This window comes from Phoca vitulina, unplaced genomic scaffold (assembly GCF_004348235.1).
Source record: "Phoca vitulina isolate PV1807 unplaced genomic scaffold, GSC_HSeal_1.0 scaffold1, whole genome shotgun sequence".
Lineage (NCBI taxonomy): Eukaryota > Metazoa > Chordata > Mammalia > Carnivora > Phocidae > Phoca > Phoca vitulina.
Genome location: NW_022589704.1, coordinates 28,138,567 through 28,210,655, shown reverse-complemented (window position 1 = coordinate 28,210,655; position 72,089 = coordinate 28,138,567). Strand labels below are relative to the sequence as shown.

The 72,089-nt window shown below is 40.8% G+C and overlaps 1 protein-coding gene across 2 annotated transcripts; it reads left to right on the top strand.

Moving 5' to 3' along the window:
• Window positions 1-34,087: 34,087 nt before the first annotated feature.
• Window positions 34,088-71,083, top strand: CCNYL1 (cyclin Y like 1). Of its 2 annotated transcripts, XM_032403544.1 has the most exons (10): window positions 34,088-34,413; window positions 45,298-45,372; window positions 47,054-47,088; window positions 52,481-52,581; window positions 55,681-55,716; window positions 58,196-58,247; window positions 59,509-59,628; window positions 63,587-63,753; window positions 67,066-67,228; window positions 68,627-71,083. In XM_032403544.1, exons 1-10 carry the CDS (start codon window positions 34,188-34,190, stop codon window positions 68,741-68,743), a joined length of 1,092 nt encoding a protein of 363 aa, XP_032259435.1. In that variant the 5' UTR covers window positions 34,088-34,187; the 3' UTR covers window positions 68,744-71,083. The 2 variants fall into 2 exon arrangements, with proteins under 2 accessions (XP_032259435.1, XP_032259438.1); XM_032403547.1 differs by lacking the exons at window positions 52,481-52,581; window positions 58,196-58,247.
• Window positions 71,084-72,089: the final 1,006 nt, after the last annotated feature.

The following is a 72,089-nucleotide window of genomic DNA, read 5'->3' as shown; positions in this document are numbered from 1 at the left end:
ACATGACGGGATTTCCTTTCCTTTTTTTTTTTTTTTTTTTTTTTTAGGGGGTGGCAAGGAGAGGCAGCGGGAGAGAGAGAGAATCCTAAGCAAGGCATGGAGGCCAACGTGGGGCTCGATCTCACAACCTTGAGATCACAACCTGAGCAGAAATCAAGAGTCAGATGCTTAACTGACTGAGTCACCCAGGCATCCCAGGATTTTCTTCTTTCCTAAGGCTGAATATCATTCCATGTGGAGATATATACAACATTTCATTTAGCCATTCATTCATGGATGGATGGACATTTGGATTGCTTCCACTTCTTGGCTCTTGTGAATAATGCTGCTATGAACATGGGTGTGCAAATATCTCTTCAAGATCTTGCTTCAGTTCTTTTGGATATACACCAAGAAATGGGATTGCTGGATCATATGGTAATTTTATTTTTAATTTTTTGAGAAACTGGCATAATGTTTTTAACAGCGACTACACCATTTTACATTCCCACCAACAGTACACAAGGGTTCCAATAAATATGGATATTTTGTAAAGCTCTCCCTGCAGGAACTATTTACTATCCTTCTTTTTCCCCTACTACTTCTTTAACACAACCTAATCTTTTTTACAATCAATTGGTAAATAAAATTTTTCTTAAGTTATCGGTTCATTTGCTAAAATCTATTTTCTGTTTACAGATCTTCTACCTGGGACACTTTTCCTCTTGGCAAAGTATATGCTTTAATAGCTTTTATAGAGGACCTGTTGCAAAGGTATTATCCAAAATATTTAACAACCAAGATCCTGCAGTCAGAATGAGTTGACCAATCAGAATGAGCTCTTCCCACAGGGCAGAAGCAGGATCTTGGGAGATCCCCTACTGTGACAGCCATTAACTCTTTAGTTGTAAAATTATGGATCAATCTGGGCAGGGTCCCAAGAGAAGGTTAAGATGGCAGGAGCACACCTGAGTGTTTGGGGCAAAGGTATTTACTAATCAGTAAGGAAGTGTTCAGGGGTGATACTAAAGACATTACATCCCAGTATCGCATGGGTGGTAATCAACCAGAACAGACATGAGCCATAAGCAGCCTCTTTGCTCATGCCAATGCCGTACTGGATATAAGCCCCAATCTGCAAGTGGCTCAATTCTTGGTCTTATGCTTTACTATTTGAAAATGGTTTCATTTTTTTGTATACACATGGCAAGAGTTTAGCAGTGTAGCCATCTATTTTCCCTCAGTTCCTTAAAGATATTACTTCACTGGCTTTTTTGTGTCATCTGATAGGAAGACTGTTGCCTAATTGCACATAATCTGTCTTTTATCTATGATAGCCCTTAAGATTTTCTCGTTATTCTTGAAGTTTTGAACTCACCCTGCAATAATTTAATTTTTTAACTTTTTTGGTATGTACAATATACTTTCGATTTGAGGATTTTGGCTCTTTCTCTTCATTTTCTTCTTCTGGAATCCTTGCAGTATGTCCTTAATACCCCTTAACTGTTCTTTCCTGTTTTTCTTTTCTTTGGCCAGGAACTGGGTGAATTCTTCCTTTCCAATTCAGTAATTCTCTCTTTGAAACTTTCCAGCCTAATGTTCATTCTTTCAATTGATTTTTTAATTTTAATGTCTGTATTTTATGTTTCTATTTGTTTCTCTTTCAGATCCATTTGTTTCTTGTTTCATTAGTGATTTTTTTTTTTTGCTTCATACTTTTGTGTTCTTTTTGTTTTTTCTAAATATTTTATTTCTTTATTTGACAGAGAGAGAGAGAGAGAGAGCACAAGCAAGGGGAGAGGCAGGCAGAGGGAGAGGGAGAAGCAGGCTCCCCGCTGAGCAGGGAGCCCAGTGTGGGGCTTGATCCCAGGACCCTGAGATCATGACCTGAGCCGAAGGCAGATGCTTAACTGCCTGAGCCACCCAGGTGCCCCTTTTTGTGTTCTTTTTTAATAGAAAGATTATCTTCATATATCTCTTTGATCAGCAGCACATTTATTTTCAATTCCTTGTCAAATAATTCCATAAAATTAATTTTATCTAGAGAGGGGAAGTGGGACTCATACTCTTTCTTATGTTAGATATTTTAATATGGTTTTGGAATTTTATTTTGCAGGAGGCTCATTTTTAATAAAAAAAAAAATGTTTCATCTTTTATTTATTTCCTCTCCCTCTCTTTCTCTCCATGCTCACCTATTCCTGTCTGACTAAATTGCTTTCGCCCCCTAATACCCTGGGGCCCCCCGCTCAGACCTGGGTACACAGTAGTATTTTGGTATACTGACTTAACTTTGATATTGTACATGTCACCGATTCCTTCTCAGCATCAGGCTTGTCTGAATTCCTACTTCCCAACATTGGTAGCTTCCTATGAACCTGTAGCTCTAAGCAATGTGTGAGCAAACTTTTTTTTAGTCTCATATGACAAGAGGGAGCGCCAGCCCTGGTCTGTGTCCTCAAAGATCTGTTTGAGTCTGTACACTGTTAGTCTTCATGAACCTTTGGGAGCCGAAGCCTTGGGCATGGGGATGGAGGGCCAGGAGGTAACCAGCTGCAATTCTGTTCTCTTCACGCTGGTACTTTTTTGTTTCTATTCCATGGAGGTATTTATTTTTATGCTTTTTGAACCCAATTTTATCATTTTCATTTTCCCTTTTTATATCCTATTTATTATTGCTATGTGTTTGTAATGGGGACGGCAGCAGGGAGGGGACATTTTATCAGAGCATGAGGCTGCTATACCACTTGACCGGACATGGGTTGTTTACTTCCGCTTATATTTAGTTTGCAAAGTGATCAAATATTACTTCATTCCTCTTTTGATTCCTCTTCCTACTTCTGACCTTAAAGAATCCTCCTTCCTGATGTTGGATAAATACTCACTTTGTCCACTATGTCTGAAGACTTTGCTATTTTATTCGAATCTTTAGTATGTATGTATGTATGTATGTATGTATGTATGTATTTATAAGTAGGCTCCACTCCAGTGTGGAGCGCAACTTGGGCTTGAACTCATAACTCTGAGATCAAGACCTGAGCTGAGATCAAGAGTCGGGCACTTAACAGCTCAGGTGCCTCTGAATCTTTAGTTTTTAAATTCCACTTGGAACATTTGATTATAAAGCATGAGATGGGGAATTTCTTCTTAAAGAGCTAAGATTTTCTCAACACCATTTATTGAAAAATCCTTTATTTTCTCATTATCATCCCCTAAAGTATTATATATAATAGGATTTATTTCTGAGCTATTTGTTCTGTTCTATTAATCTACTTCTCTCATCACCTTCTAATAGCATTCTGTTTTAATTATTGCATATTTTATATTTTTCTATTTTTTATAAAGATTTTATTCATTTATTTGACAGAGAGAGAGTGCAAGCACACAAGCAGGGGGAGTGGGAGAGGGAGAAGCAGGCTTCCTGCTGAGCAGGGAGCCTGATGCAGGGCTCCATCCCAGGACCCTGGGATCATGACCTGAGCCGAAGGCAGACGCTTAACGACTGAGCCACCCAGGCGCCCCAGATTTTATATAATTTAATATCAGGTAGAACTAGTCCTACTGCATTATTCCTTCTTTTTTCAAAATGTGTTTTAGTTCTTATCTATTTTTTCTCAATAAACTTTACTTCATTTTTCTAATTTGAAAAAATCACTTTGGAATTTTTATTAGTATTTGTACTGAACAAGTAAAAATTTGTATTACATTTGAGGATAACTTACAGGAGTATGACATGCTTTAATATGTCATTTTTTAAATCTCCCATTAAAATGGTTTTGGTTTTCCTCTTGTAGGTTATATTCACTTTTCAAAGTAATTCTAGCTTTTTAATGCTTTTTTTCCTTTTTCCATTGTTTTTTAGAAATAATTACTTGTGGCCCATGGGACAACTCTATCTGGTTAACTGTTTCCTACATTGGCTAGAATTTCCATCTCTTTTGTTCTTATTAGTGAAAGTATTTAAAGGTATGAATGTACCTCTTTGGTTATGAAAGAACTTCTTGCCCTTTTCGAAAAACTCTGTTCAAGATTTAGTTCAAAGCTATTAAGTAATTTTTAGTTTTTATTTTTGAATGAGAACATTGTGGGGTTCCTGGAGTAAGGAGGACACACACAGGAGGCTGGAAGTGAGTTGGGATGAGATTCTGAAGATCTTAGAATGTTTGGGCTCAAGAATCTGGCATTGCTGCACTACAGGAAGTGACAATCCAAGTTCCACATTTGTCCTTAAAAACTCAACTTCCGGAACACACGAAATTCCTGTAAAGTTCGCTTTGTGCTACAGCACATAGAAGCACAATGTTATATTTGAGAATCACTATTTGTTCATTTCCTGTAAGACATGTTTGAATGTAAAATGGGAGGAAAAGCCTTGTATTTCAGTTCCTTCCTGATTTTTTTTTTCCTTAAAGGGAGGGGGGAGCATTACACAGTCGTCCCCCACAGTTGAACACAAGCAAAACTCCGCATCTATGCCCAGCTGTAAAACACAGTCGTGGAAACAGCACTGTAACTATAAATACAGAAAACATTTTTTATTGCTAGAAAAGTGAAGTGACAATTGGTAAAGATTCTTTGTAATGTTATTTAAAACCTGAGAAATCTATAGTTTTGGTTGTTTTCCCAGTAAGTTGAAAGGACTTTTTTTCCCTCCCTTAAATCTTGGATTTAATTTTTCTTGGTCGAAGGCCCAGTGCAGCAACAGTGGTGAGTCAGAAGGGATGCCTGAAATAGTTCATGTACAAGTTATCTGTGTCCGTGTCTTATCTTCCTTGGATGGCCAAGACTGTCTCTTATTCATCTATTTATTCCACAAAAGCCCAGCCAAGTTCCTATATTAAATGTTTGCTGAATTATGTTAAAAATGTTTCAACTCATCTGTCAAAAATGTGAGACAACAAGTAGCATTTTGTGATGTGTATGTTGATGCGAACTTAAGGCTTGTACTTAGAATCATAAGGCCAAAAGTAACCCAGAAATTTCCTTATCCCTTTCCTTGACTGGAAGAATTGCCCAATGAATGCTATCAGCTGCTGATGAAAAATCTCTGGTGAAGATATTTTTCAAAATAGGAACAGCAAAGTAAAAACATTTCCTTACAGAAAGTGATCATCATTATCTAGAAAAAAACTGAATTACACATGAAATAGTGATATGTCCATCTTTCAGGGGTGAGATAGAATAATAGATGCAGGATCATTAAGCTCCCTCTCCAAAACCCTTAAAAAAATTAAAAAATAAGTTGGCCAGTAAATAGTATACTAGCAATGTGCAAACTAAGGGAAGCCACACATTCCAAAGAATGTCATCCTGCGGTACATTGAGGGGGTTTAAGGAGTCTTGTCACTTCTCCCTTCTACCCTACCCTCCAGAGCACTTCTCAGAGGTGCTACAAGTGACCCTGTAAGAGCTTCTACTGGCTATCCGCATGGGTATCAAGTCCAGAGAGCCTAAGAACTTGGGTAGGAAGGGTTGAGGCAAAATTGTTACTAAAGGTTGTCATTGACACCAACCAAAAGAGAAGAGAGATATGCCTTAAGTACGTTTTTGCAAGGGGTAAGTTGGTGTTGCTCCAAACTAAAGAAACAGAGGATTCTGAGAACTCTTCCTCCCTGAGGCTCCTGGACATTCTTCATCCTTTCATCATTGCGGTATATCTCCCCTCAACCACTCTCCAGTGCTGGATTGGAAAGTAGCCTAAGACATGACTCTTAAAAATAGATGGGTGGTTGCCAAGGGCTGGGGGGTTGGGAGGGAGGAATGGGGAGATGCTCATCAGAGAATACAAATTTCCAGTCATAAGATGAATAAATTCTGGGGATCTAATGTATGACACAGTGATTATAGGTAATACTGTATTGTGTACTTGAAAATTGCTAAAAGAGCAGGTCTTAAATATTCTCACACACATGCACACTAATGATAATTATGGGAGGTGATGGATGTATTAATTAACCTTATTATAGAGATCATTCTGCAATATATATACCTATATCATATTATACCATTGTTCACCTTAAACTAACACAATGGTATATGTAATTATATCTCAATAAAGCTGAAAAAAAAAGACATGGCTCTCAATGTGCTTGTGGGTCTTGTAGTGGAGATTCATTTAATCATTCAACATTTTTGCAGCACCTATGAGCCATGAATACATGACAAGAAGACAGAGGGTTTGCCAAAGGAATGACGCAGCTACTCCACGAAACGGGCTTTAGAAAGTGATATTCGTAAGTTGGGTAGCCTGGGAAGGCATTGCCGAAGTACTCATGATTGGAGGGACGCGTGGATTGGGTAGGATTTGGACTGGAAGAGAGAGAGAAGGTGATGGCTGCAAGTGCGAAGGCATGAGTAGGAGAGCTAAGAGAACTCAAGCTGGAAAGGGAGGTCTGGGTCTGGTTGGGGAACACATGGGGGTTTGGAAATGTGGGAGGGAAGGGCAAGTGTGGTAGGCAGAATAATACCCCCCCCCCAAGATGTCCATGTTCTGGTCCCCGATTCTGTGAATATGTCACCTTACATGGCAGATGGAGCTTTGCATATGTGAATAGGTTGAGGATCTTGAGATGAAGAGATTTTCCTGGATTATCAGGGTGGACCCAATGCAATCACAAGGGTCCTTATATACAAGACGGAGGCAAGAGGGTCAAAGAAAGCCATGTGACCGTGGAAGCAGAGCTTGGAGGGATGGGAGGCAAGGAATTGGATCGTTTCCTAGAGCCTCCAGAAGGAATACAGCCTTGCCAACACCTTGAGCTTAGCCCAGTGAGACCCATATTAGACTTCTAACTTTCAGAACTGTACAATAACAAAGTTGTGCTCTTTTAGGCCACTAAGCTCATAGTAATTTGTTTCAGCAGCAACAGGAGACAAATACAAAAGAGAAGAAACATTAAAGGTCCTTCAAAAAATGTTCACAACATCCTTAGGAAGCTGAAATACAGCTGAAATACATAGCAGAATCCTCTTACAACCGTATTACCAGGAAGAAAGGGAGGCTTAGCGAGATCACACCACTGCCCAGGATCTCACACATGGCAAAACGTAAAGCCGAGTTCCAGCCAGTCCGACCCGCCCCCCCAGCCTGCTGCCCTTTCTGGGCACCAGGCTGCCCCTGGCAGTGGGGAGACGAAGTGGCTGGGCAGGGTGGGCAGGTGGGCGGGGCCGTGCTTCGGAGGAATGGTAGCCTGGTAGAGCATGAATCCCCACAGCTCCAGGACTGTGCCTCAGACACAGTGACTGCCCAGTCAGTACTGATGGTCGGAGAACACCACCACTGACAAGATGACAATCCAGCCCTACCTGTGACTTTACCCTTTCCTCCTCACCCCAAGGTAGATTCTGACTGGGGGAAAGAGAGTTTTTCCAGAGGCAGGGCAAAAGGGAAGTAAGTGAGGGGTTCTAAGTTCCGAAGAGAGAGGGAAGGAGAAAAAGAGAGAGTGGAGGGGTGGGGGGTGGGGGCACTAGGGATGAAGTCTGTGTACTTCTACTGTGGCTTGGGGTCACCAGGCTCGTAGGAGTCCCTACCATGTTAATGAAGGGGCCGGTCAGACCTTTCCCCATTGACTTCGTCTGATCACTTCCCTTTCCAAATGTTAAAATATGAATTTAGGGGCGCCTGGGTGGCTCAGATGGTTAAGTGTCTGCCTTCGGCTCAGGTCATGATCCCAGGGTCCTGGGATCGAGTCCCGCATCAGGCTCCTGGCTCAGTGGGGAGCCTGCTTCTCCCTCTGCCTCTGCCTCTCCCCCCTGCTCATACTCGCTCTCTCTCTCTGTATCTCTGTGTCTCAAATGAATAAATAAATTTTTTTTTTTTAAATCTGAATTTACTTTTCTTTAAGAAAATCTGTGGAAAGAGGGGCACCTGGGTGGCTCAGTCGTTATGCGTCTGCTTTCAGCTCAGGTCATGATCCCAGGGTCCTGGGATCGAGCCCCACATCAGGCCCCCTGCTCTGCAGGAGGCCTGCTTCTCCCTCTCCCACTCCCCCTGCTTGTGTTCCCTCTCTCGCTGTGTCTCTCTCTGTCAAATAAATAAATAAAATTTTAAAAAAAAGGAAATCTGTGGAAAGACTTAAAAGGCGATTTCTCTTTGCTCTGTAGATCTCTTGTGCCATGTTAAACTCATCATTAAAACCAAATTTATACCCTAAAAGGGTGCATTTTATGCTATGTGAATTGTATCTCAAGTTAAAAACAAATTCAGTCTATTTAGTTAAGATCCCTGGAAGGAATTAAATGTTAAAATCTACCCTAAAATCAAGACTAAAGTCACTGTTTAAACAAAGGTTAAGGTTTTACACAGCATGTCAAATGAAAATGTCTGCTCTGTGACAATTACCCTGGAAAATCCCATGAATTGCCCAGGGTATAGTAATAGTCAGCATTAGTATATTACCTCCCGCTTCTTAATAAATCCAGGGCAGCCAGCCTTTCTTCCAGGAGTCCGTCACTGTTTCTATGGTTAAGCAACAGATGAAGCTATTGGCTTGCTTTTGAGGCCTAGGTTGTGTGAAAAATACAATTTGAGTGAGCATAGTCGACTTGTCAGAAATTAAAATCATACATGATGCAATTTCACTGTATTGTTAAATTGTACTATTTATCTCAGATTCTTTCATCTAGTCACTTTCCTCACTTCTGTTTAGCTTATGATTAAATTCAACTGTCTAGTCCTAGTGAACCTTACCATTCTTTATTATTATATGTGCGCCTGCAAAAAAGAAAGGGGGGAGCTATAATCCTTCCATATAGATACACATAATCTTAACATTTTCACGTTTTTCTCTTTTTTATTTTTTATTTTTATTTTTTAAGATTTTATTTATTTGACAGAGAGAGACATAGTGAGAGAGGGAACACAAGCAGGGGGAGTGGGAGAAGGAGAAACAGGCTTCCCGCCGAGCAGGGAGCCCGATGCGGGGCTCGATCCCAGGACCCTGGGATCATGACCTGAGCCGAAGGCAGATGCTTAACCAGCTGAGCCACCCAGGTGCCCCTCTTTTTTTATTTTTAAAATACTTTTTTAAAAAAGATTTTCTTTATTTGAGAGAGAGAACACATGCGCGAATAGGGGAGGGGGAGAAGGAGAGGGAGAAGATCTCAAGCAGACTCCACACTGAGCCGGAGCCCCATGTGGGGCTCAATCTCATGGCCCTGAGATCATGACCTGAGCCGAAACCAAGAGTCAAACACTTAACCAGCTGAGCCACCCATGTGCTCCTCTTTTCTATTTTTTTTTTTTTAAGATTTTATTTATACATTTGACAGAGAGAGACACAGCGAGAGAGGGAACACAAGCAAGGGGAGAGGGAGAAGCAGACTTCCCGCAGAGCGGGGAGCCCGATGCAGGGCTCGATCCCAGGACCCTGGGATCATGACCTGAGCCGAAGGCAGACGCTTAACAGCTGAGCCACCCAGGCGCCCCTCTTTTTTTCTATTTTTTAAACACAGTTGAGATCATCCGGTATAGATTGTTACACCTTTTCATTGTTTTTCGTTTTCTGGTATTATAAATAATGCTGCGGTGGGCATATATGAACGTAATTCTTGGCCTGTCCAGCTGTACTTTTTCATTTTTGAAATTTTGCAATAATAACAGATTTAAACTAACAATTACAGGAAAGTTGGAAGTACGGTTCAGAGAATTTTATTTTCCCTAATCATTTGAGAGTAAGTTATCAACCTGATACTACATCACCCTTAAGTATTTCTGTGTGTATTTTCCTAAGAACACTCTCCTACGTGACCGTAAAATAACAACCCAAATCCAGAAATTAACACTTCTACACCACTATCACTTAATAACGCTTAGTGCTCCTTCAACTCCGCCCCCCTCTCCCAGTGCTTCCATCATAGCAGAAGCATCAAATTCGGAATCAGGTGTTACCTTGGGTTACTATATCCTTTTAATGGCTACACACTGGAACGTAGGTTCAGTCTTTTCTTGATCTCCTGGACTTGATACTCTAGAAAAATACAGCCCATTATTTTGTAGAATGACCCTGAATTTGGGTTTGATTAATGTCGCCTCATGATTAAACTCAAGTTTATCCTGGATTTTTGGCAAGAAGGACCCAGGACTGATGCTGAGTTCTCTTCGCATCCTCCCAGCTGGTGCATGATTTAACTTTGTCTCGTTACTGCTGACATTCACTTGGATCATTTGATTAAGTAGTGTCTGCCAGGCTTCTTCATTGTAAATTTACTCTTTTCCCCTTTGTAACTGGTAAATATTTTGTGGGATTGTCCTTTAAAAGTATGAAAAGATCCCATTTCTTATTAAACTTTCCATTTATTTATTCATTCTTGCACATTGGTGTGGACTTGTAGATTCTTGTATTCATTGGATTATAATCCACTGATATCATCATTTATGTTAATGCTCAAATTGTCCTTGATTTGGCAGTTGGGGACCCTGTTCAGCTGACTTTCATGTCCTTTGGCATATTCCCTTTATTCTTTGAGTACCTTTTTGTTTTCTGGTATAGCAAAATATCATAGGCTTTCTTTGTACTTCCCTTGTACCAACCCTGGAATCAACTATTTCTCCAAGGAAATCTGATTCCCTTTAGTGGGAAATGGTATTTAAAAGCCAAGATCTGGGCACTGGATGTACTCTTTGCTATTGACATGTCACTGGCCAATACACAGCATAAACACACAAACACACACACAGGCAGACATTTACATCTAGAATTATTTCTTTCCTTACCTATAAAACCATCAGTTAACACTGATCCACCTAATTCCAATTCAATGTCTTTTCATACTGTTCTCCTGTAGGAAAAACCAGGCTTGCATGATCTTTAAAATATTTGCTTATTTGATCAGTTCCCTATATGTTACTGTCCTGGGTTGGATGGTGGACCCCCCCCCAAAAAAGATTTGTCCACATCCTAAGCCCTGGAAACTGTGAATGTGACTTTATCTGGAAAAAGGGGCTCTGTAGATGAGATCATCTTGGATTATGAGTAAGCCCTAAATCCAATGACCACTGTCTTTATAAAAGACACACACAGAGGGGAGAGACACACAGGGAGAAGAGGGGAAGGCCACCTAGAGACAGAGGCAGAGATTGGAGTTCTGCAGCCGCAAGCCAAGAGATGCCGATAGCCACCTGAAGCTGGAAGAGGCAAGGAAAGGTTCTCTCCTAGAGTTTTTGAAGTGCCAGTGTCCTGCAGACATCTTGTTTTCGGACTTCTGCCCTTTGGATCTGTGAGAGAATAGATTTCTCTCCTTTTAAGCTACCAGATTTGTGGTCATTTGTTACAGCAGCCCTAGGAACCTCACAGCCCCTCTGCCGCCCCATCTCCCATGCCAAGGCCCTCCTTTCTCGGCTCCAGCTCTGAGCCTCCCATTTTGGGCCACTTTGCACCTTCCTCATGGATGCCCCCCTCACCCCCACGTGAGCTAACACACCGCACTCCAGGCCACCCTCTGTGTTGATGTCCTCCTTACAATGTTGCCAGATAAAATGTAGGATGTCCAGTTAAATTTGAATTTCAGATAAACTACAAATAATTCATGCAGGATTTGAGACACATTTATACTAAAAAAAAAAATATATTCATTGTTTATCCGAAAGTCAGGTCAAACTTAACTGGGTGTCATGTTTTGCTTTGTTAGCTTATTTTTTTTTTTCCCTAAATCTGGTAACCCTACCTCCTCACCCTACTCAGGCTCAGCTCTTCACCCCCACTGTACCAGGCCACCTCTCCTTGGGACAGGCTCGACTCTCCACTGTGGCTCTGACATTTGCGCCAGGCTGCCCCTCTGATGGGGTCCCCGTGCTCTCTGCTCAGACTCTAGGACCCCACCCTGGACCATTGCAGCTCCCCACTCGAACTCCTACCATCACAGACACATACCTTGTTTTGCTCAACTTCATGGCTTTAAGACGGAATTCTTTAGGAAGAGAAGAGAAAGGAAGGAAAAGAAATAGAAGAAGAAGACTGATTATTCTTTTAAGTGTGGTTTACATTCTCCCTGTAGTGGAAGATTTTAGTGTGAAGAAATGGCCCTTATTATGGTTCTCCAGAGAAACAGAACCAATAGGATATGATGTGTGTGCGAATATCATAATATATATACATTGTGTGTGTGTATATCATAGTATATACATTGTAGGAATTTTAGGAGTTATAGGAATTGGCTCACGTGGCTGTGGAGGTTGAGAAGTCCCACGATCTGCCCTCTGCAGGCCAGAGAACCAGGAAAACCAGTGGTATAATTCAGTCTGTCTGAAGGCCTGTGAACTGTGTGTGGTGGGTAGGGGTGGGCCTAGTGTAAGTCCTGGAGTCCAAAGGCCTGAGAACCAAGAGCTCTGATGTCCAAGGGCAGGTGGACATCCCAGCTCGAAAAGAGAAGGCCAAGAATTTGTCTTTCCTTCACCTTTTCTGTTCCATTCAGTCCCTCAACGGATTGGATGCTGCCCACCCACGCCGGTGAGGGTGGATCTCCTTTGCCCGGTCTACTGAATCAGATACTGATCCCCTCCTGAGATGCCCTCATGGGCAACACCCAGAAATAATGCTTTACCAGCTACCTGGGCATCCTTTAGCCCAGTCATGTTGACACATAAAATTAACTATCACATGGCCTATATGGGGAATTGATAACCCTTTGTCAGCCATTAAGTAGAAAACAAATTATGTTTTTTGAGGATTACCTGAGGATAGTGAGATTTTAAAAAGTTCAGATGCTGGGAGAAATAGCATTTGAAGGCCCTTCAGTGCCTTCTCTTCTGACCTCCTCCCCGTTTTTCAGCTTCTGTCCTTGTTACCGCCTCTCATGTTTCGACCTTGTGTCTACTCGGGATTGTTATGAGTTTTCTGAATAAGGACCCATGAGCACCAACTCAGAATTTCCCACCTATTCCCATAAGTCATTGTCTCAGCTTCAACCAATCCTTTGATTGAAATGAAAAAAGAAGGGCGGGGGGTGGGGGTAGATGTAATACCAGATCCCATATATCCGCTAACTATTGCAAAGAAATCAATAATCCCGCTCAGAGTGACTTTCCTGCCAAGTTCAGTAGCTCTCCTCTGGGATCCTCAGATGACCCCAGACCATCCCCAACAACATTACACACCAGCCACGCCTCAACACCACGACCTTGCAGATAGGCCTTTCTCATGTGCTCTTGGGGCCAATGCTGCACCACTGTTCCTGTGTCCGGGCACGGGGCAAAGCTGGAGGCCTGGCCTCTCTCCTCTCTGCCTACCTTCTTTTTTTTTTTTTTTTTTAGATTTTATTTATTTATTTGACAGAGAGAGACAGCGAGAGAGAGAACACAGGCAGGGGGAGTGGGAGAGGGAGAAGTAGGCCTCCCGCAGAGCAGGGAGCCTGATGTGGGGCTCGATCCCAGGACCCTGGGATCATGACCTGAGCTGAAGGCAGACGCTTAACGACTGAGCCACCCAGGCGCCTCTGCCTACCTTCTGTCGCCAGCAAAGCTCTGTTCCTCTTTGTACCAGAGACTTGTTGCTCACGGCCCCTTCCCTTTCCACTCCCTGCTGTTTCCTGCTCTTCACCCACGGAAGTGTGACCCTGGACAGGTCCTTCTCCTCAGGCTGAAGCCATGTGAAGAGCCTTCACAGCCTTTTAATTAACTACTTAGCCCTTTTGACTCATCCATATAACTTTTACAAAGTTATAGGGCCAAAATCAAAACTCAAGCAGTGTTTGGGGCTGAAATAATAAGCAAATTAGAAACTCTAATTTAGGGAAGCAGCTCCATTTCCTACGTGCTCTCTAGGTATGTTTTTTAATTTACGGTCCAGCCAACTACAGCCATAAATTAAAAGGCGATGATTAGAGCACCCATTTCTGATCCAATAAATCACAAATCCAAGTTAGCCCGTCAGGGCATAATATGCTCTTTGCAGTGTTTATAGCCGTAAGAAGCAATAAATGACAAGGGCTCGCATGCAATAAAGCTGTTTCCACACTGTGAGAAAATCCCCATCTCTTAGTAGTTACACTGCAGCCACGCCAACCTCATAAATTCAGTTGCCTTTTCTATGTCGGAATAGTTTTCCATCACAAGCAAGGTACCAAGTAATGTTTGTCTTTCCGAAGATTTGTCCCAGTCATTTCTATCATTCCTGCGTGAATCACACTGGTTCATCCGTTATGACTCAGAACGTCGTGGCCAATGGTCCACAGAAGCCGAAGTGACAAATGTGCAGTTGGCTCATGTGAAAACCCATGTGGGCTCATTTCAGGAACAACAGGGGGAAGATTTACGGTGGTAGGGCAGTGATACGTGTGGGAACTCTAGCAGTGGTGGAGCCGGGACATGGAGCGATCAGGAGAGGGTTAGACCCACCGCCTGAGCTAAGAGAAAGTTTGGAGAGAAGCGCTGAATGGAGATCATGGTTGCAAAGGGAAAACTCGCGGCAGGGGAAAGCTTCAGGTGGGCGCTAACTTGGATGCCCCAGGTTTGCCCAGGGGACACCTGGGGGCCTTCAGCACTGAGCAGCTTCTGCTGTGAAATGCGTAGTAACGAGCCACCAATGAGGTGACGGGTGACAAAAAGAGCTTACAAAAATCTTGGTGATGTTCTACCGAGGGGGAAACAAATTTTGTTTTTTATTTAATCATTACTCTCTGTTCAGGTGTCACATATTTGAGTAAAACTCATTTTATTGATGTAGATAAAAATCAGAATCTATTGATCAATTATCCCTGGGTTGTGCTTGTCTGTCCCCAGTGTTCCCCCCATCCCCGCCTTAAGTTTTCCTCCACCAATAAGGAGGACGTGGGAGCAAATGCCTGCGACCTCAGGAGCAAGCGTGACCACTGTCGTGGAGCAGAGACATGAGGTGAGGGATGCCCCACTGCGGTAGGTTTCACTTTCCCTCTGTCGGGCTCTTTGCCTCAGCTCGGGGCTGGACTCACGGCGAGGGAAGAAGCCCAGTTCAGTTCCCTATTATGGGAACTGGGCAGCTACAGCCACATACTTTATAGATTATGTTTCATCTGGGTGAAACTGCACTTTGGAATTAATCATAAGAAAAATCTTGGGAAAGATGCAGAAGGTAAATTTAGTTTCCTGCTTGTTGTGATGAAGCATGGCGTTTACTTTTTAAGAATTCATTTGATAATGGTTTGGTGTTGAAGGTGTCTTTCGATGACGCTAAGAGGGTGGGGAATACAGTTCAGAGAAACTTCTTAGCCTCGACACATGTAAAGGATGACATTCTTAGAGCATTTCTACCCAGTGAAGAATTTAAGGAAATGAAGATCATGTTATTATATATGAAAGAGCCTTGAATTTATTTTTTTTAATTAATGTATTTATTTTAAGTAATCTCTCCACCCAGCGTGGGGCTTGTACTCATGACCCTGCGATCAAGAGTCACACGCTCCACCGACTGAACCAGCCAGGTGCCCTGAGCCTTGAATTTACTTGAAAGGTTGAAAAATTGGAAGAACTGAGATGCTCTAACTATTGTTAATGATTAGTCTCTTGTGACTCTCCTCACAGGGCCCCACGGCAGGTGGGCTAATAATACAGTCTGAGGCGCTCTTCTCTCAAACACCGCTTGAGGACTCAAAATTTAGCTGAGGCAACTCTTCCCACTCCAAACCATAGGATTCTTGAATAAAATGCAATAACCTTAAAAATGTATAGACAGCTTTTGAAAGGAAACACCTAGGTGCCAGAACAAGAGATGGAACTCAAAACGAGAGCAACAGGTGTATGAGGTGAGGACAAAGAAGTCCCAGGGCCACTGTACACAGACATTGGTCCTAATGGCCGTGGGCTGGCATTCCAGTACTGTCCTCGTGAAGATGAAGCCTGTGACCTAGGGCTCACACCAGGTAGGGAGCTGGAACAAGACCCCTGCTTCAGAGCAGAGCCCAGGGAGGGCTGACCCCTCTGTGAAAAGAACGTTACCCATACTGTACCCAGGGCCCACAGGAAGCTTATGCCCTGGGCACTTTGTGTGTAAGAAGGAGTCTCCTTTGAGACATGAAAACCCCAAGTAAAGGTCTGAGATCTGAATTTATAGTGTCCACATGGGATGAGACTTCCGAGCCCCGAGATTAGTATAAAAGTAGGTCCTGAATGGGATGGAGTCCCAGAGAGCCGTGGCAGAAGCACATGCAAAACCTCTCTTTGAGGGCACTTTTATAACTCAAGGCCCCTGGACCATCTAAAGAAACAATACACCTTGCTAACAATATGCTCACAATGAAAAATTATAGGCTACAATGAGGAAAGGATCCTACAAGAGGGAGAGTCCGAAGACAGTAAATAGGAGAATGAGCACCCCAAGAACTTGAGATAATAGAATGATACAATAAAACAATCCAGAGATTGTAAAATAAGAAAATGCATGGAGGAAAAGAAGGCATGAGAGGTTGTTTAGTAAAAGAAAGATGTTAGAGTACGACAGCGCACATATTCCCATAAAGTCACTAATTTGTGATGGATTAAACTGAAACCAAAAAATTGAAGGTAAGCTTGAAATGTTTTGATCATTATACTTGGGAATAGATTACCGGCAGGGAAACTCGATTATGTGATTCTCAGAGGATTATATTTAAAACTACCCAATGGGTTTAGCTTATATCATAAATATAAAAACTTTTCACTGATTTTGAGCTGCTATATGAATAAATTTTGTCCATAGAAATGTTTTCTAGTTTTTAACTTTTTTCTAATTATCAATATAATACATCTTCATTATTTGAGACAAATTGTGAAATGTGAAAACAAAGCAGAAATAGTCTCACTATCCTGAAACACTGTTAACATTTTAGCATATTCTCTTCCAGTTTTGCTTCTATTTGGTATATCCTTACAGAGCTCAACTTATACTGAAATAAAATTTGTGTTCCCGTTATTTTATAAATTCTACATTATGTCATAGGCATTTCTCCATGTTCTAAAATGGTTATTAGTATAGTTTACATGGTTGCATAATATTTCCTCATGGATAGGGGCACCTGGGTGGCTCAGTCGGTTAAGCATCCATCTCTTGGTTTCACCTCAGGTCATAATCTCAGGGTCATGAAGTCAAGTCCTGTGTTGGGCTCTGTGCTCAATGTGGAGACTGAGATTCCCTCTCTCCCTCTCCCTCTGCCCCTCTCCCCGGCACCCCCCCCCCTTGCTCTCTCTCTCTTTCAAATAAATAAAATCTTTAAAAAAAATTTCCTCATGGATATACCATTTATTTCATAATTCTCTTATAATTGCCTATTTACATTGCCTCCGTGTTTTCATTGTTCTAACTCTGCAATAAATATCTGTGCATAGATCTTGGCTTATGGGGTTGACTATGTCCTGAGGCTATATATTTTTTTAAGATTCTATGTATTTATTTATTTATTTGAGAGAGAGAGCACAGGGAGGGGAGGGAAAGAGGGAGAGGGAGAAGCAGGCTCCCAGCTGAGCAGGGAGCCCGATGTGGGGCTCAATCCCAGGACTCCGGGATCATGACCTGAGCCGAAGGCAGATGCTTAACTGACGGAGCCACCCAGGTGCCCCTATGTCTATGGGGCTTTTTTGTTTTTTGTTTTTAAAGATTTTATTTATTTATCTGAAAGAGATAGCGAGAGACGGAACATAAGCAAGGGGGAGGGAGAAGCAGGCTCCCCGCGGAGCAAGGAACCCAGTGTGGGGCTCGATCCCAAGACGCTGGGATCATGACCTGAGCCGAAGGCAGATGCTTAATGGACTGAGCCACCCAGGCGCCCCTATGTTTTCTAAATCAAGGGACAATTTGGAGCACCTGGCTGGCTCAGTTGGAAGAGCATACAACTCTCGATCTCAGGGTTATAAATTCAAGTCCCATGTTGGGTGTAGTGATTACTTTAAAAAGAAAAAAAGGGACAAGGCTTGATCTTTTACAATTTGTTTTCAAATGTATTTTATTTCACTTCAACAAAATTAATTAAGTACCTGCTATATGCCAAATAACCTTTCCCTGTACACCTTTGATTGTGTGTTTCTTTTTCTTTTGATTGTCAGACTCATCATATGCACTGTAGAAAATGTGGCATGCACTCATGCGTGTGCGTGTGTGTGTGTGCGTGTGTGTGTGCAAGAGCAGGAAAAAGGAAGCATGAGGAAATTCAGCTACCTTCTGTGTTCAGCTTTTAGGATCTAAGCCAGCAAAGAGAAAACTCTAATTAGAAGAATTTTTGTGGGGCACTTAAAATTTTTGCAAAACAAGTTTCCTGGTTAGATGGAAAGGTGAGTGAGTGTTGGTTTAATCCGTTTGATCCTTAGAATATGCCTGCTTTAAACCAGGAATATGGCGTTATATGACCCCCTTCCCAGACTTTCCTCCTTTTATAATTCTAGGATTTGATGACAACTTTTGTAGCTAACTTTCAAAAACTATGTTAGCGTACCAAAATGTCTATCCAACCAAAACATACACCTCTCAGGGCCAAGTTTACAAACCCCAGCTCTTCAGGACCTATCTCAAATAAGAGAAGCAACACTAACGCTTGAGCAAATGAACCAGATTTACTCCACAGCCATAATCTCCCAGAAAACCTAAATTAAACAATAATAATAAATGGAACCTATTTCAAGTAGGCCAACAACTGATTCTGTCTTATGCACATAGGTAGATATACTATTTTGTTTGTCTGTTCAGGTTCTGCAATAGCAGAGAAAGAATTTAAAAGTCACAATGCTAAAACCTGGAAATAAGGGAAAGGGTTGTGGATAAAACGGGGGGGGGAAAGGATAGGAAATTTCTGTTGTTGTGTTCTTTGCTCCAGTGCTTGGTTCTTCTAGCACAGAGCTGTAATGGGGCGGGGGGGGGGGCGCCTATGGTTATGCACTTGCACACGGAATAATCCTAGGGGCCACCATTCACAGTGAGCCCTGGCAGAGGACTCAAGCATTGTGAGTCAATTTGTGATTATGTAAATGTCTATATGTATATGTAAACTACAATAAACTGAGATGATTTCAGAAAAAAGAAATGACAGTGGATGATTGTGTGAAAAGACTCATTGCTGAAGAAACAAAGAAAAGGGACAATGGTGTATACAGTCCAGGAAAATGCAACATCTGTCTTTCAGGAGAAATACCTTTTGCTCAGTGCACACGCCCAGGCTGGCACCTTGGCCTAATTTTTGAAAGGTTGCTGTCAAAAGCTGAGCCTAAGAATGTATGTCAAAAAGTAATTTAAGAAAATAGAAATGACTGCAACTTAGCACTTCAATAAGTCCTTAAACAATGTTCAATGGTAAGGAAGAGGAAACTCAAAATGAGTAACAGGAAAGCTGCAGGCTGGTTTTCACTCTGCAGGAATGGTTTCCCTGGTGCTTCCAACTGCTTGCCTGTCACTTGAACATTTCAAACCCCTGGCCTACACAAATGACTTAAAACCATGTGGAATCAGGACTGGTGAGGATAGATTCAGACCCTATGTCTTCAACCTGGGCAAGCCCGTAACAAATCAGACTTGCCACACGGCTGTTGGAGGTCTTCCAGGCCTGGTTTCTGAAGATGGCAGCCTTAAGTGCCCTTCTTCGCTCTCTGTTTCTCGGGCCAACACCCTGGAAGGTGCAGGGTGACCCGTGGACAGGGTGTCATCCAGTTCTCCCCTCCTGTGTGTCTAATGCACAGCACGCTATGTTTATGGAGTGTTTCTCCTACTTCAGGACCTGATTACTTGGACTCCCACAAGGCGTATACTTTTGCTTTGGAGTCACCATGCACCTTTAGAAACCCTACCAACTTTTTCTGTGCAACAAAATGGAAAGAGAATGAGCTTGGGAGGCAGGCCAGACCAGGTTTTGAACCCTGAGCAAATGGCCGGGGCCTTATTTTTCTCATTTGAAAAATGGGAAAACAATGAGCTCCTCAAGGAGAATAATTAACACTTGAAGATCATTTGACACAGTGCCTGGTACACAAAAGGCTCAAAGAAAATGTAAATCGTGTTGAGCAGCTGTTTAGTAAGGAAGAGATTAAGCTTGAAGCCAGAGCTGAGTGTTGGCGGTGTCACTTACAGCTATATGGCCTTTGGCAGGTTGCTTCAACTCTGTACCTTAGTCTCCTCATCCCTAAAATGGGAACAATGAGACCACCTGCTTTGTGGAGAGTCATGAGGAATGAGTGAGTTAATACGTGTACAGCGCTTGTCACACAGTAAGTTCTCAATAAAAATCTTAGCCATTCACTAGACTAAGAATTAACAAATTACCTATCTCATGAGGATGTTGGGAAGTTTATATAAAATAATCCATAAAAGTGCTTAACTAGCAAAGCTTCTAGCTCATATTAAGTACTCGGTTAGAGTTACATATGACGCTGGTGATTATTATTACTACAATTACTGGTATCTCACTATATTGTATAGTTCTATTATATAAGGCAAATGTCTGCATTTCTAACAACAATGATGTGTTAAAGAGTAATTAATTAGATGCTATCATGAGTTGATAAGAACAGCATTTTCACATATGGAATTGTAAAGGGTTGCAATAATATAACTAAAGAAGATACAAAATTTATTAGCCTTTATGGAAATGCCTGACTTTACTACCTTCCAGCTCTTTGTAACACAGGTTTTCTGAGTTTTCAATGTTTTGCCATCTGAGTTAAAGATATATATTTTTTTCCTTCAAAGTAATTTGAGTCAGTCCCCTGGTATTTAGCTAAATCGAACTCCGGTATTTTGGAACAGCGTCTGTTGACACAAATATATTTGGCATCACTGGGGAATTTAAAACTACATACAGACAGTGTCATGATCCCTCAAACTCAAGACGACAGTATCATTAGGAAGTATTAGCGTTGCTAAAACGTTTTGTGCTGTCATTTCTCTCCTGAGCACAGCGGCACGTTAGTGTCCGGGGATAGCCACGGCAGTTACAGAGATTAACTATAGTTTTACGAATGTTCTTAACCGAGTGCACTAGGCGCTTCGCTATTTTGCTCAAGAAAAGAGGAATGAGAATCTGGTAAGATACACAGTAAAACCTGCGTTAACTTTCCACTCACCTTCTATCTGATTTTGAGATGACCGTGCAGGGTGAAAATCAGCTCCCTTGCTCTCACTTCCTCCAGAGGCATATCAGATTCTCCCTCAACCTGGAGGATGTGGATTCACACATGAGATTTTGTTTGGTCTTGCTTAGATATTTCTAGTCTAGAAAATTCCCTGACTGCTGAATGAAACTAAAAATCCAAGAATTCAGAAACTGGCTGGCCTGGGCAGAACATTTGCAACTCTGGATCTTCTGCAACAACATTTTATTTTTCTAAGTGAAGAAGTAACATGAGGAGGCCCGAGTGCTGAACGAACAGACGTTGTCACCCCGCCTCGGTTTCAGGTTTTCCTACGGCCTGTCAGAGGTCGAGAGAGGTACAGGCCACTTGCATATTAAAGCAAACCAAAACAACACAAAACAAAAAGAAGAAGAAGAAGAAATGCCAAAACAGGGTTACAGCATTTGTGGTGTATTTTAAATGTCAGTATCTAAGAAGTAAACAATTTCAACCCACACGTGCACACCCACACACATTCAGTTCAATGCAATTATGCTATTCCCAAGATGATTAAGGGAACTATTAGAGGATTTATTAAAAATACTGGTTCCTCATTCACGACAGATGTGGCCCGGTAATGAGACACAGAGTTAAGTTGGGAGGAAATCATCTTCCTTCTTCAAACCCACCGATGCTTCTCCGTACATATAGGTATAACCTGGAGGCATTGAGGCCCTTTGTGACAGCGAGGACCCAGGCCAGTGGCCCTCCTGATGTTCCCCTTCTTAAGCCTGGGGCCTTTGCACTTGCGAATATCCAGCTGCCTGTCTTTATAATGTCAAATCTCATCTGTGGTCAAGTGAACAGATCAGCCCAAGAGTCTAGGCCAAACTGGGACCCTAACTAATGGCATCCATTTTTTTTTTTTTTCCCAGTTCTGTGTGTTTATCACTCTGGAGAAAGAGAACCAGTTTGATCTCTTATTTTCATGAAGTGAGTAACAGTCAAAATGCAGCCTAGAGCAGATTAAGTATAGGTTGATAGCGTCAGTTGGCCTTGGCGGGGGAGGACACGTCCTGACCTTAAGCAGGAAGCAAAATATGCACAGTGTTAAGGGAAGCTACTGATGAGGGTTCCTGCCAAGAGAGAGGACCCCTAAGGAGCATAAGAGGAGTCTGGAAACTAACAAAAGCTTCCCTAGAGGGGCACACAGGTCAAAGTTCGGTCCAGCCCTGAGCTAGTTACTGCCCCTGTGGTCATTACCTCTGATCTGACAGAAGGCATGAGGCTTCAAACTGGGCAGAGGAGCCATGGCCTCAGTCCCCCGTCTGACTAATGGACAGCATCTCCTTCCCTGATATTTCACTTGCAGATCTCAGAGAAGACTTCCACTTCTCCATTCCGTAGGGGAAGGCAGGCATGAGGGAATGGGAGGGAGAGAGGGGGAGAGAAGAGTAAGATGGAACTCTGGCAGATGGCAGTTGGTGAGTTGGGGTAGAGGGAGCCTGAGGATTGGGAACCCGGGTGTAAGCTCCAGCAAGAGGGAAAAGAGATAAGGGAGAGGAGGAAGGGAAAGCACTGCTGTGTCATTTCACTGATGGATAAGAGCGTTACAACCTTTCTGATATAGCTACACTGTTGTGAAAATATGTCAGTGGTTCTCCAGTGGTTTCCTATTTCCCAGAATATACTCTGAAGTCCTTTCTGAGGCCTGCAGGATGCTTTAGGACCGAGTGGTACCTGCTTCCTCCTCTGACCTCACCTCCTTCCATTCCCTCCTTGCTTCCTCTCCCACTTGCATCCTCTCTCGCTCAGACCGCTCTCTGCCCCTGTTAGTCTGCTAGGGCTGCCATAACAAAGCCCCCAGATTGGCGACTTAAACAACAGAAACGAATTTTCTCACAGTTCTAGAGTCTGGAAGTCCAACATGGTGTGGCAAGACTGGTTTTCTCTGAGGGCCAGGTGGGAAAAATCTGTTCTGGGTCCCTGTCCTTGGTTTATAGGTGATGTCTTCTCCCCATGTCTTCACACGATCTTCCCTCTCTGTATGTCTGTGTCCAAACTTCTTCTTCTTAAAAGGGCACCAGTCATTTGGATTAGGGCTCACCCTAATGATCTAATTTTAACTTATTACCTCTCTAAAGACACTATCTCCAAATACAGTCACGTTGTGCGGGAGTGGGGCTTAGGACTTCAACACATGAATGGGGGGAGGATACAGTTCAGCCCCAAACAGCTTCCTATCACAGAAGACTCCCTGACAACACCCAAAATAGTGTCCCTATTAGCTGACAGATTTTTTTAAAAGATTTTATTTATTTATTTGACAGAGAGAGACACAGCGAGAGAGGGAACACAAGCAGAAGGAGAGGGAGAGGGAGAAGCAGGCTTCCCACGGAGCAGGAAGCCCGATGTGGGACTCGATCCCAGGACCCTGGGATCATGACCTGAGCCGAAGGCAGACGCTTAACCGACTGAGCCACCCAGGCGTCCCTAACTGACACACATTTATTCATTTATTTTTCGAAGGTCTTCCTCTATTTAATTTTTTTTTTAAAGATTTTATTTATTTGTCAGAGAGAGAGAGAGGGAGATCACAAGCAGGGGGAGCTGCAGGCAGAGAGAGAAGCAGGCTCCCCGCTGAGCAAGGAGCCCGATGCGGGGCTCGATCCCAGGACCCTGGGATCATGACCTGAGCGAAGGCAGATGCTTAATGACTGAGCCACCCAGGCGTCCCTGGTCTTCCTCTATTTAAATGTCAACCCTAGAGAGACAAATTCTGTTTTGTTAACTGATACATCTCCAGTGCCTACCTAGTCGCTTCCTGGAGAGTAGCAGGCCCTCAATAAATATTCATGAATCAGTGAATGCATGTTATGAAGCTATTGCAAATTACACTGCAAAACATCAACGGCAGAAAAAGATGCTTGCGGGATACTGTTAGGAAAGCATGTTAAAAACAACTGCGTGTGTAGCATCATTTTATTTTTAAATCGTATGCATGTAATTTATCTTTATTAAAATAAAACTTGGAAATGCAACAAAACACTAATAGTGTGGTGGTTCTTGGTGTAAGATTTTGATTTATTTTGATTTCTCTCACTTATGTGTATTTTCTTATTTCTCTTCAAAGAATATATATTACTTTTGTACCAGGAAAAAACTTACTAAAAATTAACAGAAGATATTTTTTGTCATGACTTTTAGCTGGCTATTAAGAGGAAAAAATACATTATTAATCCTTTTTGTGGGGACACAGTGAATGGGCAGTCTCTCGGAGCACAGACTACGGAGTCAAGTCCTCACTTTCTACTTTCTAGATTTGTCTTCTTAGGCACGTCGGTCACATGCACTGAGTCCCTGTTTCTCATCTGTAAAATGCGGTAATAGTGGTCCACAGAAGACTTGGGCTGTCTTTCATCCCTGACTAGAATTTGATTATTCTCATCTCAGTGCTTTGGAAATTTCAAGACACCAAGGATCAGAGACCAGTCCAAGGGTTTGGCTCGCCCTCTCTTCCCTGCCCAGGGCAGGCCAAGCAGTATCCAGGTAACCCTCCCATTGTTTCTGGGCTTAAGACCTGGTCTGAGGAGAGGTGAGTGAGGCACTTGTCACAGGAGTCCCATGTAAGGGGGCACAAACACTCAGTAATTAAGATAGATAGATAAATAAGTAGCATGTTTTGAAAAATAAAATTATGTTAAAAATCTATAATGAACAAAATACCAACAATTTTAATAAAGATGGGATAAGTATTACCAATTTCCCCTTTGCCTCAGGCTCCATTATGCCTCAATGTGTTACTGCTTCCAGCCCACAGCCTGAAGGTAGGGAACCTGCAATTATTCAAATCATTATTAATTACTACTCAATTATAATTAATTATCCAAAGGGATCCTGAGCCTCAGAATCGCCATTGTTCACTCTGTGATTGTTTTGGCTTCTAGTCAAGCCCCTGTAGGGATACCCATAGAGAAAGGCGTATTTTTCTGACCCTGTTTATTTCTTTCTCCTCTAGAGACACCTAATCCCAATTGCAAACTAATCAGCCATCTTACCTCACCGAAGACTCTGAGGGGCAAGCGTCTCCCTATTCTTTTATAGAAACATAAATTGCCAGCAAAGTATGATTTCTACCCAAAAGAGTGCTAAGCAGAGTTTGCAGATGTGGCAGGCTCCTCCCTTGATACTTTTGGGGAAGGGCACATAGACCTTGGCATACCTTGCTTCAAAAGTAGGCAATAGCAAACAGCATGCTCCTTCCATCTACTTCCCGGAAGGAAAAATCCTTATGTAATGGGAACAGATGGGTCAATGGTGCCAGGTGGAGAGTTGCCCTGAGGGGCTTTCATATTACCACATCCTGAGATTTTGGTGGCTATATTAGTTTATGCACGTAAAGCACTTCACAGTGCATGTTCGCAGGGAAATTACTAGTTAAACATAGCAATGACGGTAACATTTAAAGTCATGTTTTCATGCGATGGTTTCATTTTACACTGGACACTTCATTTGCTGAAACCAGATTCTAAGTTGCTCTACCAAAGTAATCACTAGAAAGATGCGATGTTGTCAGCATGTAGATTTTAGGAGATTTCTCCGATTGCTCCTAAATTTGATTTAATGTGAATGCTATTTTCAAACATACAATTCGAAACATCACAAAACGCACCTAACCAATGGCAAATTTGTTTCTGAAAGCACCTGCAGAGATCTGTGTTCTTTCTAACTACTAAAACACTCAGAGAGCAAGGAGGGACAGGGATTGCTTAGATGCCAGGTAGTGCAGAACACTTAGATTTGGTTACAGTACATTTAACATGATCCATTGCAAGGTGGTGATCTGGACAAACTTGATAATAGTGAAGGAACTGGCTTGGTGGCGGGGGGGGGGGGGGGGGGGGTGTTTTATTTGAAGGAATGTTGCTCACCACGCCTCTCCCTCCCCCACATTTTTATATTAAATAGTGTTTACCAGAGAAATGAAACCCCCTGGGATTTTATATTTGCATCCAATAAGAAGTCTGACTACTCTGAGACCACCACACCCTGAGGGATACCCAACCAGTCCCTGATGTTCCGGCCTCGGCAGACCAGGCCCCTGATGTGTGAGTGAAGAAGCTGCCTGGGCCCTCGGGCCGCAGGAGTCACGACCTGCAGAAGGCCGGAGGAGCCCAGCTGACAGCCAGAACTGCTGCTCCAGACCCCAGCTGAGCCATCCCGGCCACTCCAGTGGCCAGACTCGCTCCAGCTGAGGCCGTGGGGGTGCTGGGGCGCTCATGCCCAGTTCTCACCGGGTCCTGCCTGCTGTCCTCACCCACACACACTTGAGGGCGTTATAAAATAGCTGTGGTTTTAAACAATGCTGTCAGGGAGCAGAAACTAGAAGCAGAGGCACAAAAGAGAATAGAGAATACCGAAAAATAAGGAAGGGTTATAATCGCTCTTGAATTGTGATTGTTGGTCCTCTCAGATTCAAATTTTTTCATTCAAGTATCCTCTCATTCCAGAAAAGTGTATGAGAGAGCTGCAAGCCAGGCATTATACTTAGCGCTGGGGATACAAAACCTGAATAAAATAGCTCTAGTTTAATGGGGGTGGGGGGAGGCGGTTCAAACAAGTAAGCAATTCTCTACAATGTGATACAAGGCTGCATCCTGGCCGAGGTTTGCAGAAGGGACTGATTGCCCCGAAGATGCAGAATTTTAGTCTTAAGGAAGTCAAAGAAGCTTGGCGGCAGGCTCTGCTTGATATAAGCCTCAGAGCATGAGTAGAGGTTGACCGAATGGCCCAGGTGCGGCAGCTGCAACACGTCAACAGGCAGACTGGGTTGGGGTGCGGGCTTCAGCCGCTACCACTTCTGTTGTCTCAGTTTTCCTTTGCCTCTTCTCGGCCAAGCATTGGCTCTATAACCAGACTATCTTTTTTTTTTCCAGAAGAGTATTCTATGTTATCTGCATAGTAAATAGAACAGAGAAGACATAGCTCATGGGATGTGGGGCATCACTCAGAGAAGCACCCTTACAGAAGCGGGGCCTGCTCAGCAGAGGGGCCAAAGCCCTAGCTCCCCCCTCCCCAAATGCAATCTAAGTTGTTCGTTTTGTTTTTGCTGTTGTTTTTCTAAGTGCACTTTCTCTACAAACATGTCTCTTAAGACAAATTTCCTGGTCCCTACATCTATCCAGTTTGCCATCCTAATCCCTTATGATAGAAAATTCTAGAGGTAGTGCAGGGTGGACTCCGCACTGTGAGGATAAAGATGGATCTGTCTCCACAATAGGGCAATAGAGTCATCACGAGGAAAAGATCATGCCCTAAAATCTATGAGCTCTGTTCCTAGGGGACAAACTTGGTTAAAAAGGCTTCTTTAAACTTTTCCCTGCTGTCAAGTTTAATGAGACTCCTCCTCCTACAGTGTTTCTAGTATCAACTTGACTTCAGGAAGCTGCTGTCAAAAAGGCTACCCGAAGACACGGAGGGGAACGTGTTAGATCACTGCAAGAAAAAGGTTCTAACTTCAGTAAGCCACCTTGGCCAAGGATTCCATTTTTTTTTTTTAAAGATTTTATTTATTTTATTTATTCATGAGAGACAGAGAGAGAGAGAGAGAGAGAGAGAGGCAGAGGGAGAAGCAGGCTTCCCGCGGAGCAGGGAGCCCGATGCGGGACTGGATCCCAGGACCCTGGGATCATGACCTGAGCTGAAGGCAGACGCTTAACCATCTGAGCCATAAGAGTAAAACTGACACATCTAAGACTGACACATCTTAAAAGCAACAAGGTATCACTCAAGTGAAACAAGTGGAAATAGTGAAGCCTGTTGGGGGTGGGGTGGGTAAGGAGGATCCGCAAGATAGGGAAAAAAACTGAAATCATTTAATGTATTTATTTCTACTCAACCTAGTTCTTTTTTTTTTTTTTTAAGATTTTATTTATTTATTTGAGAGAGAGAGAGAACACCAGTGGGCTGAAGGGCAGAGGGAAAAGAAGACTCCCTTCTCAGAAGGGAGCCTAATGCAGGGCTTGATCCTGGGACTCCGGGATCACAACCCGAGCCAAAGGCAGATGCTTAACCGACTGAGCCACCCAGGGACTCCTCTACTTGGTCTTGTTCTAAAGTGGATTTGGCAGTGAGTTTATTTCCGGGGCAAGCGTGCAGGTCAGCTCTTTCTAGAAACTAGTTAAGTGCAGATCATATGCCTTTATAGCCTTTGGATCTAGGAGTAGAACTGGCATCTGCTTCAGAAAACCAGGAGCCTGAACAGCTGTGGGCTAAGATTTTAGATTACCTATAGCACTTAGACAAATGCAACTGGAAGCAAATAAGCCATTAAACAGCAAAGAAGAGAAAAGGCTCCAGGAAAAGCAAAAAGAAAATCCTGGGCTCTTAAAACTATAGGCCCTTCCTAGAACTTGTCCTAGAAAGTGCCCCGATGTTTGGAGTTGTAATCACAGTGGACATTCGGGGCCAGAACTGACCTGTCCAATGAACGTTAACTGCCCTAATGGTATGGCAAACTAACACCTTTTTTTTTTTTTTAATTTTTTTCAGAGCATCGTTTCAAATAAATTAACATTCTTATCTCAACTGACTCAGTGGGCAGAAAGAAACCTCCATGCTATGAAAAGAGAGAAGGTAGGAGAACAGTTCAGAAGGTGTAGAAAGAGACAGATGGAAGAGGCACTGGATCGTTTTCTTAAGTGTAAGTACCAGCACTATCAAATGCCCCACTTACTGAAAAATACCAATTACAATTTTCTAAAGTCAGGAATGAGAAAAGTCAAGTTGTTCCATGTCAGATCAGATATAGTAATAATTCTTAGCATTTTGTCATTGAGAATATGGTGATAAGGGTAGACTCTCTGCCCAGAAAAAAAATGTACATATTACTTACACACAAAATCCTATTCTATGACTAGTCATTATAGTCAAGATGGAATCCAATTAGTCACAACACACATATGATATATATTCCTAATCACTTGACTGCCATAAAATCTTTCTTGCATCTAAGCTAGTTTTGTTCTATAGCTTAAGCCTCTCTCCACTTTTTCTGTCCTCTTAGCTTAAGAAAAGATCATTACAGAACTCTCTGTATAAGTTTTCATATATGCTTGCAAAGGGATATGAAATTTTATCATGATCCCTTTTGCTTTAAGCTGAAACTTCTCTAATCTTTCCTTACAGATTGTAGCATAGAATGCTAGTTACTGTCCAATACCCAGTTATCCCTTCTGCATTAGTTACTCAGCTATGTGATTACGTTTTCTGAGCCTTTCTTGCAGTTACGTGTGGCCATATGACCAAGCTTTAAATCAATGATATATAAGTTCTATGCTATGTGCATCTTCTTAAAAATCTCCATTCTTTTCCCCCACCCTGATGTCTGGAATGAAGAAAAAAAAAGTTAGGCAGGAGAGGAAAATTAATTATAGTCTATTATATGGCTCAAATAGAATAGAATACAAGGCCCTAAAAATGTAACTACCAATTATTAATCTAATTAAAGAGGCACCTGGGTGGCTCAGTCATTAAGTGTCTGCCTTGGGATCAGGTCATGATCTCGGGGTCCTGGGAACCAGCCCTGCCTGGGGCTCCCTGCTCAGCCGGGAGCCTGCCTCTCTCTCTCCCTCTGCTGCTCCCCCTGCTTGTGTGCACGCTCTCTCTCTCTCTCTCACATAAATAAATAAAATCTTAAAAAAAAAAAAAAATTCCTCCCAGGGGATATTCAGCCATCAGTAGGCACATGCAAGGTCTCAGGTTCTATCACAGAATCAAACTCTGCTTAATTCAAATCACATTACTACTCTTTGCTTCCCTTTGTTCTATCATCGGAGGACAGAGTTTTTTCTTAATGCTCTCCAATGTCCTCTTCAAACAAAATATTTTAAAATCCATTTTTATAACAATGCTTTCCAATGTTTTCTTAGCAAGATTTAAGATTCTTTCATTTTCAAGGTCATACATATCTATTTTGATGTGTGTCTATTGTTAAATGCAAGCACTATTTTATAACATAATCTTAGGCATTGTCTCAAGTCTACAAGAATCATCCAAAATGGCATTTGTAGGGGTTCCTGGGTGGCGCAGTTGGTTAAGCGACCGACTCTTGGTTTTGGCTGGGGTCCTAATCTCAGGATTGTAGGATAGAGCTCGCGTTGGGCTCCATACTCAGCGCGGAGTCTGCTTGGGATTCTCTCTGCTCATCCCGCCACGTGCTCATGCACTCTCTCTAAAATAAATAAATTTTGGGGGCACCTGGGTGGCTCAGTTGGCTAAGCGTCTGCCTTCAGCTCCGGTCATGATCCTGGGGTCCTGGGATCAAGCCCTGTGTCTGGCTCCCTGCTCAGTGGGGAGTCTGCTTCTCCCTCTGCCCCTCCCCCTGCTTGTGCTCTTTCTCTCAAATAAATAAGTAAAATCTTAAAAAAAAAATCTTAAAAAAAATAAACAAAATGGCGTCCCATGACATTCCTAGAACTTCAGACAATATTATTATTATCATGGAATGTAGTCACTGAGGATTTAACAAGATATTCACTGAAACCTAGACTTTACTGAATCTTTTACCATTCTACTGTGGTTTCCCACATTTCAATTTATTGCCTATTTTTGTCCCCAAACCTTATTTACATCTTTTAAACAATTAAATTAAGCATTCATCATCTCTGCTTCCCTGATTTTTAGATCTTTATCTTTTTTTTTTTTTTCTTTTGAGTATAGTTGACACACAATGTTACATTAGGTCCGGGTGTGCCTGCTTCTCTGATTTTTGAGGTTACCTTTTCTTTCTGCCGTCCTAATAAAGGGGGACATTCCTCCCTTCGGTCCTTTCTTGGGTACCTTATGTGGTTAAAGGGTTTGTAAATGTTCATACTTTCTGCAATTACATGTCATTTTCTTCTTATTTTTGTTTTTACTTGCACCCCAGAGTTGATGCAATTTCTTTTAACTTTTGGGGGGAATAATAGCCCCATCTACTTTTGCGACATACCTGTTTATACTAGAGCTCCTTGATTCATGGTCAAATCTCTCTACAATTTACCCACCTTTGAGGGAAGATATTTACATTTTGTAATTAAGTATATTGAGCTTTTATAAAGTGCTGACTTCTCTACACATTGTCCTCTCTTTCCCAGAGGAGCTTTCCAAATAGAAGCTTATTAAAATAGAGAAACATAGAGTCACCAGATGAGCACTTCCTAAGCCTCTCCTTTATCAGAAATGTCTGTGTGGCCACACAGGTCCTTTCTTCTTCCTTGCTTTCCTATCAGTCCAAAGCTAATCTATCCCGGCTCTGGAGTACATCCACTTCTGCCTCCTTGGGGACCTTGCTTCTTTAATTCTCTCATCTTCTGTAACTTCAAACTTTTTTTCTCCATTGACTCTTACCTTTAACATATAAATAGACTCACTTTTTTGGGGGGTGGATCTTAAAAAAGAGATCCTTGATCATACATCTCCCTCTAACTACTACTGCATCTCTCTTCTCAGTCAAATGTTTGGGAAGAGAAGCTCTCGGTTCTGGTCTTCCCTGTCTCACCTCCGATTCATTTCTTTATTCACTACCTGCCATCTGCCTCACACACATCCTCAGTCTCCCAGTTGCCATAGCCAATGGCATTTGTAACTTTCCCACCCTTGACTCTTCAGGGAATTGCTTATTGCATGCCTACTGGCCAGGCACTGTTCTAGGTGCTGCCCTGTAATGAGAGGCAGATGTGACCCCCACCCTCACGGGACTCACTTGATCCATCAGCCATTCCTGATTAACACTCAGGTCCTTTGAATTCACAGGTCACCTTTTCAGGCTTTACTTAACTGCCGCTTAAATCTCTCTATTCTCCAGTCTTTCTTTTTTTAAAATCTTTTTAATTACACACATCTTTTTAAGACAATCATTTCTGTACCCATGGCTTAAATTACTTTCTATATATTCTAATGACAACACAATTTTACATGTTTTTTCATTTAAGTTTTATTTTACATAAAATGCTTCATTTACTAAAACTATAGATTCCAAGTTGTTCTATGAAAGTAGTCATTAAGAAATGTTATATTCTTAGCGTGTCAACTTTAGGAAATTTCCCCAATTACACTTTTTTTCTTTTTTGGTTTAATATGCGTGTTATTTTTGAAAATACAGGTTGGGCTATCACAAAACAGACTTAATCAAAAGAGGTATATATCCAACTTTCCACCAGAGAGCTCCTTTTGGGTGTTCCACTTAACAGGCGAAAATTATCTTCCTCCTCAAGCCTGTTCCTCTTCCTGTATTCTATCTAGGAGAGAGTCACTGTTGTCTACCCCATCCTCCAAGCCAGGACCCTAGCAGCCATTTTTGCCTCCCCCTTCACTTCTCCCTCCATATCTAGTCATCAAGCCCTTTGATTCTGCCTCCCCAAAGATCTGAAGTCCTTTCCCTCCACTTCAGTCACTGCCACCGCCTTCTCTCCTAGTTGAACTTAAAGTCTCTCAACTGGTCTTGTTGCTTCCTTCAGTCTTTACTGTCGCAAGTGACCTCCCTACAAACAATCTGATAGTGACTCCTCGACTTCATATTATTCAATTGTCTCATGTTTGCAGGATAAAATCCATCCTCTTTCCCCCAGCATCTACTTTGGGGTCAGATAGACCTAGGTTTGAATCTCAGGCTCAAGCCCTTTCCAGCAGTCTGACCTCAGACAGTTGGACTCTCTAAGCCTTTGTTTTGTCATCAGTGTGAGCTCACTGAGGGCAGGAGGGTTTCCTGCATACAGTGCCTAGCATGTGGGAGAGAATGTTGAATGAAGGGAAAACACTTCAAAATCTACATTAGAAAATTGTCCTTACTCAAAAAAAAAAAAAAAAAAAATCCTTAAGTTTTACTTCTATCTTTACTTTCTGGTAATCACGATGAGGGCCCTGTGGTGATCTGCACTATCTAGGATCAAATCCTGGCCCCACACATGAGCAATCACGTGGCCTTAGGAATGTTATTTCATCTCAATTTCTTCTGTAAAATCTGTAAAAGGATTATTTTTGAGGGTTAAATGAATACCTCACTTGGAATGGGGTTGGGCACACACTTAAGTGCTTGCCGAACGTTCACTATCATTATCATCATCAAATCAGGACCGTGTCACCCCACTTTGTGGTTCTCAACTTTGTATGAGAAAATCGTGCTTTATGCGCTGTTGGCCAAAGAAGATGAACCTGGAAACTCCTGTCGTGGAAGGGAGAAAGAGAAGGGAGAAAAGCGAGTTGGTGAATCCCAGCGCTTCTGGGCTGGGAGGGACGAGTTCGGTCCCTATTTTACGGATAACGAAAGGGAGGGTAACCTGTCCTCGAGTCTCATGCAAGACACACAGCCACAGCGCTTTGTTGAGAGCTGGACCAGGGCTCCGGGAGTTGCTGTGGTCAAGTTGCAGGCGAAAACTATAACTTGGAAGGCAGGAGAGGAGAAGCATTTAGTTACAAAAACGGTCAACAATTCGGGTGGAACAAAGTTCGGTGACCAATACATCAAATGAGTCAGCTGTCAAACGGTGGAACCGAGTTGCTGAGGGAATCGGCTCTATACTAACAAGGCTTTCTATAAAGCCCACCGACCCAGGACGGCTTGGAGTAACAAACGCCCGCTGCGCTTCCCGCAGAACCGGAAAGCTCCCGGCTGCGCGAGATGAATGGAAACCCGAGTCCGTGGCGCGCCGCGCGGGGGGCCGAGCAGCCGCGAGGCAGGGGCGGGGCATTATGAGTCACGTGCCCCCGCTCCGAGGCGGGCGCGTGGAGGGAACTCTGAGCGTGATTGGTCCCCTGTAACCAGGTGACCACAGAATGCGTTCCGGTTGGCAGGTGCCAGCCAGGCAAGCGGACTTCAGTCGGGAGGTGGCGGCGGAAGGAGGAGGGGCTCCGACCGCGCTCTGTCCCGGCAGTGGCTGCGCCTTTCAGCGCTTGTCGGGTCCCCACCCCTTTTAAATAAGCCGGGCTGGTCGCCGCCCTCACAGACTAGTTGGCTCGGGGGAGGCGGCGGCGGCGGCGGCGCGGCGGCGGGGGTGCGGCCGGGGCCGGAGCCCTGCCCGGGGCCCGGCGGCGGGGCGGACCGGCGGGCAGCGGGCGAGGCCGCGGCTGTATGCGCGGCGCAGCCCCGGCGTAGCCCGGGGCTGCCGGTGCCGACCGCGCCATTGTTGGGGGAGGGGGTAGCTGCTGAGCGCGGCGGAGTCAGGGGCGAGCGAAGGCGGCGAGGAGTGGAGGCGCCCCATGGGGAACACGTTGACCTGTTGCGTGTCCCCCAATGCCAGCCCCAAGCTGGGCCGGCGCACGGGGCCGGCGGAGCCCGACTACGAGTCTGAGATCTACGAGGCGGCGGCCGGGGACGCGGTGGCAGTAGCGCCGGCGCCTGCTGCCGTGGAGCCCGCCGAGTTGGATTTCGGAGCGGGCGAGGGCCACCACCTGCAGCACATCAGCGACCGGGAGATGCCTGAAGGTAAGGAGGAGGCGGGCACCTCTCGTCCGTCTCGGGGGCCGGCGCTGTCCGCTCTCGGGCGGTCCCCCGGGACGGAGCCGCCGCCTCGGGCTCCTTCCTGCCGGGAGCCGGCTTTCCCAGGGCTGGGCGCCGGGGATGAAGGCTGGCTCTGCTTGACGTCCCCACCCCTCATTCTTTCCCCGTCGTGTCCAGCCAGTTGCTCTCCCTCTTCCCTGCCCCGAACGCTCAGTTCTTTCCCCTATTCCCATTTCCCAGCCGGGCCTGAGACCCTACAGTCCGCAACCCCTTCCTGTTTGTCGGTCTACTTAACGTGTCAGGGGACTTTATAAAGACTTTTTGGTATATTCACTCCCCAAAATGTAAATATCCCAACTTCAGAGTATCCACCCCATCTCCCTATCCTTACCAAAGCGAAGAAACCAGGTAAGAGCCTGATGGTATTCTTCCTCCCACCCGTTAAGGTACTTGATACGCGGGACAGTTCAGACGTATTGTTAAGGATTTGTTATTTAAATTCAAAATAGAGATTGGCCTGTGAGAGTCTATGTGGTGTTCTTAAGTAGGCTGTTTTCAACAGCCTCGATAGAGGCTGCCTTCCTCTAACTATAATTTGAAGACAGACGGAAAGAAAATGATGGGAGGAAGGGGCTTGAAATAACTGTGAACGGTGTGAAATGTTACTGCCAGGGCTGCGACAATAGTTTTTATACCGAACGGAGAACCCAGGGAGTTCTCATTACTTTAAAATTCCCATTTTGACCCAAATATGTCTTCAGCCCTACCTCAGTGACTTAACAGACTTCACTTACTTGTTGCCTGTTCTAAAAATGAGAGGCAGGGTGGTTCATGAGACTATTGGTCAGAAGTTTCCAAAGAGAAAAAAAAAAAACCCATAAATTTAGACCTTAGTTTATAATACAAAGGTTTGGTAATTAAGGTGTCATCTTGGGGCGCCTGGGTCGCTCAGTCAGTTAAGTGCCTGCCTTCTGCTCAGGTCATGATTCCAGAGTCTTGGGATCAAGCCCCTTATGGGGCTCCCTGCTCAGCAGTGAGTCTGTTTCTCCCTCTTCCTCTGCCCCTCCGCCTGCTTGTGCGCGCACGCTCTCTCTCTCTCAAATAAATAAATAAACAAACAAATAAAATCTTTTTTTAAAAAAAAGGTGTCAGATTTTGCAAAAAAATTTTTTCCCCCTAACCCCCCTCCCCTTCCCCCCCCCCCCCCCCCGCCTGTAGAATCTTGTTCAACTTTAAGAATGTTGGGGTAAAAGTTCTTCTGACTAACTGTTGTGGGAGGGGGAGAGAAAAGAGGAAATGTTTGATTTTTGCCTCTGGAATTTTGGAAAGGGATAACTAGGTAAAGATAATTCTGAGTAACCGCCTGGCTCTTTAATGAAGTCTTACATCCTTTGAAGTAGAAAACATTGTATCATAAAGATGTTAAAGCCCCATTAGCCCATTTGTTTCATTGAAGTGCCCCCAGTTTATTTCATTATTTCCTAGAGGAAATGTCTTGTAGCTCTTTTTCTAAGTAAACTTTAGTTGGGCTGTTAATTTCTTTGAGTTATAATAATTAAGCCTGTGGATTTACCCATATGATAGACATGGCTTTGTAACTGGAAAGTACTGCTTTTTCAGAATATTGAAGTATTGTAAAAGAATGAACAAATTATATGAACTAATTGTACTTTTAAACACAAAGCATGTAAGGACTTGAGAAAACTTCCGCTCTGCTTGGTGCTGTAAGGTAAGCCTCTGAGTGATTTGACAAACTAGTTAGTAGATGGGTAGTGTTGGATGAGAGACCAAAGTTGGACCTTTTTATAATTCTTTGAAGATTTGCAACACATCTTCATGTCCGCCTCATTTGACCCTTCCAACTACAAATAAGGCCCGTGTGTATTCTCCCTGTGTTACTGATGAAGGAGGAGAGACTCCAAGATGGGCAATGACTGTGTAACACAGCTACTGAACAGAAGAGACTGACATGGAAGTGATAGATTGCCAAATTCAATTCTAGGGATGCCTAAGAAACTCTAGAATGCATCTGGTATTTTATTATTCATCCATATGATAGGCCTATCTCCACTCACTTGTTTTGATTATTTCCATTCAAAGTTTATTGTTCACAATTCAGAAGCAACTTTTACCTCTCCCTCCTATGTCTGTAATCATTACAATAGATAAGACTAAAAGTAGAAGTCATGATAGAGCCTAGATTAACCAGTCAGATAAATGGGTTGATGTGTTTAAAAGAGTTTGTTTGGTGATCTCTAATTAAAGCCAAGAATGCCCTGGACAGAGGAACATTAGGAAAAGCTGATAAGGTAAGGTACCCAGTATTAAGCATAGGACTATAAGGAGTGTTAAACCAGAAGAGTTAAAAAAAAAAAAAAAAAAAGTTCATGAATACACAATTTACCTTTTGTGTTTAACATGATAGTTAAAATTTCATTTCAGTTTGTCTTAATTTTCTTTGGCATTCAATAAAATGATAAGAGAAGCCTCAATTTCAGCATTTGCCTATTAGGTTTCTACAGAAACAAGGTCAGAACACCAAATATAAAGTACAGGCAGATAGAGAGTTTGATTTTAATGTTTTTATTTCCGGCATTTTTATATCAGTTTCCCTGGAAACTAAGAAATACCTACTTAAATATAAAACATTTTGGCTTTTCTACGATGAAGAATTTAATTGGTTCATTTCTTAGACAAAATCATCCATACATAATGTTGTGCCTTGTTTTTCTGAAACATTTCAGAAGGACATGATTTCTTCAAGCCATTTCAAAGAGCTATTCCTAAGAACCTAGTGTAGATTTCATATAGACTCAAAAGAATTTTTCTACTACCTTACCTTTATCTAACAGCATATCCACAATAATTGATGGTAGTATCAATAACACAAAATAAGACACTAAAATCGTATTATCTGGCCTTATTACTGTTCATCAACTTTTCATACAGCCTTTTATGTTCCGACCTTAGAGGCTTCACTAATTTGCTGGCCAAAAATGCTCTCTCAAGTGACCGCTTCTTCCCCCTTCTCCTGAGGAGTGGGGAAGGAATTGGCAATATGATGTGGAAAAACCTCTGAGCAACAGAGCTTTCCTCTTTCCAGTAGCTATTTTTAAACCCTTTTTTTTTTTTTTTTTTGCTTTTTTTTTTTTGATGACAATAGGCGTTTGCTGTAAAAGGTTTAGAAAATACAAAAAAGTCATTCACTTAGAATATCCAGAAGTTTTATTAATATTTTAGTGTTTATTCTTCCTAAACCTTTCATATGTATATAAACATAACATTTTGTTTATTTCACAAAAATGAGATAACTCTTTATTTTTGCTGCTTTATAACTTTTTGTTTTAAAGAGAAATAATGACCTAAAGCTCCTGGAACTGTGCTTGACACCTAGAAGGCACTCCAGGATGTATTTCCATGGAGCTGCACAAAGCTCTACCACATGCCTTTTAATAACTGTTTAGTGTACCATTGAATGCTTGGAGCACCATTCATTTACCTACCCTTTATGATTGGGCATCTCTTATAGTAAAACAGAACAGAATCCCATTATCATGCTTTATTCTGGGGACACAGATAAAAACTGGTGCATTGTACCACTCTTTAGAATTCAGATGGTATATACTTTGTCTTATGACTTAGTCATTTTGTAGGTAAAGTACTTTAACATTAAATGTCCTTATACCAAATTGAAGTTACTGTTGGTTTTTCACTGGATGTTAGAATTCCTCTTTGAGATTTTTGTGGTTCTTGGTAGCCTGTCTTGTGTCTTTAATTCGGAATAACTACTACTCTAAGAGATCTGAAAGTAATGCTGGTCTGAGATGACTAATCAAAAGAAGCATTAGAAGACATCTTAGTTGGGAAAACTGGGAGAAACTTAACTGGGTTTGAGTACACTGAAACAGATGTTTTTTGGGCACTGTTCCAGATGCAGGACAGACAGTGGTATGCAGGACAAAGCCCCTACCCTTCACTCCTTACATTCTGGAGGGACCTAGGGGCAGACAGCACATGAATAATGAAAGAACCTCAGGTAGAGAGGTGCTGAAAGAAAGTGAAAGAAGGTCAAGGATGGGAGAAGGGCAGGTTTACAAGAAGTGGTTAAAGACTGCTGCTCTCAAGTGACAAGTACACAGCCCTAAAAGTGAGAGGGAGCTGTGGGAGGATGTGGGAGAAGAGGCTTCCGAGCAGAGTTCCTCACATGGGAATATGCTGGTGCAGGCACAGGACAGAGACACGGGCATGGCAGCAGCAGGGTGAGACGGATGCCAGCAGGGATGTGATGGGTTCAGACCTCATGTGCCTATCGGGCCTTCACAAAAAATAGGGATCTTAGTTTAGTTGTAATGGGAAACCAGTGGAGGATTATATGCAGGGGAATGAGCTTAATTCTTTAAAAAACGAAACACAAAAACAACAGGCTGGCCGCTGTGTGAGAATGTGTAACATAGGCATGGATGGAAGCAGGGAGACCAGGTAGAAGGCTGGTGCAGTAGAGGTGAGAGCCAAGAGTGGACTGAACAGAAAACCATACAGGCCTAAACTATGGACTGACTTATAACAAAGATATGAAGGGCAAGTCACAGAAAAATGCAGATGACCCTTAACCATGTCTTCATGCATAGGAGAAATGCAAAATAAAACTGTACTGTAGCTTCTCTCCTATTGAGAGAAAATCCAGTGACGCCACATTCTTTGGTGAGACTGTGAAGAAACAGTTATATTCATATATTGCTGGTGGAAATGCAAAATGGTTTGACCCCGTGAAGGGGAAATCGGCACAATCTCACAACGTTGCAGATACATTTAATCCAGAAACCCTATCTCGAATTTATTCTGAAGATATACCCCACAAATATGAAAACCACATATTCACTAAATTTTTGTTTTAATATTTTCAAAAGCAAAGTATTAGCAATAACTCAAATGTCCGGTAGGAGCTGGTAAAATCAACTGGTACATCCACATAGTGGAGAGCTATGGAGCTGTAAAAAAGAGCAAGGTCTTTACTGCTGTGAAGTGATCTCCAGGATATGTTACATGGAAAAAGCAAGGAGAGGACATAACAGTAATCTACATGACAGAAGCAGGGGAACTAGGTATTTGCTTAAAGAAACAAAATCGCTGAGAGAAATTCTTACTGACTGTGTGACTTTTATTCCTTTCCCTTTACTGTTAGCCGAAGCACATATTTGCTTAAGGTGGTATTTGGGTGTGAGTAATGAGTGGGCATTTCATACACTTCCTAATGAAATGCTAAATGTTCACTTTTTGCTTTTGAGTTCATTTGTAAAAGCTTTGTTTTGTCATTTATTGTGCTTTATAGGTATATCGATTGTTCTTGCATTTCTTTTGATCCTCACAATGTTTTGAGTTACATAGTATAAGAATTAAATGTCTTACACATGAGAAGACAGGCTCTCAGAGGTATAAACTGAGTTGTCCAAGTTTTAAAAATGAGGCAATAGATCAGGGATAAAGATTACAGATATATGACATACTGGAATAGAATTTATTGAATGACTTATCATGTGGGCTACTTTGGATACTACTTTTTCTCACCCTTTTGTGTGTGTGTGTGTGTATTAAAGTAATTAAGCTTTAGAATTAAAATATTAACATTGCCCAGTGTGAAATAAAAATAAAGGTAACTTGCAGCCCAGAAATGTTCTTTGAAGTTCAAGAAACTGAGCAAAAATACTCGTTAGAAGTATATAAAGGAAGAAAGGTGTACTTCACTCTATGAAATGTCACATCTCTGTTACAGTCCCTAAACATGGATTGAGAATTAAAACAAGGCAAGACTGAGAACCAAGGTAGACGCAGGTACAGAGGTGGCTTGGAAGCCAGAGTTAGGAAGCAGGAGAATTAATTAGGAATTACCTGGAAGGGGTGGACTCAGGGATAAAATCATCAGTGTACATGGTAATTGTAAGACTTGAAATATTTGTGTTAATGGGCCATAAAATGAACACAGTGTACTATATAGGGATGATAGCATAGTTCAGTAAATGCAGGAAGCCTTAAGTGAACAGGTGCCTAGCAGTTGGCCCAGAAACTGCTGACATCTTCTATTTAATTGGAATATATTGAAATCAATATATTGAAATCAATCTCTCTGTGAAGTACGCTGCTCTGACAGTTTCTTGGTCACTACCTTCTCTCCCTAATATTTTGACATTTATTGACATTTATAGTTGCATAATTTTACATATTTAGCCTTTGATAATGCATTTCATTTTTTCTAAGTTGCCTGTATTTTCACATTTTTAACATCTGTGCATCTTATAACTGGGGGAATCTTACATTAAGGGAAAAGCAGTATTGCATGTCAGTGGTTTTTATAGATTTCCTCTGTATTTACATTAAGATCCAAGTTTAATTTTTTTTTGAAGTCCTACTTTTCCTACATCAACCTGTCATGCTGTCAAATTAAGTTGCAATTTAAATTGATTTAAAAAAAAAAGCGATGGGTCTTAAAATACAATTTGAATCACAACTTCTAATCATGAACTCAGGAGTATTTCTCTTAGGTTGAAACATTCTTAGAGGTTTCTAAAGAAGTAATTTGGGGGGTGCCTGGGTGGCTCAGTCGTTAAGCGTCTGCCTTCGGCTCAGGTCATGATCCCAGGGTCCTGGGATCGGCCCCGCATCAGGCTCCCTGCTCAGCAGGAAGCCTGCTTCTCCCTCTCCCACTCCCCCTGCTTGTGTTCTCTCTCTCACTGTCTCTCTCTCTGTGTCAAATAAATAAATAAAATCTTTAAAAAAAAAAAAAGTAATTTGGGGTAGGTTCACATACAAGATGTAAAGTAATTTCATGCCATCTCTCTCAGTCACTGTGCACGCGTGCATATGTGCATGTTGGTGGGAGGTGGTGACACTTTGCTTAATAGTTGGCAGTCTTACCTTTGTGATAGTGCAAACAGGGTAGTACAGTTGATCACAGTTGTCTTTGGTTCTTGAGAAAACTGTAATGGACAGTGCAGAAACACTGTGTGTGTACATCTGAGTTTAATATCTAATGGCTTAAGTATCCATTCTGTAAAATAGAAATGTGGTTTTTGCCATTAGCAAAAAGTGCAAGTTATATAGAAAATTGTCATAGACTAGAGACAGAAGATTACTATTTTCTGAAAACCTCATGCAAATTGACATTTTAGGGTCCTTGTAGGTGTAATACATATAATACATACAAGTGATAGGCAACTCACCAAAGTGGAAATAACACTGGTAACTGTCGGGGAAAATAGTCAAACTGTGTAATCAGAAATGCAAATTAGAGACAGTGAACTTCCTCATTTACATCAGTAGGAATTTTTTCTTTCAAGTATTGGAAGTTAGGGTGGGAGTGAAAACTGGTGCAGTTGATAGCATTATACACTAATATGCTCACACCTTTTTTAGAAAGCAGCTTAATTGGTATTATACATTGAGCCATGACAATGATCTAACCTTATGGTCTACTCATCCCATTTTGGAGATCTTTCCTAAGGAGATAAAAACAAAATTATTTTTAAAAAACTATGTATGGGAAGATTTTCCTCATAATACAAGAATAAAAGTTTGTAAGTGCCTAAACCCTAAGAAGAGAGGATTGACTAAAGTATAGGAATAACACTTGGTAGGCCATTGTGTATCCATTAAATAGTAAATATATTAGAATGGGGTGGAGATTGCTTCTCAGGAACAAAATAGGACGTAAATGGTACACTGATTAGAGCTATTTTTTCTTTTTAAAGTGTAGGTAACAAAATAATGGTTGTGAGTTGAATAATTTTTTTTTTTTTAAAGATTTTTATTTATTTGACAGACAGCGAGAGAGGAACACAAGCAGGGGGAGGGGGAGAGGGAGAAGCAGGCTTCCCGCTTCCCGCTTCCCGCTTCCCGCCGAGCAGAGAGCTGGATGCGGGGCCCAATCCCAGGACTCTGGGATCATGACCCGAGTCGAAGGCAGACGCTTAACGACTGAGCCACCCAGGCGCCCCTTGATGAATAATTTTTAAACAAAGTATTATTTTGGCTCTTGCAAATTTTTGTTCATGATCAGATATTTCTTAAAGGAATGAGCAAATGACTTTTATCTGTTTGCACCTTTAATGTGATCATCTGTACTGCTGATTAACCAGGTCTCTTTCAGTTGCAAATTAAAGTCTAAATTTTTTTTTTTAAATATTGACTTTGTAACCAGAGTTCATGGAGTAAATTGGGTACTACTTGACCTAGGAATTAAATGGCCTGTCTCAGTTCTGCTCTCCTCTGTTGATATACCCTAGAAAGGCTCCCCTCCCCCCCCACCCCCCTCCCCCAAGATGACAAAGGAAGCCTGGGGCAGCTCCAGACTAGCCAAGAATCCACGGCTCTGCCTTTCTTGCTTTCTCTCTTTTTTTTAAGATTTTATTTATTTATTTAGAGAAAGCATGTGAGTGGGGGGAGGGCCAGAGGGAGAGAGAATCTCAAGCAGACACCATGCTGAGAGGGGAGCCTGACACAGGGCTCAGTCTCATGACCCTGAGATCATGACCTGAGCTGAAATCAAGAGTCAGATGCTTAACCAACTGAGCCGCCCAGGAGCCCCAGCTCTGCCTTTCTCAGTGGTTTTTTGAAAGTCCCAGGGCAGCAGTGGCTGCCCCAGCCTAGATGGGGTAGGGGGAGTGCCACTTTCCTTCTTGTCACTTGGGCTAATTTTGCTTTTTTTCTGCATGTTGCTATTTCTTTTATCCAGGGCCTCCTGATTTTTGTATTTAGATCCATAGTAGCATATCTTGGTTTGGGGAAGAGAGAGAGAGAGGGAGGGGGAGAGAGAGAGAGAGAGAGAGAGAGAGAGAGTGTGAGAGAGTGTGTGTGTGTGTGGCCTGCTCCCCCTTGATTCTGGTACTTACTTTTCGTGGATTTCCCATTGAAAAGTGTTAATTAAACTTTCGTGCCATAGGCACTGATACATAATGTGTTTACTTCTGCAAGCATTTCTGCCTAGTTTTTAGATTCACATGTAGTGTATTTGCTTTCTTTTTGGTAAGAAGTTGGTCATGAACTCTTTCGGAAGCCTTAGGTTAGAGGCAGCTGTGAAAGTCTTTGTCACTTTGAGCACAGCTGACTTCATTTATTTTCCAAATAGCTAACATTGTCTCATTTTTCAAATATGTGAAAAGTTTAATTTTTATGGTTCTTTTACATAAAAATGTTGAATAGTTTCTCCAAAAGCAGTCTAACAAACTTCAAATTCAGTGAAGGAATTTCCATGAAGAACAAAGCTATGTTTAGCTATGTAAATTTCTAGTGCTGGCAGTACCATTAAAATGGATGGTTCAGATTCCTGTTAAACCAGGAAGTCCCAAATGATGTTTGTGAAAGAGTTTTAACTATATTACTTGGAGGAAAAAGGGATTCTAGGTAGATAAATTGTGAAATGCTGAATTAGACAATATTCACTATAAGACTGATTAGTTTTTAATGGACATTTTGATTCTCTAAGAGCCAGGGATATTATTTTCTATTAGACTGCCAACATCCCTTTTAAAAACAGAACAATTATTATGTGGTTTGGGAAATACTAGACTTAACCATTACTCTGTCAGGATCTTGGTCCGGTTTCTTGCAAGATTGGCTAAGTACTTTGGGATGGACATTGCTGAGGAGTGTCATACGGTGGGGTTTTTTTTTTTTTTTCTTTTTAAGAGAATTTTGAGTTGTTCTTACAAAGGTTGTTGCAATATGAAAGTCATTTGTTTACTTCTATTAAAGCATCAGGCTGTCTTGTCAAACACAATGAAGTGGCCCAAAAATATATTTCAGAGCTCACAGAGCTTAAAAAGAACAAAGATTATATGCAACCAGACAAAAACCTATTTCTGCATTTCCTATTTCTTGCTCAGACTGCTTTGCTTACCAGACTGTCACTAAACATCTTGAGGAAATGCAGGGATCATTTTGTTTGGAATCTTAGACACACCAGAGGTTTGGCTTTTTTTTTTTTAATGACAACTTTATTATCCCCTATGGTGGCAAACCTTGTTCTATGAAAATTCAAGTACCTGTTTTGTATTCTTGTGTAAATAGAGAATTTCCCCACCTTGGTGCACGGTGGACTACAGGCAGACATACCTTTACATAGTTATGGACAAAATTTTTTACAAGTAGCTCCATGATCTGCTCCAGAAAGTACTCTTATTGAAGCCCCAAATTAATTATGCAGCATGGATGGAAGAAGCAGGAGTTTAGCTTTGGAAATTGAGAGCAAAAGTTAAAAATTACTTGCTATCATAGAAGTGTACCTGTAGATTAGAACATTGAACTTTTATACAGTTTTTAAAAATCTGCCATGATGGATAGTCCCCCACATAAACCACAGCTAACTAAATGAGTTCATTTGTTGAATGGAGTTAGAATTAGCTATTTGATTATCTAAAGAATATTTGCTTGCCAAAAGCAACTTGTTTGGTTTTGGCATATTTGATATATTGAGCTGGTATCTGACAGTAGTAGCCACAGCATAACTTGCTTTTTGAGACTGCTTTTGGAATATGGTAGTAATATCAGCTTAAAGGATGGTGACAGGATTTTTAATAGTTAAGTAGGAGGGGGGAAGGCACAAATATAATTCCGTCTAAAAGTTGCATAGATTATTTAGGTGCAGGTTAAAAAAAAGTTTAAGACACAGTCTGGTTTTATTCCACATATGTGGATTCTACAATTTTGCAGTTTCCCAGTATAATTTTTATATTGTTGCCTTTACTAAAATTGGCTTTTTATCATTACTAAAAACTCTTCCCAAGACTGCTAAGTGATTAAAATTGATGTGTAGTTATTTTTAAAGTCATGTATTTTTCTACTCAAATTATCACACCTTTTTCTCTTCTTCCTATACAGAGTTAGCTTTGGAATCAAACCCTTCTGACCATCCAAGGGCAAGCACAATTTTCCTGAGCAAATCTCAAACGGATGGTAAGACAGTATTTTTTTCCCCTGAGAAGATTGAAAACTGTTTTTTGTTTTGTGTTTTATAGAAAGCCCCTAAAAGAACTCATACATTAGTTTAAATGTTTCACTTTTTCATGTATTCATTTCTTATTTTAATATGTGATGATATACTTTCCTTTAATTGTTACTGATTTAGTTAGCAGAACACGGGAGACTCTGTTTACACGTTTTGCCACCTCTTTATCAACACAGTCACTTGTGACCACATGATTTAGATGTGGTCTAATTCTCCATACTCACCTTGTCCTTTTCCCCTGGCTCCAAAGAACACAGGCTTTAAAGATGAGTGATAGGATTTAGGCCACAGTTAGGTTTTCATTTAACAAATAAAATTAAAAAAATCAGTTGTTAATTTATGGGGATTGAATCTGTGATTCTAGCCCCATTTTACACTATGCTCAACCAAACAAGCCTATCTCACATCTGCATTTATTCTACTCTATTCTAATGTAGTGATGTGCCAGGATACATGGGAACAAACATGCCCTGTGGGATTTCCTAGAAGGTTAGCTTCAGCAACGGAGACCAGTATAAATTGCCCGTGTCCTTGATTTATAATGAGAATCAGAACTGTGGAGTTTTTAGCATTCCTGCTTGCCTGTTTATTTTCCTTAATGTTATGTTAAATCCTTTTTTATTTGAACTAAAAAGCCATACATGACCAGGTTTTTCAGTTGATTATGACAGCAGGAGTATAAAAAGTGAGTGTTCCATAATATTTGAAGTATGCAGCACGATAAAAAAAATGGGGGTTTTTAACCTGCATTTTCACAGTGTATGTACATAGCCTGACTTGAGCAGATCACTTCTGGTTAGGATTGCTATATTTCTCTGTTTCTTCCAGAAACATAGCCTGCCCATATGTAGAAACAGTGTGGAGACAGTAAAAGCAAAGCTATCTCATGTCTCTTTCTCCTCAGTCATAAAGAATGTGTACCTATGATGTCACCCCACATTAAAGGAGGCAGTGTGGGAAACAAAGTGGGGTCCAAGACCCTCATTGGAGCTTTTATTCTTCTTCTGGTCTTTGTTAGAGCAAAGTGATTTTGTGTGCTCTAGATATATTCAGTTAGGTTAGCACACTCATTAAAATATAAATTTAAGATAGATACTTTCCAGTTGTGTAATGACCCATTTTATTTTTTTAGCAAGGTATTTTAGTAGATCACCAATAAGTGCTTCAGGATGCTTCCAGGATACTGATGTATCTAGAAATTAGTGCCTCGTCAGAAACTGATTCTTAGAGCTGTCAGATCCTGGTAATTGAAGTAAGTTGTATGTAAACATAGAATTAGAAAATACTGTGTAGTGGTTCAGATATTCAACAGGTAAACATTTTTATTAGTTAAATTTTTCACCTGGCCTAGTTTGCTTTGTCCTTTTCTTTTGTACATGGGGAGCCTTTCGTTTGTACCTAACAAAGATAATCTGTTAGGTCAAAAAGTAAAACTAAGTTTTTAGATTTTACTTTATAGGATTTATCTTGCTAGGGGATTTAAATTATAAATTTTATTGGAAATTATATTTTAAAAATGGAATTTCATCTCATTTTGTTCGTTGGTAATCCGTCAGATAAGTAGCAACTACTTTTACTTTTCTATGGCATTTGTATCAGAATTGATCAGTTAATTTTTTTTATTCTTAGTGCGAGAAAAGAGGAAGAGCAACCATTTAAACCATGTAAGTAAACAGTTGAAAAGTTAAGTAAGAAATTAATAGTTTGAATTAAAAGTATGTCTGCCATTATTCCTAAAAAATATAATGGATCCAATACTGTTAGCACTGTTAGGACCTCTTTTTGTAGATTTTCTAAATCTCTTCTATTTTCCTCATTATCAAATGTATTCAGGAAAGTCCCTGGCTCAGTAGTGCCCATTTTTTAAGGGTTCTGACATTTAACTTAAATTTAAATACCGTGGTTGTGGTATAAAGTTCTGCCTTCAATTTTTTTTGCCTTAATTTTTTAATCTTATTTTTTAACCAAAGTAACCAAAACATAATAACTAAGTTAAGTTTTAGCACTATCGACTTCCTGTTGTGCCAGGTGAAAGCTTAGCTTCATCACTCCACCGTGGCCTTATGTCCTTGCCTCTATTCCCTCAACCTGTATCATGGTTTTTGTTCAGTCAGAATCAGTGTGTATGTTGTTATGACTATGCAAATATCGTTCCCTGCTGAGCCATATAGTTCTCTGCCTGTGCCTTCTCCTGTATACGCTTCAGTCTTTTTCTTAAATATATCTGAAACCCGAGCGCTTCTGCACTTCTCCAGGATAATCCAGTCCCCATTTTCCTAGCCAACATGATCTCACACAGCCAAATGCTGTAAGTAGCTCCCTGGCGGGTCTTTCTGCTTTCACATTCTTCCTTTTTTTTTTTTTTTTTTTTTTTTTTGTGGAATTAATTTCCTGACGATATTCACTTGCCTATTTTCTAACAGCTAATTCCGCCCCCCCAAATGTTGTAACATTTGTCACATGTCCATCAAAAATATTTTTCGTTTACTAAAACACATCTGTTCCATTTTTTTCTTGGGCACACTCTTTTGTCTTTCTATTCCGGTAGAGTAGACTGGTTTTCGCTAGGCTGGCTATGTGTCTGTTTTCCTGGGATATCTCCTTGAAGTCATCTGGGATCTCACATAACTGCTGTCTTGTTGGATCCCCTGTATCCTAATTCTTGGTTTCCCTTTGTCTTGTTATATGCCCTTGTTTTACTGGAGCACATTTTTCTGGGAATGGGCAGAAGTTTTTAGAGATCTAGCTTCTCTGAAACTCCTGCTGTTTGATAAAGTATAGAATTCTAGGTTGAAACTAATTTTTGCAGTTCTACAGCCATTTCTCTATTGTCTTCTCATTTACAATGTTGTTCATAAATCTGTTGACATTATATGATACATTGTACATTTCCAATTTTAGTCATTGTTCCCCCATCCCTTCTTTCTCTGAAACCTTCTAGTACCTTCTCTGTCCCTGAGATTCTGAAATTTCATAATATGGTTTGATATGGACCTTTTCATTTTATTGGGGCCAGTAAGTCTGCAGACCATCTCTTCTTCTAGTGAATGTCTTTTTTTTTTTTTTTTCCCTTACTCTGGTATTTCTGTCATTCAGATGTTGGACCTCTTGGACCATTGTTCCTGCACAGATCTCTAATTTTTCCCCCTTCTTTTTTCTATTCTGTCTTTTTGTCCTACTTCCTGGGGACTTCCTTTACTTTATGCTCTAACCCTTCTTCTTCTATTGAATACTGAGTTTTGTCTATCTTATTTTTAATTTATACAGTTCTCTTATAGTCTATCATTATTTATAGCATCTAGTTCTTTCACCAGAGCAATTTCTTATCTTTCTGAGGGTTTTTAAGAATTTTTTAAATTTTCATTTGCTTCTTAATTTTGTCATTCCCACCAATTCCTTTTTTCCTTTTTGATCTCTCTTACTTGTTGGAGGCTTCTCTCAAATGTGTGGTGGTCCCTGCCTGTATCTGTGATCTCACTGGAAGTACCACAAGGGAGCAAGACTTGTTCACTAATGGGCCTCACTCTGGGTGTTTGGGGGCTGAGCCTCTGAATTCTGAGCCTGCCTTGGGTTCTGTAAGACAAACTGGCTTTCTTGTTCCTGTCCCAGTCTCTGTGCTTTCTCTCTTCTGCCATGTCAGTTGCCACTCCTTGTCTAGTCTTTTCACCTTTCAAACATTAAAAAGCACCTGCTATTTATCCTGTGTTGTATATAACCTCTAAGAGGAGGGGGAGAGGAAATAGATTTGTGATCAGTCCACCATGTTTTTAACTCTAACTTAGAATGTGTTTTGAAAGTATAAATTTAAGTTTAAAGTTTTAACTCAATATAATTAATGATATTAATTCAGACCGTATTTCCGGTTTTACCTATAATTAGCATATTACGCTTTTCTCCTAAGGCCTTGATTAAGAATTCAAACCATGCACCCTGTCATATTGTCCCATTAATGTGCAACATAGATGAAGCAGTTTTCATTAATGCATAGTGTTGGAAATTTTTTTTTTTTTTAAAGATTTTATTTATTTATTTGAGAGAGCGAGAATGAGAGAGAGAGAGCATATGAGAGGGAGGAGGGTCAGAGGGAGAAGCAGACTCCCTGCCGAGCAGGGAGCCCGATGCGGGACTCGATCCCGGGACTCCAGGATCATGACCTGAGCCGAAGGCAGTCGCTTAACCAACTGAGCCACCCAGGCGCCCCATAGTGTTGGAAATTTTTAAGTTGTCTTATGAAAAAGACAAAACTTGTCCTGTGAAAATGGGAGACACAAAAGTGAACTTCAGCAGTAGGCACAATGGGCAGGTCAGTGGCTGGGGGCAGGATTTCAACAGGTACTTGACCTTTGATGGTAAGGCTTGGATTGTGATTTCCTAGACTTCTAAGTATGATTATTTTCTAGTCTTTGCCATTGAACCGTAAGTCGGTGAAATAACCTTTGTTGTAAAGATTGTAAAAGTCCATCTATTCTGTTAGTGCTCAATGAGTAAAGATAAACACTGCCTTTATCCCTGTCTATTCTAGTAACCAACTGAAATAATATCTGTGAACACTAAACTGCCAATACTGTTTTTTGCTATTTGATTTTTTTTTTTTGTATTTGCATTTTATGACCCTATTTTTGTCAGTGTTGTTTATTGAGGCTGTAAGCCAGTGATGGTAAGCCTTTAACTGTAAAAAATAATTGCCTTAAAATTTTGGCTAATTTTAAGCTAATAAATAATTATAGCTAATATATCCAGGCTTTGTTCAGAGGCTTAATTCTGCAGCCCTCTAGCTGAATACTAGGTATTACTGAATACTGAAAAGTAGGCCTGGCCTGATGGGGAAGTGTTCAGTGTTTCTTTGGTTGGATCTAGCCAGTAGACTATGTTGCTGATTCACTAGCCCCCCATATGGCTGTAAGACCACATCTAATTAAAATTTTTAAATGTTTCACTAATATTTTCAAAGATAAGCCAGTATATATTCGTAATAGAAAAAAAAATTTAATGGAGGAAAGTGGGAGCAAATATAACCCAAAGCTCTACCAACTTGTCTATATTTTGGTGCATTTTCTTTCTATTCTTTTTATGGCTCCCCAGTAGAGGTTTTTTGGTCAGAATTGACTTTTATTATGATATAATATACACCATAGTATACCCTACTAGTAGTGGCCTTAAAAGAGAACTTTCTTCCATTTAGAGTAAAAGTATTTAAATAAATTCATTTTCATTTTTTTATGCTGTATTTATTGAGATTCTTAAAATAAATTACATATTCACCGAATAGCTTTAAAGAACATAACAGTTTTAGGTATAATTGAACATTTCTGGCTTGAAGGAGAATTTAGTGATACTTTTCAAAAATAGAATGTCTGGAACTTTTTGTTAATAAGAGGTAAATGGCTTTGCAGGAAAACATCTGAAACAAGCAAAATGGTGTTTTTATATACCGTGTGGATATTTCTGATTATTGGCTACTGGCAGTTTTTAAATGTTCTGTATTTTAAAAAAGTTATCAACTAGATTTTTTTTCCACTACCCCATCTTTCGTGTATTTGAGGGGGATGCTGACAGGAGAGTATGACAGCATGGCGAATGCTATTTTATATTAATAGGAGGAAGGAAGGCTCATCTGAATTAGTAAAAAAAAAAAAAAAAAAAAAAAAAAACACAACAAAACCAAGCATTAAAATTATTGGTATTCTGTGGTATTGAATGCTGCCATTACTTTTAACTACTTACAGTGACTGGGATTTGTTTATTGGTCTTACTTTAAGGAAGAGAATTGTCCTAACATAGCTTAGGCTATTTCAGTATTTGACTGTTGCTATATACTTGGGCTCAGGCTCTTCACAGATAAATGGATACTTCTAAAGTGTTTTAAAGATGGTTTATTCTATGGAGGGTCTCCAGAAGTTCATTGTCACCTCTCTGACACTATGCTAATAAATTCTCACTGATTTGTAGTAAGATTTACCTTCAGTTGTAACTGATTTTAAATAATTTGTCAAGCACTTATTGAACTCCTAATTTGTCCCAGGTTCTGTGTTCAGTAGCTGGAGGTAGGAGGAGTAAGAGTCCTCCCTTCCCTGGAGAAGCTTACGTTCTTAGGAGGGAGACATCCTGCAAGCAATTGGTAGCATGTATCAAGTGGCAGATTAGATGTGTGAGCATTCAGAAAAGGGAGAAGTTTTGTGGTGTGACTGCTGGCAAAGGTGTCCTGGAGGTAGATGGGTCAAGCTTTCTGGGACAAGGAGGAAGAAAAAGGCATTGTAGGCATAAAAAGCAGCATGAGTGAGGCAGGAAATTGTTGTGATGAATGTCAAGCAACTTACAGAATAGAATTAATAAAATTTTTAAATGAATGGAAAGTACTCAGAGGTTCTCACTTGAGTAATGTGATGGCAGTCTTATTTAAACATGAAGTTAAAGTGAAGTTCTCATAATAAGCTGTTTTATGGATGTGAGAGAATCTTAAAGCAGTACTCTCTTGCCCTCCAGATAAGGAAACTGAGGCCTAGAGAGACCTACACCCCCCTCCCCACCCCAGCTTATTAGTGGTAGAGCAACCCTGGTACAAACAGCCTCTGACTCAAGAACATCTGCTTCATCACACTGTCTCCTGAACTGATACATTTATTATCAGCTTTCATTTCTGCAATAAAATGTTCTTGCATCAATATTATATAAGGTATTACATTTCATTGTAGTAAATGAACAGTAGAAATAGTCTCAGCTGCTTTTCATTTCTTAAGGAAAAAATAAAACCACTGAAATCTTATTCTAAGCTTCTTACATTATTATAAAGGGAATTTATAATAGGTGCTTGCCAGGTTTGATAATAGGTAATTTATCAAGGGCAGTAGTTTATAACCCATTCCTTAAATCTTGTGTGGGAAGTTAGAGCATCCACTGGGTTCCCACAGAGCTGCACATGATCGCACACTTCAAGCAGTTCATGAAGTATAAGAAAAATCTTAATGCTTTATCGTTTGACATTTTAACCGAGGAAAAAACACACTTTTATAGGTTTAACTTACTGTGACATTTTCTTCTATTTCCCTTCCCCTTCAGGTATCTCCAGGGCAGCTTACTAAAAAGTATAGCTCATGCTCAACAATATTTCTAGATGACAGCACAGTCAGCCAACCTAATCTTAGAACCACAATAAAATGGTGAGTACAACTAGGTTGCCAAGGGCTGAGTGACAGACCCCCTCATGCTAAAAGCATCCTAGCCATACTTGGTCATTTCAGTCATTTGATTGTCCTTTTCAGTGATCAGGTTAAGAAACTGGTGTCTATTTTATATTGCTTTCCAGGACCTCAGTCTGAATATTCAGTTTCCATTTTAATCTTAGAGTGCATGGTAGAAGGGAAAGCCAGTTAGCAAATAAAAAAATCCCAGGAAAAGTACACTTCTTACTTAATACATTTCCATTGTTAAGACATTGTTGAACATAATGAGAGGGAGAGGTGCTTTTTATTGGATGTTTCTAGAAAAAAAGTATTTCTTTATGAGTTACGGGCGTAAAACAATGTGTACTACTTTGGAAGCTACTCTTGAAAGAAGGAATAGTTTGTCCCCTACTGGCAGCAAGGTGTATCTGCATTTAAATTTAATTTGATTTTTGTCAGATTTTCCCCATCATGCATTTTTTTTTTTTTCCCTGCACTATTTCTGTATGAAAATTAACTTCTTCCTATCTCCTAAAGAGGGGGAAAATATACCAAATCAATCTTAAGGAACAAATTCTCAAGCTTAATTTCTTTATGGATGAAATTTTGCTCAACTGAAAATTATAATTTAATAGATATACTTAATTTTAACTTTATATATGTGTATAGATACAGAAATATATCTCTAGGACACTATATCAGTCCATATATAAGAAAACCACAGCAGAGAACAATGAAAGAGATAGTTTTGGAAACATAACTGTGGTCAAGTTTATACTTCAGCAAACACGAATAGTGTTATGATGGAAACTATTCCTTAATTTCTGGGAGCACCTTATAATCCACAATTAAAGTTGCACTTTCAGAACACCCTAAGATGAACCTTTCAAGCTTACTTAAGGGAGGAAAAAAACCCCCCAAACTGGATATGCAGAGCTTCCTGACTTCATCACGATTGGCCAAAGAACATTATTAACGTCTCTTTGGGACGTGAGTGTTGATTTTCCAGAACACAGTTTGGAACACTACTACAAAATATTAATATTCTCATCTTTAATTTTCAGTCTTAAAAAAATTGGCTTGTAAATTTAATCCTGTTTCTGATGTACCAGCTTTGTCAGCTCATTGAATTATCAGTAACTTCTACTTTAATTAAAAACAACAAGTTCACAGTCATAATAATGTAACTTTCCTCTCTCTCTTATAACAGTAGTAGAGATCAAATTGTGTTTCAGCAAAAACTGAGCCCCAAAATTCTGAAGTCCTGAGCTTTGACACCTAACAAGTAATCACTGAATGTTTTTATTCAGCCAAGACACTAAATCCATGTGTAAAAAAACCTCTATTTTGGTTAGAGTCCCCAGCTTTTGAGTTCAAAAGATTCTGATGTTTTAGTATATACTTCAGAAGTGGTTTTAAAGATTAACCTTGCTCAGACAAAGTAGGTTTCATGCTTGTTTTTCCCAACTTAGTCTAATTTGTGGAAGTACAGTAAATTTAATTTGCTTTCATTAAGTTTTAAAAATAACAATTCAGTGCATTTATTATTGATGAAATAAAGGTTTACTGAGAAAATTAATAGGGCAAATTGGCTTTTAGGAATGATTTTGAAAAATGTTTACATTGGGGTAGTGCATTGTTCTCAGTGGTGGGACCCTTATTAGAATCACTTGTGCAACTTTTTTCAAAAATCTGTTTCAAAATACATGCATTTCCCCCTTCCCCTACCACAGTCTCACAAGCCTTTTGATAGCCTGAGGAAGGATACGAGGCATAATTGTAGGGACGGAAGCATCCCGAATGAGTCATTCATTTCCAGATTTCGTTGCACATTGCAGTCACCTGGGGGAACTTTAAAAGCACTTCCGATGCCCAAGTCATACCCAGTGTCAGTTAAATCAGACCATCTGGAGGTGGAAGCCAAGCAGTTTTTTAAAGCTCCTCAGGCGATCCCAGTGTGCAGCCAAGCTTGGAGAACCACTGCCTGGTTAGAGTGTGGGAGAATGAGAACTGCTTCTGACCACCTGTGGGACCTTGGGCAAGTCAGTTTTAAGCCTTGGCTCCTTATGTGTAAGATGGGTTGTGTAATTAAATGCTCTCTAAGGTTTCGTGGTTCTTTTCAGTATAGAACTTTGAATTCTGTGATTTTAAAATCAAATTGAAGATGAAACTGTTTGAAGCACTATAGAAGTATCCATCTTTGATGCTAATAGCATTATAGGCCTTTTAACAAGTGCTCATATTCTGTAGACCTAGCTCTAAAATTCAGATTTGCCTTCCCTCAGTTGTTTTGAGCTTCATTTTAGACATTTTGAGGGCAAAGGGAAGCACATATCTTAACTAGGAGAACCCCTTTGTTGCCTAATACAAAACATCTTGTGAATAACAGGACTCTAGTAACGTAAAGAGTGTCTGAGGACTTACGTCTATCTGTTCATTAATATTTAACTAATTTGGAAATACCTGTCATTAAATATTATACTGTGTAGTATTATGTTGCATTGTTAGCACTGCTTATTTCAGGGTAGCTAGACCTATCATTGATTTTGTGGGTACTTACATTTGCTATTAAATTTTCTAATTATGATCTTCAATTATTTGGTATGGAACACTTTATTTACTTTTAGGGAAACAATGGAAAGTGGGTGGGTTTGGTGGATAGGAAACTAAATCAATTGAAATGCAGGGCCTAACCTTTTTTTTTTTTTAATAAACACAAAAATTACTGTATGGCTTAAATTTAAGCATGTGTACAGATAAAACTTGTAGAGGAGGAGGAAAGATTCTGTGAGTAGTATGATGACAAAGGACAAATGACAGGGAAAATGTGTAATAATTTATATATTATAATTATGGACCAAAACAGGTCTTCTAACAGTTGATCCTCCTCTTTTTTTGGTCCTCCTTTTTTTGCCAAAAGCCAAAGGACTAAAACAAGGGGGAAAGTGCCCATATGAACTGTTCTGTGAATTAGAGGATTTCAGGGCCCCTGGGCCCCTGGAAGGATCCTGTCTCCCTCCCAACCCCTTTTAAAATAATGTCTTCATGCCTAACATGATAAAATCAATTGTTACAATTTTCTTTTTCCTTCCACAGTGTGACCTTAGCAATATATTACCACATAAAGAACAGGTGAGCTCTTTTAAAACCTGTCTTGTTATTCTAGCTAATTTGCAAGATATTAAGTTTAGTGTTAGGTAACAAGTATAGATATAATTAGAATATCTAATAGATAGTAGAGTGCTTTTATTACACTATTGAAGACTCAAAGAGTGTTTGTTCATCTGGGTTATATTGATATTTACTGTATTAGAAATTAAATTTGAGGATTTAAAAATTAAATCCACTGTACGTCAAAACAGGGTTTTTATGGCACTATTGAAACTTTGAGCTAGATAAATCTTTGCTGTGGAGGGTTGTCCCGTGCATGATAGGCTATTTAGCAGTCCCCCTGGCCTCTACTCACCAGATGCCAGTAGCACATCTCCTTCCCTCCGCACTGTGTCCCCGGACATGGGCAGGCGTCCCCTGGAGAACAAAATCACCCCTGATTGGGAACCCCAGTGTTAACATAAATCATTTTTTTTATTAAAAGTAACTTTTCCACAACAAAAAAGTTGAGTGAAGAGTATGTCATTGATTTACAGTTTTACAGATCTCCTTACTATCTGGCTTAATAGAAGACAGCTCATTCTCATATCCTGTCTTCAGTGATTTGTTTTGAAGAAACAATATGAAGACCCAGCCTTGTTCAGATATATAGTTGGAAAAAGGTGTACTTTTAAAGGCTTCAGATATTGTGGATATTCTATGATACTTTACTAAAAGTCCACAAGTGCTAGTTTCTTAGATTATAATGGAATTTATATATATATATAAATATATATATTTATATAAATTCAGTGGAATTTTAAATCATATCAGTGAACTTGTACTGTGTTAATACCCATTGATCTATCTTGCACACTGAATGGATCTTTTACCTGTATGTGGTTTTAGAATATTATGCATTAGTCAGTTGGAAAGTACTAGTTCACGTTTCTTTATACAGTGTCAAAAACTCACTTCTGTTAGTATCACCACCTGTCTTATCAGAAAAGCCTTTAAGTATTGAGAAGCTATCAAGCTTACAGTACATGAAGCTCACAGTAAAAGGTACATGTTTTCCAAAATCCTGATTTTTTTTTTTAGCTTGATAGTCTGAATTTTATCATTGGCAACAAATACTTTATTTTTCTTGAAGTTCCAGGCTCACTTTTTTCTTTCTTTTTTTTTTTTTTTTTTTAAGATTTTATTTATTTATTAGAGAGAATGAGCAAGAGAGCGCACAGGAGCAGGGGCAGAGGGAGAAGGAGAAGCAGACTCCTCTACTGAGCAGGGAGCCCGATGCGGGGCTCAATCCCAGGACCCTGGGCTCATGACCTGAGACGAAGGCAGATGCTTAATCGACTAAGCCACTCAGGCGCCCCACTTTGTTCATTTTTTTTTTTTTAATTTTTAGATTTAATTTTATGTAAACTCTACGCCCAACATGGGGCTTGAACTCACGACCCTGAGGTCAAGAGCCCCATGCTCTACCAGCTGAGTCAGCCAGGCGCCCCTCACTTTGTTCATTTTTAAGAGAATGACTGTCAGTTGTTCCTTAAAAAAAAGATGATGCTCTGTGAAAAAAGTGGCTTGTTTAGCTCACAACTAAGTTACAAGTGCCTTTCCTTAACTGTCAGCATGCAGAAGTGTTTCATAAGTACTTTCTACTTATTCAGAATATTAGAAGGATCGAGGTTTAATAACACTGTTAAATCTTACTGCTTTATCAAGGATGTTCTTTAGTAGAGCAGAATTCTTTTCAACTGCAAGCGGCAGTGAAGACTGGAATGACGAGGTACGGCTGGGTACCAATGCCTTGATTCATGCGCGGAAACCAGCAGTTTTACTCCCTTTTATTTTTTATACAGTCACTGCAAATGTCAAAAGTGTATGAGCAAGTAATGTCTTTAGTATACCTATAAAAACAGTTCTGACTTCGTGGGCCTCTGAAAAGGGGAGCCCTAGAGGCCTACAGACCACACACCTGGAGAACCACTGTCTAAAGGCGCACAGCGCGTTAGTGTGGTAATCTTTTAAATGAAAAGACTGGTCTCTTAAAATTTAAGAAAAAAATTACATTTTTAACTCAAACTATTTAAGAGAGACTAGAAGAAATACATGATAATATATAGAGAACTATAGAGAGAAGAAAACGGAAAAACATGAATTTCATATTCACATGTATTAAATTCTAAAGACTTTTTGCCCACCACTACTACTTTATAAGATGTTCTCATGTATTCCAATGTGGGGTTAGAGGAGTGAAAATATATTCGGTTTACTAGCATTGCCTGCTAGGGAAGGTCAGGGTTCTGAAAGGCAGCTCTGGCTTGGCTGGTCGTGGTAGAAGAGATTTCACAGACGTCAGGAAACCCTCTGAAGGCCAGAATGCAAAAGAATTTGTAAAACTGTTTGCTTTGTTGAAGGTTAAGCTTCTTCCACTCCCCTCTCTACTTCCAGCAGATACTTTACTAAGATATTAATTCCTGAATTAATTTTTAAAATGCACGTTCTTATTTTATAGAGATGCAAATAGATCCTTGGATATTTTTGATGAGAGATCACATCCACTCACAGTAAGTGTCAGTTTTATTAAAGTTGTATTTTTCTCTCATGCAGTTGGGTTTATTTCATGCTGATTTGATTTGAAATTAATTACCAGGAGAAAATTACTCCCTCCAGCTTGAAGTCAAAATCATCTTAAGTCTTCTTCCCTACTCCATGTTGTGTCTAATCATTTTACCAAAGGAATGATGTATAAGGGATATGCTAGAGCAAGAACTGAGCTGCAGCTTTGTAGAATTAGTGAGCTAAAGTGAGTAAATGGACCCAGATAACAGAAAATGTATCTTTTTAAAAGATAATTTTCAGTAGCCACAAATATAAGTATTTGTAAATAAACCTAACAGGTATGTTATGATCTCTGTGAAGAAAATTAAAAAACAATTTAAATTTTAAATCCTTTAAAATAACAATTTTATTTTTTTGAGATTTTATTTGTCAGAGAGAGAGAGAGCACAGGCAGGGGGAGCAGCAGGCAGAGGGAGAAGCAGGCTCCCCGCCGAGCAGGGAGCTCGATGCGGGACTTGATCCCAGGACCCTGGGATCATGACCTGAGCCGAAGGCAGATGCTTAACCATCTGAGCCACCCAGGCATCCCTAAAATAACAATTTTAAAACTCACTTCCTCAGGTTCTCTACAGCCACGTGTGGCTGGTGACTCCTGCATAGGTCAGCACGGACTTAAGAGTCTTATGGTTACAGGGAACTGAAAATGTTTTTCTTTCTTTTTTTTTTTTTTAAGATTTATTTATTAGAGAGTGTGCACATGCGCACACATGCAGCCAGGCAAGCAGGGGAAAAGGGAGAGAGCGAGAATCTCAAGCAGACTCCCTGCCGAGCGTGGAGCCCCACGCAGGGCTTGATCTCACCACCCTGAGATCATGACCTGAGCTGAAACCAAGAGCTGGACGGACGCTCAACTGACTGAGCCACCCAGGTGCCCCAAAATTGTTTTTTCAAAGTTGATTGCAGAGAAATACAACATGGTGATCAACCAGACTCTTGAGCCTAAAAATAGTTTACATTTAGATAGAAAGGAATATATATAAATTTTCTGAGGTCATGCCTGCATTTTTCTTTAATGAATGGTGGTGAGTATTGAATCAGTATGGTATTTTGAGATCCCATTGTTTATATTTAAAAAACTAAAAGACATGTTACCCAATCAAAATCATTTTGAGCACCTGGGCCCAAATGTAAAGACTGCTGTATTATGGGCACTTAAGTATTTTTCTTCGGTGGATACTTATACTGCATTTTTTTTTCTTCTTTCAGCGAGAAAAGGTTCCAGAAGAATACTTTAAGCATGATCCTGAACATAAATTTATTTACAGATTTGTTCGTACTCTTTTCAGTGCTGCACAGCTAACAGCTGAATGTGCAATAGTAACTTTGGTAAGATATTTCTTCTTTCTTACAGCCTCTTTTTTTCAATTTCAATCTTATGCACAGGGTATGGTCCTGCCTTTCACATAAAATAGGTTCCTGAAATCATCAGAAGTTTATTAAGAGAAACCTATTGAAAGTACAATACACACATTCGAGCTTAATAATATAATCATTATTTTTCAAAAAGTTGCTGTTGCTTTTCTCATCACAAAAGAATTGCTGTTAAAGGCAGCAGGAGAGATTTCTCCCTCCATGGTTTTTCCCTCCATACTGCAGCACACAGATGTACACGCAGTGCATACACATACACACTCAGAAGGTGTGCTGGGGGGAGCTGGCCTAGGACAGGGGCAGTAACAAAACCGGTCCGCAGGCAGAGACTCATTTGGTGTAGGTCCAAGCTGAGTCCCAGATTATTTCAGTATTCCCCACACAGTTCTCATGTGTGTCTTGATTGAGAACTATTGCCCTAAATTCTCTGTTCCTTGGATGACGGGTATGCATCCATCCCTGGTGTCCTCTTGTGCCTGCCTATGAAGTTGCCCAGGATTATAGTGCCAGAAGTACTTGTAAGGACCTTTGTGTTATCCATACAGAATTCCTGTGGTAAGATTTTATCATTTGAAAAATAAATTCTATTTAAGTGAGAGGCAGCTGGGGTTATTTTCACTGCTCTGTACAGCAAATGTGTACAGGAAAGTTAACTGCACGGGCTGGCGGGAAAAAATACTTAGGTCAGTGCCTGTACTCCTTTAGTATCCAGTTAGAATTTAGGAGGGAGGCCTGTGCTTTTGAGTAGAGAGCCCTCAGTGGGCCCTCAGCCCATTTCTTCGAGCCACAGACCATTTGGAGTGCTTAGCCCAGGCTGGAGAGAGGCAGGAGTGGTCCTCCCACATGGAGAGCAAGGCGATGCTGGAAGGAGAGCATCTGGGTTGGAGAGGGGGAATTCTTTGTGGACAGGTTAAGTGTGACCTACCTGTGAGGCAGCAGAGTGACACTGTCTAGTCATCACTTGAATATATGGAACTGAGCATGAATCCGAGCTAGACATAGGGAATTTGGTAAGAGTAGTAGCTGTTTAAATGCAGAGAAAAGTATAGAATAAAAAGTGGATAGAAGCTAGATCTGTAAGGACTAACAGCATTTAAGGGACACGTCCTCAGAGGAGTGGCTAGAGTGGTAGGACCCAGGAGGGAATAATAAAAGCGATGCCAAGATGAGAGGCTCAAGGAGAGTGTGGTCAAAAGGCCAAATGCCAAGCAGTTGCCCACTGCATACCCATCGAATACCAAGTCTGTGTCACTATTCTAAGTGTTGGGGACAGAGGAGAAAACAGGTGGAATAAAGTTCTTGCCTTTATATAGCTTATATTCTAGCAAGGAAGAAATGAGTTGTTTTTTTGTTTGTTTTGTCAAAAGAGTGTTACCTAAATATTTCAGGTAGTGGTAAATACCAGGAAGAGAAAGCAGCGTGAAGGGGTAAAGTGATCAGAGGGGCTCACCATTTTAGATAGCATGATCAGGACGAGCCTCTTTAAAGAGGTAACACCTGACCCATGACCTACCTGAGGAAGATGATGAACTCTGGCATTACAGGCAGAGGGGACAAATGCAAGACTCTGAGACGGGAGCATGTTTTGTGTATTCAAGGAACAGTGAAGTGGCCAGTGGTCAGAGGAAGAATGAGGGGAACAACACGCCAGATGAGATCACAGAAGGGCAAGGCCAGATCTTCCGGGGTCTTGTAGCTCACAGGCCTGGGAAGAAGGGAAACTGTTACTTGTTTGATGGGAAACCCCTGGCAGATCTCGAACACGGGTATGAAGAGCTGTTCATTGAAGAGGCTGTCCTGGCTGCTCTGGGGACAATAGACTGTAGTGGGAGTCAGAGTGGATGCGGTGACGGTGATACAGCTGAGAAGTGACAGATAGAAATCAAATCACCAGTGGAGGTAGAGGTAACAAAAACGGCCAGCGGATTGGAACAGGATTCAGTCAAATGGAGGCCCCAGCAATGAGGCCAGTGGTAGTGCCCTTTAGGTTACTAGGGAAGGCTTGGGGAGTGCAGAGTTGGGCTGAAGGCACCAAGGACCTGGGCAGTGATAGCGGCAGGGGGCAGACTACCCAGGGTTAGGAAGCGAATGGGAGATGAGAAGTCAGCATGGGGCATTTTTCTGTGAGCAAAAGCGAGAGGAAGCTGGCTGGGGCTGGAGCTGGGGGTGGGGGTCCGTAGGATGGGGGCAATGGGCATTGTAAATCCATTCATATCGGGGAAAATCTCAGGGAGGGAAAAAATTCTTCAAAAAGAGATAATTGTGTGAATAGTTCTGCCCAAGTGGGATGGGATCACCGAAAGAAGAGTTACTTCAGTGAGAAGAAGAAAATCTCATTTCCACAGACAGGAGAGCCAGCAGAGTCCGTGAGGCTGGGCAGCTTCCAGGTTTGCCAGTAAAGGGGACAGAGGAAGTTGAGAGACCCCCAGTATTGTACAGGTGCCTCTGATTGTTCCCATAAGGTAGAGAGTTGGATCATGTAGGTTCAACTTGTTCATTCTTAGAATACCTGAGAGGGCTGATTTTGGGGGAATGGGAGCAGAATTTCACTAAGAACATAAAATGTTCAAGAACCATTTGTTTTTGAAAACACAGTTGAGTTTGGAAAATACTGGCAAATCTGAGCTGGCAACCGGACAACCTTCAGACAATAAACACACTCTAAAATTGGACTTCTCTTCTTGTCAAATGGCATATATACTCTTCTGTAGAGAACCCTTTGAAGTCACAACAAATCATGGCTTACCTCTGTAATCTTTACTCAGCTGGGAACCGCCCAGGGCTGGGTGGAGCGGACATTTGATGCGTGTAAGAGAGATCCAGGAGTCTCTTACAGCGAGTGTAGAGGAGTCCCCCGGTGCAGAACCTGGAGGCTCTGTTAGCACTTTAAACCCAACAGAACTGACTAAGCTGCGGGTAACATAAGACAGAAACGAATTATCGTGAAATAATAATGGAGATGTGAAAGTGAGGGGATGGGAGAAGGATTGTCCTTTGTATGCATGTATGTTCCTTTTTTTTTTTAATTTAATTTAATTATGTTATGTTAGTCACCATACATTACCTCATTAGTTTTTGATGTAGTGTTCCATGATTCATTGTTTTCCTATAACACCCAGTGCTCCATGCAGTACATGCCCTCCTTAATAAGTCAAGCAGAGAAAGTCAATTATCATATGGTTTCACTTACCTGTGGAACATAAGGAATAGCATGGAGGACATTAGGAGAAGGAAGGGAAAAATGAAGTGGGGGAAATCAGAGGGGGAGACGAAGCATGTATGTTCCTTTAAAAGACACTCTCTATTAGGGGCCTACTTGAGGGTTGTGAAGGCCGGCCTCCAGCACACCTGTTTGTACTTGCCGTCCTGCCGTGCCACCCAGCAGCCACTGGGGGGCTCTCTTGACCACCAGTTTCTATCTTCAGGCTTGTGCCACAAAAGGCTTACTGTGAAAAGGGGAAGGCAAAAATGTGCTCAGTATTAACCAGGGTTTTACATGTTCAAGTATTGTGTAAAATGACCGTGTAACGACCAGCCAGGTGTGGTATCTTGCACGGGGTAGGCACTCGGGTTTATTAAACAACTCGAATCTGCAATCGGTTGTATTGAATCACTTCCCTTTATGAATGGGAAGGTTAATAACCCAATGCCTGTCTTCAAGATGCCCTTTGCTGAGATGTTCATTCATTCCTGTGACCAAGGCTGGAAATTCACATGGGCAGAGTAGGCAACAGAATTATCTGACCTACAACTGTGACCTGGCCTCTGGCTTTGGGTGCCGGGGCCAAGTCTTTGTAGACCTTTGTAAGAATAAAAGGCATGTCAAAAACAGATGAAATCTGTCATTCCTAACAGTTCTTATCACAGCACTTAAACTGAACTAAAATCAAAGACCAGTGCTCTACTTTTGCAGGTTTACTTAGAAAGGCTTTTAACTTACGCTGAGATCGACATTTGTCCCACTAACTGGAAAAGAATTGTTTTGGGAGCCATTCTTCTTGCCTCCAAGGTTTGGGACGATCAGGCTGTATGGAATGTGGACTACTGCCAGATCCTCAAGGACATTACAGTTGAGGACATGTGAGTTTGTAAGGTTTGGTGAACTTTCTAACCATTTTCCAGCGCCTCCTTTGCTCCAGTAAAGTGTACATTTCAAGAAATATTTTTAAAGGTTACATTGTGCAAAGAACTGAAATAGGCATAAAATTACAGACTTCCTATCTGGCTATGGTATAACAATTCCTATTTCCCGTCATTAATTGGTAGGTCTTGAGGTTGTTTCAATAATCTGCTTGGTAAATTGAAGTGTATATTTCTGCTGGTTTTTGGCATACATTTTACAGGCTTACGCCCAACACCGTATTATAGATAATCTTCATGGCTTTCTTAAAGCTGTCTATGAGTTCCAGTCCATTTTAAAGAGGCCTATGTCTGACTTTTAAAATAAATGTTTGGCCACTGTTAAGGTCTTAGGGCCTCTAGACCATTGAGAGGTTATACCTTCAACGTGAGTCAGCTTTTGCTGGTCATTCTCTCCTTTTTATATGAAGTTCTGTTGTTACAGAAACCATGGTACAAAAGTAGCCACATGTATGAAGGTTTCAGGTCCCAGTTCTCCTGCCTCCTCCCATGCTAGCAGTATTGCACCTGTTTAAAAGTAGGTCTGAATTGTTAGGAAGCTCCTGTTTCTCAGGCAGTCCTGAAAAGCAGCCCTGGGACATCAGCCAGTGCCCATCGCATTCGAGAGTCTCCGGGGCCACTCGGCAATCACAGCAGCGCTTTGTGGGGCCTTCTGTCAACCATGAGGGGGATGCTCACAAGTGGCATGCTGACGCAGGAGTGAAACCACCAGACTTAACGAGGGCTTTCGATCTGGCCACCCTGGCTTCCGTGAGGGGCCCTGAGGGTGGTAGGCAGGATGAGCCAGCGAGGTATTTCCAGTAGATTCTCGAAGTGCCCACGTGAGAGTGAAAATGTCTTTGTGGGTGGCATTTGGGAAAATGTGGAAGAACACGTCTTGATTATACGGAACAGCGTAGGAAGATTAAGATCATGGCAGGCAGTGGCAAGTTTGTTTTTGTTACCTTTGCCCGTTACTCTAGATAAGATTGTCATTCAGAATTACCAAAGTGCATATTTACAACTGAAGTGAGGACACTTATGACTAGGAGAAGAGACCAGTGATGGTGGCTGTCCGAATGGCTTTGATAATAGTGGAAACTGAGTGGGCATGGAGATGTTGCTTGCAGCCATGGTAGCAAATGGCGTAATGGCAAATAATGGATTTGAAATGAAACAAAAGTACTTTCGGAAGTTGCAGAAACTAAAGTGACTTTGATCACCACTGTCATCAGTCTGCAAACTCTGGTCCCTTGAAGGAAGAAAAATTTGTAATCTTGAACACTAGCCCTACCATGGTGGCAACTGAAATTTTCTCAAAACCTTCAACGAACCTGGCTGGGACTCTGATTCTAGGGAAGACCTCAGAACATGCTGGGAGGTGCGTGAGCTCTTAAGAGTGAGTTTCCAGGAGCAGTGATGGCAGCGTCTAGCTACAGGAAGACCAGTTCCAAACAATACTTTTTGTTATAAACAGAGAAGCACCAGGAGCTATGTTGATAATAAATAGGCTGCTTTTGTGTATGATCTTTGGAAATTGGAAAGCATTACAACAAAGTGTTTAATACACATTTGTTTGTCGCCCTGCTGTTGACTTCAATTTCTAATAGTCTCATTTTGAGTCTTAAATGGAAAAATTGGTGTCTATCAGCTTTTTCTTCAAACTTTCCAACATCTATGCTTTAGAATATATTCCCCTTCAAAAGAATAAGTTAAACTGAGCAGCTGCTATTCAGAAGATTTGCTGTGCCTGTAAATGGTGTGCTATTCAGCCGTTTGGCTATTTAAAAAACAAAAAACCCAGAAGATGCATATTCTATAGGCATAATGCTTTTCTCCAGTGATTAAACCTTTATTAATAGACATGTTAATCCCATGAAGTACTGTATTTCCACACAATTAAAATGTGTTAGCGGAGAAGATATAAAAGGGACAGTGAAGTGCATTTATTCCTGTAGTAAATTAAGTCCTGATTAGCTGATTATCAAAACATTATCTGATTTACATTTCTATAGACTTACAGCCATATGAACAGGAAATTAAATTTGGAAGTAGGTTCAGTTGGGTTTAAAATTCAACAAATGAGAACCTCATCTCTGCTCATATTCTGAATGCTCTCCGGACCATACGGGAGAACATCAACATTTGTTGATCTGTCCAACGGATAAAATACTAAAACTTTAAAACCGAGAAACCAAATATGTTATAAAGTAAGCTGCTCATGTTGTTTGGGTATTTATCATTTTTATGTAATTCTCTAAAGGATGACTGGGAAAGTGGTCAATTTTATATTTATTAAACATTGCGCAAGTGAGCCTGTATGGTCATGTGAAGCAAAGGACTGCTCCCAACGTTTTCCTTTCCTATTTTATTGAACTCGCCCCCTGCGGGCGTGCTTGTTCTCTTCTGGCAAGGGGGTGGCGCCACATCTTGGGGTTGCATCCCCAACATGAGAGAAAGGCTGTTTGAGTCCAGTGCTCTACAGAGGTCATATCATGGTGAGTTTAGTCGAGCCAAGACATCTCTTTGATCATTCTGCCCTCCAAAGTTTAAAAAAGTGCATCCTGTCCTGTCAGAGTGACAATTTCTTGCCGTAGTAAAATGAAGGTGAACAGAGACTTGCATTTACGTATGCCCCTTGACATAGCCCCATGCACTGGGCAGGGGGAGGGGATTCCCTTTTCCATCCAATGTAGCTTATTTATTTATTTATTTGAGATGAATCCTTGTTGCTTCATGAATCCTTGTTGCTTCAAGAGTTTTTCCCCCTCAGAGATAATAGCAGTGGCTCTCGATGGATCCATTTGTTGCCGTGGTGATGTGCCCACTCCTTTTGTTGGCGCGTCTCTACTTCAATAAGCCCCTTCCTGTTATCGGCCCGGTGAAAATGTCTGCAAGTTCTTCAGAGCTAATAAACAGCATACATCATTCCTTTCATCTGATCACTATAGTGGGGCCTTGTGAGTGAGCGTGGAGCATGAATCGTACAGCTGCACTAATGGACCTCTGAAGAATGAGCCCCTGAGTCAGCAGCAGGAGTGCATAAGAGGGCCATAACCTCTTCCCCCTTGTCCCGAACTCAAAGTGTTGGGATGCAGAAAGGACCACAAATAGCTGTACCTTGTTTGAACGTTAGTGTACGAATCCACTGGGTGGCCTCTATTTGTTCCAAAACAGAATTTAGAGCCCTCTCAGTAGCTCAGAATGATACTTTTGAAGATCGCCCAGTTGACTAAAATTGTCTTGTGTTGGTTTTGTTGTCTCCTCCCCCAGGAATGAGATGGAAAGGCATTTTTTGGAGCTACTTCAGTTTAATATTAATGTTCCCGCCAGTGTTTATGCCAAATACTACTTTGACCTTCGCTCCTTAGCAGATGACAACAACTTGAATTTTCTATTTGCTCCTCTTAGCAAAGAAAGAGCACAAAACCTAGAGGTAAGGCTGTGAAATCATTAGTCGGGGTTTTCTGTCAGCCACCAAAACCAGCTCTGTGGCTAAATCTCATTAGGCAGTGATTAGCAAAATGGAAAGCTTTTAAATTAACACATCGAAGAGCTTATTAACCCTTTGGTGGCATATTTCCTGTGTCTTTTATGATTTATATAAGGATCTCACATTATTTTAAAAAAGTATATAGATATTTCTTCTGTGACCATAATTCAGAATATTTTAAGTCAAATTTAATTTGTTCTTAATGGTTTTCCATTTGAACCTTTACCCTTCCATATAATCATACATGAATAATTTCTTACAATTGTATCCTTAATCATATCTACGTACTCCCCATTCTTCTTTTTTTTTAAGATTTTATTTGGGGGAGAGAAACAGAAAGAGTGAGCGTGAGCCAGGGGGAGGGGGAGAGGGAGAAGCAGACTCCCCACTGAAGAGGAAGTCTGACACAGGGCTCCATCCCAGGACCCTGAGATCATGACCTGAGCCCAAAGGCAGACGCTTAACTGACTGAGCCACCCAGGCGCCCCTCTACTCACCATTCTTAACAGTCTTTTACTCAGTTCACAAATTCATGCCAGTGTTTTGTACAGATACCACAGTTCAGTCCCATGAGTTTATTAGACAAAGCATCCGTGGCTCACCTGGGACTTAGACTGTATAATGTGTGTTTTAGGTACTGTCGTAGAGAGCCCATGGATTTTTAATGGAAATGGTAATGTATAGGAGACAAAGGAATTATGGTTTATGACTTTTTAGTGAGTATACAGCAAAATTATTCACAACTGAAATTTCAAGACATATTTAAAATGGACACTTTCTGTGGTACCTTGGTGTAGTTTACAGTAAGGTATTTTCTACCATGGTTAATGTGCAAGTGAAAATAGCACTTTTTGGTGCTTCGGTCATTAGACCTCTGACCTTCTGATAAAGTCCAGACATGCCTGCCCTGTTAGAATTGCTTAGAGAATATAATAACCAATGAAGACTAGAAGTTGAATGGCTGAGTAAACGCTGATTTCTGCCCAGGTGTATGTTCATTATGTTGAAGGAACAGGTGTACAGGGACAGGTGATACTGCTGTAAGGAGCCTGTCAAAATACCTTTGACATCTTTGGAACCCAGTTTGTAAATAAGCAAATTCTTCGTTGCCCAGTATCTAATCATAGCCTTTTAAGGATATTACCTTAGTGAACTGGCAGGAAGTAGCATCCCCAGAATCTGGGAATGTAGACCTCCACAATCCAAAGTAGCAGTAACTGTCAACTGTCTAAAGGAGTGTGGCTGTGTGGCTTATCAGTGATGCTTTCTGTTGTTTTTTTTTTTAAGGTTGGAACGCTTGTTTTAAATTGTTCTTGTGTTCTATTTGATTGACTTTCCCAGGCCATTTCCAGATTGTGTGAAGACAAATACAAAGACTTGTGTAGAGCTGCTATGAGAAGGTCTTTCAGCGCTGATAACTTCATTGGTATTCAGCGCTCTAATGCCATCCTCTCTTAAGGGAGAAGGGAGGGGTTGTAACATCATGAACCCCTCAATCTACAAGGACTGGAGAAATACCACCTCTCCTGCTCAAAAACCAGCAAAGTTAATATTTTCATCTAAAAGAAAGACTTCGAATTCAAGAAACTCGTGGATCCACCGCAAGGATGATGCTCATAGGAAAGAATGGGACCTTGTCAATGCAACACACTCTTTTGTCCTTTTTAATGTAAACAGAGTTACAAAAACCACTCCAAAGCAAAAGCTCCAACCCACACACAGATATCTGCTTACTATGTAGGCTGATAGCTGTGAACTAAGTGAGGGTTTTTTTTTAATAGTTTAAATTTTTAGACTTTAAAGACACTAACTATATAACTTTTATGTTTTTCCTATTTTTCTTGCCCCCCTCCCCCCATATTGCTGCATATTTCTTTAGAATCAATGCAGTATTACCGTGAAAACATGGGACTCCTAACAACTCATAAAGCCACTTAGGAACAGACTGTAGCATTGTTAGGTATTGAAGGGTTCTTCCTTCCTACTTTATCATTGAAGCTGCTAGTCCTTATTGGCAATCAGTTTAAACCAAAAAGCTGCTGAATAACACTTGTCATTCAAATTCTTTGCAAGCACTACTTATTAGCATATTAGTATGTTTAGGATCATAAACAGAGAAAGTATGTTATCAATGATTATCTACTTCTATTGGGTCCATGCTGCATTTCTTGTGAACTATAATGGTGCTTCTCATTTTCTGATGATTTTCCTCTTTATTAAATACATGTATTAAAGGATATTTTCATAATTCCAACCAACATGGTGGTCCAGTGGTAACAAGCAGGTAGTGAAAAGAAGGTGTCCTGAAAAATCTTAGTGCAACTTTAAGCTTTAATCTAGTGTGCATGGGCCCTCTGGGGCACTGCTGAAGGATAAATGCTTCAAACTTAGAAAACATCATTTGAAAGTTTAATTACATTTCTTGTAAACTTACCTAGTTTTGTAAATTTTAAATATTAAGCTTTTCATTTTAATTTTTTGTTTCAGCCCCTCTTGAAGATGGCACACATTGGCTGAAACAAAAAAATTAAAATGAAAAGCTTAATATTTAAAATTTACAAAACTGGGTAAGTTTACAAGAAATAACTAAACTTTCGAATGGTGTTTTCTAAGTTTGTAGCGTTTATCCCTCCACAGGTATCAAAGCTTAAAATTGCATTAAGAATGGAGGGATGCCTTGTATCATCATAGACGTGCCCTTCCCTTTTTAAAACCGTTCTTTGTAGCGCTGTGCTGTTTACCTGCTTTGGTCACCTGAATTTCTTTTTTCTACATTTGTAAAGAGTATGAAGAGCAGTGGTAATTCACATGTAACAAACCGAAAGGAACTGGACTCTAATAGTAGTGATCTGAAAGTAGGTGATCTGAAACAGTTCTTCTAGCCTACCTGTTAACCTGGCTGGAGGGGTCTCATTTCAAGTCCTGCTGTTTAAGAGGAACCCTCACCTCAGGCTTTAAAGGGCAGGGAGTTAAGTAATCAATCTTCTCAGAGATTGGTAATGATGTCACTTAAACTTGAAATGTTAAAAAAAAGATTAGTGTTCTTAACCATGTGAAATCTTTCTCCTACCTTCTCAAATGTAATCATAGGAATTTTGCCTGTAAACATAGCATTTCTGGGCCAGGAATACTTTCTCTCAGTATAGCAGGGCTTCATATTCTATTGAGTGCTGCAGGTTCCATCATTTTTAAAGGACAGACACACAAATGATAAATAACAGTATATAAAATATTACAATCTACCACCTCAAAAAACATTGTTTATGGAGTTCGGAGCTTGGAGATTCAAGTATTGATTGCAGTTTTATTTTGAAAAGAATGCTACAACTTACGTGGTTTTTCTTCCTCATGTTTATATTAAAAGCTAATAAACTCTATTTTAATTAAAATACGACTAGTGTGTTTGTAACCTTTCTCAGTTCACATAGCATTACATCTCTGCCTAACGTCAGTGCTTTCAGGCAGCTCTAATGGTGAGTGGGGTCTTAAAGCATTTTCAAACTGACCATGATTTGGTTTGACCCTTGCCTCTGGTTACAGTGTTGTCATGTATTTCTTTGACTTCCGCTCTTTTCAACCTGAAGATCATTTAGTACACTTAAAATCACTGGCCACAGTACTCAGAGGCATTGTGCATTAGATGGCATCTTTGAACAGCTCATTATTGTACCAAGAGGGGGAAAAAGCACACTACCAGAGAGAAGGGAATTACAGGAAGAGTGTAGAAACAATGTGAGTTAAATGAGGATTTTAAGCAGTTAAAACCTAGGAAAAAAAATGGAAGAACTAGATTTGTGGTTGCTGTAAAGAGAAACAGCCCACATATTTTGACTTTAAAATACTCCTTTTCAAACTTACATTTCAGTGAGAAATATGCCAAATCTTCATAAGGTTTATGACACTAGCCGTTCAGGTTGAGCAATATACTCTGTAAACCCTGAGAGTCCTGCTGTATTTTTGTCCACCTTAATTCACTACCTAAGGTCAAATCTTCAGCTGATCACTTTGTTCTTGATAAACTGCTGACAGGGTTAAATGATCTGATTTCATTTAGAAGGGCGATCTCTCACAAAACTGTAAGATTGTACCCTTTACTACACCAACTACTAAGCAGAAGTGCTGACATGAGCAGTCAAAGGTTACATAAAAATCTGGGAGGAAGAACCCTGGACAGGACTAGCTTCAAGAACTAGTTGGCAGAATAAGTAGAATCACACATTGTCCTTTCCCTCTTGGCTGTAATTCTAGATGGCAGTACAGCTATCTTGATAAATGGGAAATTGAGTCAACTCAGGGTAAAAGTAATAAACATTCCTGAAAGCTAGTAGGTTCTCTGACAAAGGGCATGGAAACTGGTCACTAGTAGTTTAGTAACTATGGCAGTGTTCTCAGGGCTTTATACCTAGGAAGAGTTTGTTCCCTAAATAAGACTATAAAAGAGTATCTACCTCAACTCATTTACCTTCAGTTTTAGTTTTTATTCCTTATTGGACTACTGACCAGTGAAAACTTTAACTGATATATTGTGAACTGAGTTTTTAAGTCTTTACAAGGAAAAGACAAAGGTCTGAAATGTATGTCTGAACCAAGTGAAACTGCCATTTTTGTAGGTCAAAAATGGCTGCTCGTGAGCAGTTTCACATGGTTCATCCTAAGACATTCTTAAGGCCCAATGCTTCTGGTTAAAGAGAAACTTTCTCCTTGCTGTATCATCAGATTCCATCACGACCTTCTCTTTGACATTTACTCTTAATGTACCCCGTGTATGCCCATACATAACTGAAATCCAACACCACTGAATCTT

What these genes read in the sequence shown, in the direction of transcription:
- CCNYL1 (XM_032403544.1), top strand. Translation starts at nt 34,188, where the DNA reads ATGGGGAACACGTTGACCTGTTGCGTGTCCCCCAATGCCAGCCCCAAG. An exon ending in CGACCGGGAGATGCCTGAAG is followed by an intron (nt 34,414 to 45,297) that starts GTAAGGAGGAGG and finishes CTTCCTATACAG; the next exon opens with AGTTAGCTTTGGAATCAAAC. An exon ending in AGAGCAACCATTTAAACCAT is followed by an intron (nt 47,089 to 52,480) that starts GTAAGTAAACAG and finishes CTTCCCCTTCAG; the next exon opens with GTATCTCCAGGGCAGCTTAC.